The 72,089-nt window shown below is 46.5% G+C and overlaps 5 protein-coding genes and 1 pseudogene across 5 annotated transcripts; 2 read left to right on the top strand and 4 right to left on the bottom strand.

Annotated features, from left to right (window-relative positions):
* The first annotated feature begins 44,183 nt into the window (after positions 1-44,183).
* Positions 44,184-45,569, top strand: LOC119286739 (GEM-like protein 1). Its single transcript, XM_037566184.1, has 4 exons — positions 44,184-44,572; positions 44,687-44,776; positions 44,849-45,129; positions 45,211-45,569. The coding sequence occupies exons 1-4, from the start codon at positions 44,404-44,406 to the stop codon at positions 45,385-45,387; spliced, it is 717 nt and encodes a 238-aa protein (XP_037422081.1). The 5' UTR covers positions 44,184-44,403; the 3' UTR covers positions 45,388-45,569.
* Positions 45,570-45,733: 164 nt separating this feature from the next.
* LOC119286741 (ATP synthase delta chain, chloroplastic-like) lies at positions 45,734-46,901 on the bottom strand. The gene has a single exon (XM_037566185.1). The coding sequence runs from the start codon at positions 46,709-46,711 to the stop codon at positions 46,061-46,063; it is 651 nt and encodes a 216-aa protein (XP_037422082.1). The 5' UTR covers positions 46,712-46,901; the 3' UTR covers positions 45,734-46,060.
* A 3,847-nt stretch (positions 46,902-50,748) lies between these two features.
* LOC119286738 (syntaxin-related protein KNOLLE-like) lies at positions 50,749-52,062 on the bottom strand. The gene has a single exon (XM_037566183.1). The coding sequence runs from the start codon at positions 51,917-51,919 to the stop codon at positions 50,969-50,971; it is 951 nt and encodes a 316-aa protein (XP_037422080.1). The 5' UTR covers positions 51,920-52,062; the 3' UTR covers positions 50,749-50,968.
* An 11,114-nt stretch (positions 52,063-63,176) lies between these two features.
* Positions 63,177-64,101, bottom strand: LOC119283650 (annotated as a pseudogene).
* Positions 64,102-64,609: 508 nt separating this feature from the next.
* Positions 64,610-67,590, top strand: LOC119286742 (plasma membrane ATPase-like). Its single transcript, XM_037566186.1, has 3 exons — positions 64,610-64,785; positions 64,907-65,080; positions 65,679-67,590. Exons 1-3 carry the CDS (start codon positions 64,633-64,635, stop codon positions 65,691-65,693), a joined length of 342 nt encoding a protein of 113 aa, XP_037422083.1. The 5' UTR covers positions 64,610-64,632; the 3' UTR covers positions 65,694-67,590.
* A 3,558-nt stretch (positions 67,591-71,148) lies between these two features.
* LOC119289126 (cysteine proteinase inhibitor 8-like) lies at positions 71,149-71,988 on the bottom strand. The gene has a single exon (XM_037568536.1). It carries the CDS (start codon positions 71,890-71,892, stop codon positions 71,533-71,535), a length of 360 nt encoding a protein of 119 aa, XP_037424433.1. The 5' UTR covers positions 71,893-71,988; the 3' UTR covers positions 71,149-71,532.
* Between the last annotated feature and the right edge of the window lie 101 nt (positions 71,989-72,089).

A 72,089-nucleotide genomic window follows, 5' to 3' on the forward strand; every position in this document is an offset into this window, starting at 1 on the left:
GTCATGATGCCCAAATATATATATAGCTTGGGTGTATAACCAAGACTGTAATAACCAAATATAAAATAGATGATACCTGTGATATATCTCGTTGGCTGTCCAACTATTGGGATAATAAGGGTGATAACACCAGTCTGGAGTACTGATGACTCCTTTCATTCTTGCCGGTTCATATCAAAACCGTACCGGGTTCTGAGAAACACCGGTTTACTCATATAATTCTGGTGACTTCTAGTCAAAACCAGACCGGATCAAATTATTACCGGTTTAGAACTAATCATGTACTGACAACTGAGCGTTGAAAGCCATGCCGGGTTGTAATATACACCGGTTTATCAGAAAATATTCATAAATCCCTTATCAAAAGAGGTGAAAACATTTGCAACAAATACAAGAAAAATATGCAAGGCTTTTCATGGGCTGCCAGGCCCTAAATCGAGGCTTTTCATGGGCTGCCAGGCCGCTGAGTTAAACCATTTTCAAAGCCTTTTAAGATGGACCTCAATCTTTAACCAATCATCGTTTTAACTCTGACAAGTTCAGGGTCTATGAGATTGACTTGTCAAACGTTCGATGGGTCATACCAGGTTTACCTGGACGGAGTGGCTTACTTAAAGAGGCAGGATAACCCGGGGTTTTAGGTGAATACACCTGGCTTCCAAGCCTGGCTTGATAGCCTATTACAAGGGTGTAATGTAACGCCCTCAATGCGGCTATATCTCCCACGTGTCGAAGCACGACTTAGAGGCATAACCGCATTGAAAGCAATGTCGCAAGTGAGGTAATCTTCGCAAACAACCCATGTAATACAATAAGGGAAAAGATACATAGTTGGCTTACAATCGCCACTTCACACAAATACAAGAATAAAGCATTACATCAACCAGTTACAATCAAGGCCCGACTATGGAGCCAAAATAAAAGAAGACTACCCCAAAAGCTACACAGATGCCCGATCGACCCCAACTGGGCTCCACTACTGATCAACTAGAACGAAACAACACAAAGGACAAGATCTTCATCGAGCTCCTCCTTGAGCTTGGTTGCGTCACCTGCTCGGGAACATCGGCACCTGCAAACTGGTTTTGGAAGTATATGTGAGTCACGGGGACTCAGCAATCTCACACCCTCGTGATCAAGACTATTTAAGCTTATGGATAAGGTAAAAGGTATGAGGTGGAGCTGCAGCAAGCGACTAGCATATATGGTGGCTAACATACGCAAATGAGAGCGAGAAGAGAAGGCAAAGCACGGTCGAACAACTATGATCAAGAAGTGATCCTAGAACAACCTACATCAAGCATTACTCCAACATTGTGTTCACTTCCCGGACTCCGCCGGAAAGAGACCATCATGGTAACACACGTGGTTGATGTATTTTAATTAAGGTCAACTTCAGGTTTTCTACAACCGGACATTAACAAATTCCCATCTGCCCATAACCGCGGGCACGGCTTTCGAAAGTTCTATCCCTGCAGGGGTGTCCCAACTTAACCCATCACAAGCTCTCACAGTCAACGAAGGATAAACCTTCTCCCGAGACATTCCGATCAGACTCGGCATCCCGGTTCTACAAGACAACTTCAACGAGGTAAAACAAATCCAGCAACACCGCCCGAATGTGCCGACAAATCCCGATAGGAGCTGCACATATCTCGTTCTCAGGGCACACTCAGATGAGCTCTCCATACAACTAAAACCAAACCTCGAGTTTCCCCGAGGGGGCGCTGCACAAGACTCTAGTTTGGACCAACACTCGGAGGAGCACTGGCCCGGGGGTAAAATAATGATGACCCTCAGGAGCGCGACTCCCAAGGGAAAAGAAAAGGCTAGGTGGCAAATGGTAAAACCAATGTTGGGCATTGCTGGAGGAGTTTTATTCAAGGTGAACTGTCAAGGGGTTCCCATAATAGCCCAACCGCGTAAGGAACGCAAAATCCGGGAACATAACACCGATATGACGGAAACTAGGGCGGCAAGAGTGGAACAAAACACCAGGCATAAGGCCGAGCCTTCCACCCTTTACCAAGTATATATATATATGCATTAATTAAATAAGATATATATTGTGATATCCCAACAAGTAAACATGTTCCAACACGGAACAACATCTCCATGTTCCAACAAGGAACAAAACTTCGACCTTCACCTGCAACTAACAACGCTATAAGAGGGGCTGAGCAAAGCTGTAACATAGCCAAAACAACGGTTTGCTAGGACAAGGTGGGTTAGAGGCTTGGTTCAACAATATGGGAGGCATGATAAACAAGTGGTAGGTATCGCAGCATAGGCATAGCAAAAGAGCGAGCAACTAAGCAAGCAAAGATAGAAGTGATTTCGAGGGTATGGTCATCTTGCCTGAAATCCCGCAAGGAAGAAGAACGAGCCCATGAAGAAGACAAACGGACGTAGACAAATGGGTCCTCACAAACGCGACGTTATCGGAACCAACCCGAAGAAGCAACACCGGAAAGAAGCAAACAACATAGTAAACAACCACCACATAGACATGGCATGATGCACAACCAAGTATGATGCATGTCCGATTTAATGAGGCATGGCATGGCAACATGCACAAGCAATCCTACAAATTAAGTGGAGCTCAATATGCAATGATTTGCATATTGACGAAACACCACATTCAAGTTATTTAGTTCGATCTCGTTTATGTATCCAACAAGATTAAATGTTGTTAGCATGGCAAGAGGGTGAAGCAAAGTAAAACTACCTATCTAGTCAAGTTTAAATGAGGCCGGAAACAACGAATAACAATTCCGGAAACTCCTCCTATGCATATATTAGGTTTGGTACTGTTCTGCCCTAAACATAATTTTAGAGTTGTTAAGCATGCAAAACAAGTACACCATGTTAAACTAGGCATTTTCTACCCCATTTACATATGAAGTTTATTAGAAACCGAGCTACGATTATTTAGTTATGAATTAAAACATTTTAACAAGTTATTTGAGAAAATTTAAACGAACAACATGTTAAGCATTTTAAACATGGGTGAAAATGGCATATTATGAAACTAGACAAAATTCTAAGCATTTTTCATATATAAATTATTTTAAAATGATGCACGGTTATTAAGTTATTATAAGCATGAACATGGAGGGTTTTTCTAAAAAAAATGCAGTCTCTGGATAAATAGGAAATTCGGCCGCGAAAAAAAACAGGCACTCGGGCCGAATCTAGCTGGCCCAACAAGAACAGGGGATCTGGAGGGGAAAGCTCACATTGGGCCTAGAAGGGGCGCGCGGACCTGGGCCTCATGGGCGAAGGGAGCTGGGCCTGCGCCTTGGTGCTGGGCCGGACTTGCTGGAGGAAGCTCTGGGCCGGGGCGAGGGAAGAGGAGGCCCACGCGCGGTCGCTGTGGCATCGTGCCCGGTCAACGCGAGGCGCAGGCGAGCGGGCAAACTGCTTGCTCTAAAGAAACAGCGACAGCAACAGGTGAACTCCGGCGCGATTGCAGGGACTTAGCGAGGCGATGCAAGCGAGGATCGACGGTGACGGACGCGGGAGTCGAGGGCGGCTTGGGACCACGTCGGCAGTGGCTTGCGGAGGCGCTTGGCGTCAGGAGGCGGGCTTGACAGGGGCGTGGTGTGGCTGCCGGCTGGAGGAGGCCGCGGCAGGGACGCAGCGAGGTTGGACGAGGCAGGGCAACCAGCGGGAGGAACTTGAGGAGGTACAGCGCTGGCATCCCATGGCCGGAGCAGACGCGCTGGCGACGAGGGGCAGCGGGAACGGGCAGAGAAACAGCGGAAATCGAGCACGGAGGAGCCGGGCATGGCAGATCCAGACGCATACGCCAAGAACTTGGCGATGGCGGTTTCCTCCTTGCGGTTCCTGCACGGACGTACCTGGGAGAAAGAGAGAGCAATATTGAGCGAGAGGGACAGAGAGACGATAGGAGGAGGAGAACGAAGGGAGGGAGAGGGGCGAGGCCGGTCCTGGTGGCTTCGGTGGTGGACGACGGGATCCAGGGGAGGCACCGGTTGGGTAGGTTCGAAGGCGATTGGTCGGGGGCTGAAATCGAGGAGGGATGGGTGGAAGAATCAGACAGATCCCGAGGAAGGGGGAGACCAGTTGGAGAAATCTATGGGTGGCGGCGCTAGGAGGATTGGACAGGCTAAGGCTAGGGTTAGGGGTTGATCTATTTAAATAGGTAGGGGGATAGATCTTGGACCCTCCGATTAAATCGGACAATCGAGAATAAAAGGTTAGAGGAGTCCAAATAAGAAAACGGTGATGTTTTGTAGATGTTTGGGGATGTTCCGGACACAACGGTAGCGACAGCCTGGGTCGGGTCCAGGACAACTTTTGGACGCGTGCGCGAGGAGGGCCGCGGGCTGACGAGAGAGGTTAGGTTGGATCTGGCGGATTGTGAAGAGCGGATTGGTCTGAGAGAAGAGGGGAGAGATGCAGCCCGACACGGTTTCCGAAGACCGAAAACATCCGACGAAAAGACCGGCTATACTGCCGCTATAGTTAAACGTTGGGGCGTCAAACGAACTCCGAATGCGATGAAACTTGACACGTGGTCTATCTACACTATAGTAAGACCACACGCCAACTTTCATCCCATTCCAAGAACATTTTCCGGCCACTTATAAAAATACTATTTCGGACATGCCGCGGACGCGTGCAAGTGTGGTTGGGCTCAGAACGGACAACAGACGGAACAAGGAGGCCGGGATAGATGCAAGTTTTGAAAACATGATGATGCAATGCACATGATGACATGACAGGATGCAACACGCAAGCGAATGACATGGCAACGACAGCGAAATAACTGGAGGACACCTGGCACAACGGTCTCGGGGCGTCACATGTAAGCTCGTTGTTATTTGAGAAGCAAGGAGCCCCCAAGTAATATTTGAGCTATTCTTAGTGGGTACCTATGTTTGAGTTGTGCTTTTTGCAACAGACTCTCTTTGGTTCCACATAATTTCCTTTTTGGCTTTAACCCTATCAAGAGGTGTAGCTATGGTGTAAATACAACCAAGCCCCCTAGTGATTTCCCTATTTGGCCTTAAGCCGATCAAGAGGCGTGGCTATGGTTCGAATACGACCAAGCCCCCTAGTGATTTCCTTTATATCTGTGTGGCTTTATAAGTCGGGTTAGTAGAACTCCGCTTTATAAGTAGAAGCCCCCATGTAACCACACACGATGTAAAAAACAACAGATATCCTGCTTTAGCTGAGGCTTCGGTTTATTATATAGTATATATACATTATCATAAGTATGTACATAAGAAGAGCCTGTGGCTCAAGTATAGTAAGGCCGAATAAGAGCTATATTCCACGGCCGATGGGTCTCCTCCTCCGATTTACGTGAGTCTTTGTGCTCTCGAACATCGATAAGGTAGTATGGTCCATTGTGCAAATTTTTGCTAACCACAAAAGGTCATTCCCAAGGTGGGGATAACTTGTGCATATTAGTCTGATCCTGGATGAGCCGGAGCACCATATCGCCCTCTTGAAAAGTTTTGGTCTTAACCCGGCGGCTGTGATAACGTCGGAGATCTTGTTGATAAATCGTCGAACGCGCCGCTGCTAGATCACGCTCCTCATCTAACAGGTCCAGTGAGTCCTGACGTGCTTTCTCATTCTCAACTTCAACGTAAGCCGCCACATGGGGCGAGTCATGACGGATGTCACTAGGGAGAACCGCCTCTGCTCCGTAAACCATGAAGAAAGGCGTGTAACCCGTAGATCTGTTCGGTGTGGTGTTGATACTCCATAACACGGAAGGTAACTCCTCCACCCAACAACCCGGCGTCCACTTTAAAGGAACCGTAAGCCAGGGTTTAATACCTCTCAAAATCTCCTGATTTGCTCTTTGTGCTTGACCATTAGACTGGGGGTGAGCCACTAACGCCACATCAAGCCGGATGTGCTCATGTTGACAAAATTCCTCCATAGCACCCTTGGACAGATTAGTACCATTATCAGTGATAATACTGTGTGGAAAACCAAACCGGAATATCACCTTTTTGATGAATTGAACCACCATGGCTGCATCACACTTACTGACTGGCCCTGCCTCTACCCACTTGGTAAACTTATCAACCGCCACTAGCAGGTGGGTCTTCTTGTCTTGGGACCTCTTAAAGGGTCCAACCATATCTAGCCCCCAGGTTGCAAACGGCCAAGTGATGGAACCATTCTCAACTCCTGGGCCGGAACATGAGCACGGCGTGCAAACCTCTGACAACCGTCACACCTCTTTACCAAATCCTCAGCATTAGCATGAGCCGTCAACCAATAGAAGCCGTGACGAAAAGCCTTAGCCACCAAGGATTTTGAACCGGCGTGGTGACCACAATCACCTTCGTGGATCTCTTGCAAAATCTCACAACCTACTTGAGGAGACACACAACGCTGAATCGCCCCTGTAACGCTGTAACGATGTAACTCCCCATTGACAATGGTCATTGACTTGGATCGCCGGATTATTTGTCGGGCCAAGGTTTCATCGCCTGGTAACTCGCCCTGGTTCATGTAAGCTAGGTATGGGAATGTCCAATCCGGTATAACATGAAGGGCCGCTATCAATTGAGCCTCTAGTCAGGAATAGCCAACTCCTCCTCTGTGGGTAACTTGACCGACGGATTATGAAGTACGTCCAGAAAGACATTGGGTGGCACCGGTTTATGCTGAGAACCTAGGCGACTTAAAGCATCCGCCGCTTCATTCTTTCGCCGGTCTATATGGTCAACCTGATAACCCTTGAAATGACCAGCCACTGCATCCACCTCTCGTTGATATGCTGCCATGAGCGGATCCTTGGAATCCCAAGTGCCAGACACCTGCTGAGCCACCAGGTCTGAATCACCGAAGCACTTAACCCAGCTTAAATTCATCTCCTTAGCCATCCGAAGACCATGGAGCAAGGCCTCATATTTAGCTGCATTGTTAGTACAAGGGAACATCAGGCGGAGAACATAACAAAACTTGTCACCTCGTGGGGAAGTTAGTATGACTCCAGCCCATGAGCCCTCCAGTTGTCTGGACCCATCAAAATGAATAGTCCAATACATGTTATCTGGCTTTTCCTCTGGTGCCTGCAACTCTGTCCAATCATTAATGAAGTCCACAAGTGCTTGTGATTTGATTGCTGTGCGAGGCGTATATTTTATCCCATGAGGTCCAAGCTCAATAGCCCACTTGGCAATCCGGTCAGTCGCCTCTCTGTTTTGGATGATATCTCCCAGAGGGGCTGAACTAACCACTGTGATAGGATGACCTTGAAAATAATGCTTGAGCTTCCGGCTTGCCATGAAAACTTCATACACCAACTTCTGCCAATGCAGGTACCTCTGCTTTGATTCAATAAGCACCTCACTGATGTAATAAACCGGCAGTTGAACTGGATACTCCTTTCCGGCCTCCTTACGCTCCACCACAATAGCCACACTGACAGCTCGAGCATTAGCAGCCACATATAGCAATAAGGGCTCTTTATCAACCAAAGCCACAAGGACGGGCGGCTCGGCCAACTGTCTCTTCAAGTCCTCAAAAGCTTTATCAGCCGTGTCACTCCAAACGAAATCATCCATTTTCTTTAGCATCTGATACAAAGGAATAGCCTTCTCCCCAAGGCGGCTGATAAACTGGCTTAAAGCTGCAATCCGGCCCGCCAAACGCTGAACATCATTGATACATGCCGGTTTAGCCAGGGACGTGATAGCTGAGATCTTCTCCGGGTTAGCCTCAGTGCCTCTGTTGGACACCAGAAAACCCAAGAGCTTGCCTACCGAAACACGAAAGACACATTTAGCTGGATTAAGCATCATCTTATAGACCCGGAGGTTATCAAAAGTCTCCCTCAGGTCCTCTATCAATGTTTACTCCTTCCTAGATTTCACCACAATATCATCCACATAAGCATGAACATTGTGCCCAATCTTTTTATGAAGACAATTCTGAACACAGCGCTGATAAGTCGCCTGGGCACTCTTGAGCCCGAAAGGCATAGACACATAGCAGAAGGCTCCAAAGGGAGTTATGAAAGTTGCCTTCTCCTGGTCCTTAACTGCCATTTTAATCTGATGATAACCAGAATAAGCATCCAGAAAACACAAACGGTCACAGCCCTCCGTAGCATCAATAATCTGATCAGTACGCGGGAGAGCAAAGGGATTAGCTGGACAGGCCTTGTTCAAGCCTGTGTAATCCACACACATATGCCAAGTGCCGTTTTTCTTAAGTACCAGCACCGGATTAGCTAGCCACTCAGGGCGAAAAACCTCCATGATAAAACCTGCTGCCAAAAGTCGGGCTAGCTCCTCACCAATAGCCTTACGCCTCTCTTCGTTGAAGCGGTGGAGAAACTGCCTGACCGGTTTGAACTTAGGATCTATATTAAGGGTGTGATCAACGAGTTCCCTCGATACACCTGGCATGTCAGAAGGCTTCCATGCAAAGATGTCTCAGTTCTCATGGATGAACTCAATGAGCACGATTTCCTATTTCAGATCTAGGTTAGCATTAATGTTGAACTGCTAAGATGAATCGCCAGGAACAAAATCAACTGTTTTAGTGTCTGCAACTGATTTAAATTTCAGCGCCGGATCATGCTCTATAGTTGGCTTTTTCAGAGAAGTCATATCTGTCAGATCAACATTGTCTTCATAAAATTTCAGCTCCTTTGTGGCACAAACTTACTCAGCATAAGATGCATCCCCTTCTTCACATTCTAAAGCAATCTTCCTGCTCCCATGTACCGTGATGGTCCCCTTATGACCCGGCATCTTAAGTTGCAGATAAACATAACACGGCCTCACCATGAACTTAGCATAAGCCGGCCTTCCGAACAGGGCATGATATGGACTCTTGATTTTCACCACTTCAAAAGTCAAAGTTTCTGATCTTGAATCATGATCGTCTCCAAAAGCCACCTCTAGGGCTATCTTGCCAACTGGGTACGCCGATTTACCAGGCACCACTCCATGAAAGATGGTGTTCGACGGTTTAAGACTCTTGTCTGTCAGCCCCATGTGACGGAAGGTATCATAGTAAATGATATTGATACTGCTCCCTCCATCCATAAGCACTTTGGTGAACTTGTAGCCCTCGATTTGAGGAGCCACCACTAAGGCCAGATGACCCGGATTATCAACCCGGGGCGGATGATCCTCCCGACTCCATAAAATGGGTTGTTCAGACCAGCGCAAATACTGAGGCACCGCCGGTTCAACGGAGTTCACGGCCCTCTTGTGAAGCTTTTGATCGCACTTACACAAGCTAGTGGTAAAGACATGATACTGCCCGCTATTCAACTGCTTTGGATTGCTCTGATAATCCGATTGCTGCTGCTGTTGATTCCCCTGATGGTTATAACCTCCTTGATTGCCCTGATTACCTTAATTACCATGTCCGGCTTGATTACCTTGGAATCCTGAACCGGAGCTGCCACCTCCATAACCCGACCCATGAAAACCGCCTCCTGAACCGCCGGGCGGGCCATTGTCGTATTGAGACATATTAGAATTTTTGAACTCTTGCATGATGAAGCAATCCTTCCAAAGATGCAAACCTAGCTTCTCCTTCGATCCGTGCTTTGGACAAGGTTGATTTAAAAGGTGCTCCAGATTGGGGCCTGACCCTCCGCCCCTCTGGGGTGGTTTGCCCTTACGACGCTGACCGTTATCCTGGGCGTTGGAGTTAGCCACAAAGTCCAGGCTATTGTCCGCTTTGCGCTTACCATTGTTCCCATGACATGCTGGGTTATGCTGCTACCCCTTGGAACTGTCGTTCTTTTTCCCTTTCCTTGGTTTGTCCTCTTCAGAATCAGGGTCCTTGGTACTATCTGAATCGGCATATTTAACCAAAGCGGCCATAAGCGTTGACATGTCATTACAGTGATGTTTGAGCCTTCCCAACTTCAGTTTAATGGCATGAACCGGCAGTTGCCCTCCAGCGTCAAAACTGTTGTATCTGCATTGATGCGGTCTGATGAATGCAAAATAGCTGAGACTCGCTTCACCCAATGGGTCGTAGACTCCCCATCCTCTTGAACACAAGCGGCTAGGTCCACAATTGACATGGGCTGCTTACATGTATCCTTGAAATTCTGGATAAACTGGCTCTTTAACTCGGCCCATGATGCAATGGAATTAGCTGGTAGACTCTTTGACCAGGTACGGGTCATTCCTTCCAACATCATGGTGAAATACTTAACACACACCGCTTCATCCACATCCAGCATCTCCATTGTCATCTCATAACTCTCAACCCATGATTCAGGGGGCAAATCAGCAGTGTAATTGGGCACCTTATGAGGGCCTTTAAAATCCTTGGGCAGTCGCACATTACGCAAGGCCGGGGTGAGGCATGGTACCCCCAAAGAACTGAAGACCACACCTGGCTCCACTGAGGTGGTCGGACGAACCGGAGTAGGCTGACGAGCTGCGTGCTGAGCTGCTAACTCGGCCTCTCGACGTGCTCGGCCATGATCCACCACATCTTGTGCATTAGCACCACCACCCGTCGGGTTACGGTGCCGCACACTGCTTGACACAGCCGGTTCATCAATATGCCTACTATAACTCCGGCTTGAACGAGGGGTGGAATTGATCCTCTCACGACTATGCGAATAAGCCTGCTGCTGGGTTAAAGCCGTTTGGAGGAGTTCCCTAGCCCGTCGTGTCTCAACCGCCACCGGTGACTCGCCTTCTATCGGGAGAGCTGCCAATCATGAAGCGACGGCCACAATGTTATCCAACGGGTTGGAGTAATGCCCCGGGGGCGTCGGAACGTGCTGTGACAAAATGGTGTCCTGACGAGGCGGGTCCATCGTGCGCGGCTGAACCGACGCTCCTGTTACCGGTGCCTCCATCCGGTTTACCACCGGCTGGTTACTCGTTCCTGCTCCTGGCGTGTTGAAGAGATTTCTTGGCTCATAACCCGGCGGGAGGTGCGACCGATATCTCCTCCTCATGACATCATCTGAGGCACTCTGATCCAGCCTAAGCCGGTAGGTCTGAGCTTCTAACTCGGCCCGTTCTGTAGCCATCCTGGCATTCTCTGCTGCCAGGTCTGCTTTAGCCTGAGTTATCTGATTCTTCACCTTTGCAATCTCCGAGTTGTGTTGATCTCGGTTTGCCGCATCCACCTCTGCTACCAGCAATGTTGCTAAAGCGTCGAATAAATCGAACAAAACCTGAGCCAGAGGCAGCGCAGAGCCCCCTGCCCCTGCTGGCGCTGCTGTTGCTGAACCGGAGATCATTGCCGCAGCCGTAGAAGAGTGTTGTGCTGGCTGTGTACCGGCCATGAAGACCGTGACCCGGCTTGGCAGATCGAGGGGGTCCGGAATACTGTTTCCATCGGAACCTCCGCTAATCCGGCCATCCTGCACTTGGTACAGTGACTCGGTTTCTCCGGTTGAAGACTCGTCGTCGGAACAGACAACGGTTTCTCCATCAGATGCAGGTCCATCCTCATATTCCGCTCCATGGATGACACCTACGAAGACATGCCTTGCTGCAGGCTGAACCTGGGTAGAGCTTGCATGCTGAGCTGTCTCGATGAGGTCGGTGCAGGTGTCCGGCTCAGGGCCCAGTTCGCCGATCTTGCCGATGAAGACGTGAATTCCGCCAAAGGGGACCCGGTATCCGTATTCAATTGAACCGGCCTCGGGACCCCATCCTGCATCGTCGATGTAGAGCTTGCCGCGACGACTTTTAGTCATCCGGCCCACATCATATCCCTTGAGCCCTTCGAAGCTGCCCTTCAAGAACTCGAAACCATCATGCGATAGCCCCACGGTGGGTGCAAACTGTCGTGGAGTTGTCACGGCAGATGTCCTAGTGATAGGACTTAGTCATGGAGCCATCGCTACGGGTTAGCTTAAAGGGGTTAAAGCGGACAAGGGACGCAAGAGTTTATACTGGTTCGGCCCCTTTCGATGAAGGTAAAGGCCTACTCCAGTTGTGGTGGTATTGCTAGGGTTTCGATGACCAGGGAGCGAATCCGCTTTGCCTAGCTCTCGAGTTGTTGTGTGTTGTCCCTAAACCACCGCCGGGTCGTCCCTTTATATACACAGGTCGACGCCCATCGGTTTATAGAGTCCCGAGGCCGGATCATCATTGTGTCCAACTCGGTCTCTATTCCCCCTATCTTACAATACAAGTTACATGACAATGTCAGTTTATGTATACAGGCCTTAACCTGCCTTAGGGCCTTGGGCCTTTATGAAGCGCCATCATCCTTTATCTTCGGGGCTTCTAATTCTTATAGAGTTAACCCGGCCACTCTTGGCTAGTTTATGTCCAGTAGTAATATCCCCAACAACTGAGGGAGTCCTGGATTAGGGGGTGTCCGGATGGCCGGACTATACCTTCAGCCGGACTCCTGGACTATGAAGATACAAGATTGAAGACTTCGTCCTGTGTCCGGATGGGACTTTCCTTGGCGTGGAAGGCAAGCTTGGAGATACGGATATGTAGATCTCCTACCATTGTAACCGACTTTGTGTAACCCTAACCCTCTCCGGTGTCTATATAAACCGGAGGGTTTTAGTCCGTAGGACGACATACAGAACAACAATCATACCATAGGCTAGCTTCTAGGGTTTAGCCTCTCCGATCTCGTGGTAGATCTACTCTTGTACTACCCATATCATCAATATTAATCAAGCAGGACATAGGGTTTTACCTCCATCAAGAGGGCCCGAACCTGGGTAAAACTTCGTGTCCCTTGCCTCCTATTACCATCCGGCCTAGACGCACAGTTCGGGAGCCCCTACCCGATATCTGCCGGTTTTGACACCGACAGTGGTACTTTCATTGAGAGTTCCTCTATGTCGTCGTCGTTAGGCTTGATGGCTCCTACGATCATCAATAGTGATGCAGTCCAGGGTGAGACCTTCCTCCCCGGACAGATCTTCGTCTTCGGCGGCTTCACACTGCGTGCCAATTCACTTGGCCATCTGGAGCAGATCGAAAGCTATGCCCCTGTCCGTCAGGTCAGATTTGGAAGTTTAAACTACACGGCTGACATACGTGGGGACTTGATCCTCGACAGATTCGAGCCACTGCCGAGCGCGCCGCACTGTCACGACGAGCATGATCTAGCTCTGTCGCCGAATAGTGCCCTGGAGGCCGCACCCGCATCGGCTTCGACCCTTAATTTGGAGCCAACTGCGTCGATCGAGGATGAGTGGTTGGACGCTGCCTCGGGGGCTGCGATCCCAACGGCGATCGAGCCGAACACCAGCCCCGCACTCCGTGAGACTCGTGACTCCAAGGAGCCGGACTCCTCTCCGGACTCTGAACCCTCCGCGCCCCTGCCGATCGAATCCGATTGGGCGCCGATCATGGAGTTCACTGCCGCGGACATCTTTCAGCACTCGCCTTTCGGCGATATTCTAAAGACACTAAAGTCTCTCTTTTTATCAGGAGAGCCCTGGCCGGACTACGGTCAGCAAGGTTGGGATACGGACGATGAAGAAATTCAAAGCCCACCCACCACCCACTTTGTAGCCACTGTCGACGATTTAACCGACATGTTCGACTTCGACTCTGAAGACATCGACGGTATGGACGCCGACGAAGGAGACGATGAAGAACCAGCGCCTACTGGGCCCTGGAAAGCCACCTCGCCATATGATGTATACATGGTGGACGCACCAAAAGATGACGACGAGGAGCGGAAGGACGCACCGAAGGCTTGCTCCCTCGAGAAGCAGTCAAAGCAGCGACGCAAGCGCCGCCCCAAATCCTGCCTCGACAGAAATAATGATCACACAGACCCAGCGCTGGAGCAGGGCGAACCGCTGCCGGACAACGGTAATCCGAATAATCAAACCGAACAAACAAATTCTATCAAGGATAATGGTCTGGACGACATAACGCCGGACAGGCACCCGGAGCAGCAGAATGCCCGTAAAAGGCTTGTTGCCACTGCGAGGAGTCTTAAAAAGCAGAAGCAAAGGCTCAAGGCTGCGCAAGACACACTCCAAATTAGATGGAGTAAAATACTCAACACAGCAGCGAGGTACGGCGACAATCGCCCCTCCAAGAGCTACCCAAAGCGGAAGCTGCTACCTGAATTCGATGAGGAGGCCTCAGACCCCCCACAACCAAATATCAAAGCAGCCACCTGGCCGGATAAATGACCCCTCTACGAACACAGAGCGGCATACAACGCCACTCACAATACAACACGCGACCCATGCGAGGGCTCGCACCCAAAGGACGGGTCAGCAAGATCCATCTATGGACTACGCAAGCGTGCCCCAGCATACAATGCAACACAACAAACATCCGAACAACGCGGTACACCCAGCTACAGGGGTGCCGCACACCACTTATGTTTCACCGATGAGGTGCTGGACCATGAATTTCCAGAGGGAGTCAAACCCGTAAACATAGAGACATACGACGGAACAACAGACCCTGGGGTCTGGATTGAGGACTACATCCTTCATATCCATATGGCTAGAGGAGATGATCTCCACGCCATCAAGTACTTACCTGTAACACCCTCGATGCGACTATATCTCCCACATGTCGAGGCACGACTTAGAGGCATAATCGCATTGAAGGCATATGTCGCAGGTCAGGCAATCTTCACAACATCCCATGTAAAATAGATAATAAAAGGGGAGAGATAACATAGTTGGCTTACACTCGCCAAAATAACATTACATCATTCAAACACTCATGGCCCGACTACCGCGCCAAAATAAAAGATAACCCAACATGCGACACGGTCCCGATCACCCCCAACTGGGCACCACTACTGGTCATCAGGAAAGGAAACATAGTATCGTTGATAGTCCTCGTCGAACTCCCACTTGAGCTCAAGCACGTCACCTGGAGCGGAATCATCAGGCCCTGCATCTGGTGTAATAGTAATCTGTGAGCCACAGGGACTCAGCAATCTCGCACCCTCGCGATCAAGACTATTTAAGCTTAATAGGTATGGCAAGGTAAATATATGTGGAGCTGCGGCAAGCGACTAGCATATATGGTGGCTATCCTGTTCGCAAAAGAGAGCGAGAAGAGAAGGTAAAAGCGCGAACGCATAACTAAAGAGGGCAAACCTGCGACAAGCATTACTCCAACACCGTGTCCACTTCCCGGACTCCGCCGAGAAGAGGCCAGCACGGTAACACACTCGGTTGATTCATTTTAGTTAAGTTAAGGTTCAAGTTATCTACAACCGGACATTAACAAATTCCCATCTGCCCATAACCGCGGGCACGGCTTTCGAAAGTTCAAATCCCTGCAGGGGAGTCCCAACTTAGCCCATGACAAGCTCTCACGGTCAACGAAGGAATAGACCTCCTCCCGAGACGTTTCGATCAGACTCAGTACCTCGGTTCTTCAAGACACTTCGACAGGTTAAAGTAAGACCAACAACACCACCCAGATGTGCTGACAAATCCCGATAGGATCTGCACATATCTCGTTCTCAGGGCACACCAGATGAGCAAGACGTCGGGTAGGCCAGCCCAGAGTTGCCCCTGGTAGCCCCGGACATCGCTCGGTTGGACCAACACTCAGAGGAGCACTGGCCCGGGGAGGCTAAAATAAGATGACCCTCGGGCTCCGGAAACCCAAGGGAAAAGAGGCTAGGTGGCAAATGGTAAAACCAAGGTTGGGCATTGCTGGAAAAGCTTTAATCAAGGCGAACTATCAAGGGGTTCCCATTATAACCCAACCGCGTAAGGAACGCAAAATCCGGGAACATAACACCGATATGACGGAAACTAGGGCGGCAAGAGTGGAACAAAACACTAGGCGAGAGGCCGAGCCTTCCACCCTTTACCAAGTATATAGGTGCATTAAGATAACATGGCAATATAATGATATCCCAACAAGTAAATAATGTTCCAACAAGGAACGGTCTCCAATCTTCACCTGCAACTAGCAACGCTATCAGAGGGGCTGAGCAAAGCGGTAACATAGCCAATCAACGGTTTGCTAGGACATGGTGGGTTAGAGGTTTGACATGGCAATTTGGGAGGCTTGAAAGCAAGCGGTAGGCATCTTAGCATTGGCATAGCAAAAGAGCGAGCAATCTAGCATAGCAAAGATAGTAGTGATTTCGATGGTATGATCATCTTGCCTGCAAAGTTGTCAGAGTTGACTGGATCCTCGAAAGCAAACTCAACGGGCTCCTCGTTAGCAAACTCGTCTCCCGGCTCTACCCAAACAAGAAAAACAAGCAACAAGGACACAATCAACCCCGTGCAAGGATCAAACAATATGATGCAAGGATGGTATGCTATGCGGGATGCGATGCGGGATGCATATGCAAGATTTGACAAGGGATGCATGAACCTGGCCTCAACTTGGAAATCCAAGTGTGCCACTGGAAAGATGAGATGAAATCGCTTGAAAACGATAAAGAACGCCGGAATCGGAGCTACGGTTTGGAAATGGCAAGCAATTCAAATATGACCACGTTCTGCGATTTACAGCAAGTAGTCATCTAAATGCAATAATATGAACATGCTACATCACTCAAACATGGCATACAAATACATGGCAGGGATGCATTCATGATGCTTAACAAAAGTCTAGCACTGAGCTACGGCCAATTCATCCATTAACAGGTTCAAACAAGCATGGCAAAAATGCATATGACAAACAGATTTCATACTTAGTGAAATTAACACTTGTCTGGAATTTCAGATCAGATAGCACTCTTCGAAGCAACAAAACTATATGCTACAGGACCTGAACATGGAAAAGTAAAGCATGGCATGGAGCTACTCAAAGAGCTTAACAAAAGTCCCTTAGTGACCTTGAGCCAAAAGGGATCACAAAATACAATTGCAAGCATGTGAAAATGGCAAAAACATAATCAGTTCTCAGACTTAGTGAAAACTGGAGCATGCTGAAACAGATATCAAGTAGGCATGTTTACGAGCTCGATGCACTCACTACAAAGCAAGTCATGACAAGCTAAGCATACACCCATCAAGAATACACAAAATTCAAGCTAGACATGGCAAGAACAATAGCATAGCATGCACGGATCAACTACAACATCATCGGCAAAATCGCTAACAAGTAGAAAATCTGCCCAGATTCACGAAGTAGCAAAAGTAGAGCTCGATTGAGTCAAGCTAGGTTGCTCCATAATTGCAAAAAAAGACATGGATGGATAGAGAACTACAAGATAAACAAAACATCCTTACTGATCATCGTCAAAAGAGGCACGGATCACTAGGAAACAACATGAACATATGGCAATATGAGTTAAACAGCTCAAGGACTTAGTGGAATTGCTAAGTCCCTGAAATCAGAATTACCAAGTGCCTCACTTTGCAAGCTTGTGCTAGTCACCACACACATCACAAAAATACATGGGTTGCACCTCTGGAAAGATGGCAAAACCCTTAACAAAACATATGTAGAGCTCATGGGCATATCATGCACACAATAATCATGGCAAAAATGACAAATAACTAAATGGAGGAGCACATCTGACAATTATCTCAAGTAGCCCTCTTCTAACAGCATTTCGGGCATCAAGATGAACTCAAATGAAAATGATGCAATGGAATGAAATGATGTACTCTCTGAGATGAACATTTTGATATGCTATATGCCCAAAACAGAGTTACGGATGCAAAGTTAAGATGCGATGAATAGGAGCATATGAGCTAGGGTTTCGGGCAAAAAGTCAACCGAATCTCACATCTGGATCGGGTCTGCATGCGGTTCGAGGTTCGCCGGGAGCCCTGTTCGCCGGAGTTGCCGATGTTTGCCGGAGTTGCGAGGACGGCCCCGGACTTGCCGAGGGGACGCCGGATCTGGCCGGACTGCGGGGGGGCGACGAGGGGAGCGCGGTGGAGGTGGCCGGGCGCGGGCGGCGCGCTGCTCTGGGGAGGAAGGTGCGGCGGCACCCGGGCGGCGCGCGGCGGAGCAGCCAGTGGCGGTGGAGTTCGGCGCCGGCATGGGGGAAGAAGGGCGGCGCGCGGGCGGAGGATCGGCGCGGGGCGCGGCCCGGTGGCGCAGTGGAGAGGGCCGGCCGCGGGCTTCCGCGGGCCGCGGCGGCGGCGGGCGCTGGTTGCCACGTGTCGGCTCCCGGTTGGCGGCGGCGGAGAAAGCGGACGTGTCCGGCGGCTGGATTTTTGTCCGGCACGCTAGGAGAGGGTGGATCTAGGGTTTGGATGAAGGGGATCCGCGAATTTCGGGAGGGTGATGTATATATAGGCATAGAGGGAGCTAGGAGTGTCCAAATGAGGTGCGGTTTTCGGCCACGCGGTCGTGATCGAACGCTCTAGATGATGGAGAAGGTTTTGGTGGGTTTTGGGCCAATTTGGAGGGGTGTTGGGCTGCAACACACACGAGGCCTTTTCGGTCCCTCGGTTAACCATTGGAGTACCAAACGAAGTCCAAATGATACGAAACTTGACAGGCGGTCTACCGGTAGTAAACCAAGGCCGCTTGGAAAGTCTCGGTCCAATCCGGAAATGTTTAATCCCCACACACAAAAGAAAGGTAGAAATGACCACCGGAGGAGAACGAAGCGCCGGAATGCAAAACGGACAACGGGGAAGATGCTCGAATGCAAGAGATGAACACGTATGCAAATGCGATGCACATGATGACATGATATGAGATGCATGACAACGATAACAACACACGGAGACAAAAACCCGAACCCGAGAAAATAAAATAACTTAACGCCGGAAACGGCAAGAGTTGGAATGCATATTGGGTAAGTCATATCCGGGGTGTTACATTACCCCTCAAGCTCAAATGGCCAGCTCGTCACTGGCTTAAAGGCCTCCCCGAAAGCTCCATTGGAAGTTGGGAAGAGCTCGAAGACGCCTTTCGGGCAAATTTTCAAGGGACTTATGTCCGACCTCCGGATGCGGACGATTTGGGTCATATAACTCAACAGCTCGGAGAGTCAGCCCGAAAGCTTTGGAACAGGTTTCTTACTAAAAAGAACCAAATTGTCGACTGTCCGTACGCCGAAGCCTTGGCAGCTTTTAAGCATAGCATCCGTGATGAATGGCTCGCCAGACACCTCGGCCAAAATAAGCCAAGAATGATGGCCGTATTAACAAGCCTCATGACCCGCTTTTGCGCGGGTGAGGACAGCTGGCTAGCCAAATGCAGCACCAGCGACCCCAGTACATCTGAAGTTAGAGATGGAAACGGGAAATCACGGTGCAACAGCAATAACAAACGCCGGAATAAAGAAGATAGCACGAAGGGCACGGCAGTAAACGCCGGATTCAAAAGCTCTCGGCCAGGTCAGCAAAAGCTACCCTCTAAAGGCACCAGGATGAACTGTCCAGCCTCAACAAAATTCTGGACCAAGTATGTCAGATCCATAGTACCCCTGGTAAACCGGCTAATCATACCCACAGAGAATGTTGGGTCTTCAAGCAGTCCGGCAAGCTCAACGCCGTACACAAGGGGGAGGATACACCAAGTGAAGACGAGGACGAGCCCCCCAAGCAAGACACTGAGGAACAAAAGAAATTTCCACCAGAAGTCAAAACAGTAAACGTGTTACACGTGATCAAGGGAAAAAACAATGCGGCACTCCCAGGAAAATATACCCAAGTGTCTGTCACTGCGAAGTCCTGCCACTGGTTGTCTCAACCGATCACTTTCGACCATTGCGATTACTCAGCAAGTATCCGACACGTAGGATGGGCTGCCCTGGTATTAGACCAGTAATTGGCGGATATCACTTCACACGAGTCTTGATGGACGGTGGCAGCAGTCTAAACCTAATATATCAGGATACAATCCGCGGGATGGGGTTAGACCCAACAAAAATTCGCCATAGCAATACTAACTTTAAAGGAGTAACACCAGGCCCAGGGGCTCGTTGTATGGGCTCCCTCCTACTACAAGTTATATTCGGCTCCCCCGATAACTTCCATCGCGAGCATTTAACCTTCCACATCGCTCCGTTCCAAAGTGGCTATCAAGCACTGCTCGGACGCGAAGCTTTCGCTTGCTTTAATGCAATACCACACTACGCCTCCCTCACACTCAAGATGCCCGGTCCACGTGGCATCATTTCAGTGAAAGGAAATATCAAGCGATCTCTACGTGCCGGAGAGAGTGCGGCTGCCTTGGCAGCCGCACACTAAAGGCGCCCGGACCAGCGAAAGCATCCAATAGGTCGTCAAGACCTCAGACACAACTAATCAAGTCCGGCGCCGCTATTTATACCGAATAAATGGTCACACCCCTATTTGTCAATACAAGGGGCTCAACACGCGCAGACAAGTGGCAATTTCTTCTCATCTTGAATTATACATGGTTTCTTTAAAAACTATCTTTTCGCACGACAACTTTTTCACCTAAATTCCTCTCTTTTACAGACGATCATTGTGCTACACCCGTCCAGGATACGGCACAACGGAGACACAAGCGCAGACATGCAGCAGGGACCCGCTCCAAGGATTCTTTTTAGATTAAGACCCTGCGTAAACCTTTTTTACTGTCTCTTGTTGATACATATCCACCGTTGAGAAGGATGTTGACGTCTTGGCATGTGGCCACGCCAGAACAATGCACGTACCTGGACACAAGGGGCTTCTTACAAAGGCCATTATTTAGGCCCGATTTATACCACAAAGACCGAATACCTTAGGGAGTATTCGGCGTCGCGAGTTTGGCCCTATATGCATCAGCTCCGAATCATTGTCTTTGGTCAAATGTTGGGTTTGCCCGGCTCCTGTGTTTTGGTGCCTTACGTTTCGCTTTACCGGCTAAGGTAGCACCAGGAGAACTACTGCGATTGTGCCCTGGTTCATCCGGATGAGCACCTCAGTAGAGAAAGCCGAAAACTGACTGTCATGATATAGCGTGAGACTGGTCAACCACTCGATGACCTGTTGGAATGTTAGAATTCCTCCGCCTTAACAAAGGGCCGTTTTCCGGCCAGGCATGTACGCACCCCGGGATCGGGAGAGTGCGGAGCCACCAGGGGCTATCTAGTAGCCCCACTGTCAAACTCCTATGGCTAAGTGAAAGTGCTAAAGCATTATAGTCCAGTTGCCTCGCTCGCTCCGCTATCACCTCCTTAATAGGACCAAGACGTTGGGTTAAGTGTGAACGCATGTTTTTGCGAGCACCTCCGCATTATATGCGTGGGGGTTGAAGCCGACGGCTACAATCTTTCAGGTTATACACATGTATACATAAACGGCCGCCCAGGAGGCATCATATTACTTTCAGGCAAAAGTATAAAAATAGCCTTATAAAAATTTATAAAAGCATTTCTCTTACAATGAGATTACATGTCACTCAAACATAATTTTTTTGAGCACTGGGTCTCTATCAAACGAGCACCCTCAAGAACTTATTCAAAGTAGTGCTCAGCAGCCATTCGGCCTATGGCCGAATCCCGCGCTGCAATAGTGGTAGCATCCATCTCCGCCCAGTATGCTTTAACACGGGCAAAGGCCATCCGTGAGCCCTCTATGCACGCCGACCTCTTCATCGCATTAATGCGCGGCACCGCGTCAAGGAACTGCTGCACCAAGCTGAAATAGCTATTCGGTTTTGGCCTTTCCGGCCATAGCTGATCCACAACAGACCTCATGGCGCGTCCGGACAACCTATTCAGTTCGGCCCGTTCGGCTAATTGGTCAGTCAATGAAAGCGGACGCTCGGGAGAATGGAATTGTGTCCAAAACAGATGGTCCACTTCACGGTCCGTCTGACCCTGGAAGTACTTGACCGCATCGGCAGCGCTCGCCGCCAAATCCATATACACATCCTCCGAACTCCACATCTGATCTAGAGGGTCATACCATGGATCTCCGAACTTCCTCCGCAACATAAAGGATTTCCCAGCTACAATATCCCCGGCTTCCCGCAGCTCCTCCTTCTTCGCCCTCATAGCAGAGCGGATGTCTTTCCTCGTCGCAGCAGCCTTCTCAAGGTCCGATGCCTTTGCTAGGTTTTCCTTTTCAAGAACCCGGCAACGGTCGGTGGCGGATTTTAATTATATGGCCATCTTGGCCATCTTATCTTGGCTCTCGCCATGCGCGGCCTTCTCGGCTTTCAACTCTTCGGCCACCTTCAAAGCAGCCGCATTACCAAACCTCGCTTGTTCCTTGGCTCGGGCAAGTTCTGCCCGCAAGGCTTCAACAGTGGCAGCTCCATCTTCAGTCACAACATATTAAAGATACTGGCATCATGCTGCTCTTACTATGTGGCGTTTACCAGATAATGACACTTACCCTATGCCTCGTCAAGCCTTTTGTTAAACAAGCTCGATGTCGGCGTCTGCCGCATCCAACTGCCGTTTTAAATGGGCAAACTCGCTAGTCTGGCTAGCCACCGGAGCTTCCATCACCTGCACATAGAGGCAGTATGGTTATTACCTGGGAATATGATCCTCTGTTCGTCGTTGTTTCCGACGACAACCATAGTCTCAGGGGCTACTATCTACACAAGGCACACCTAGCATGTGCAGGACTATCATACATTATTTTACGTACCTCAAAGCCTGTCAGTAGACTCATAAAAGCTTCATGCAATCCGCTTTCGGCGGACGATATTCTCTCTATCACCGTATTCATCAGCATACGGTGTTCATCTGAGATGGCCACTCGCCCCACCAACCCCCTCAGAACATCCGATCGCACACCAGACGGTGCCGGACCCTTTTGTCTGCTCTCTTCGGGAGCCGAACACTGGGAGCTTCGGGGGTCAATGGGGTTATCTTCTGGCCTTACCGGACTCGGAGAGGCCCTCCGCGATGACACTTCGGCGTCACCCGCTTCCGGAGCGGAGGAGTCCGGAGGAGGCGTTTCGCTCTCCATCATCTCTGGAAGAAGATCCCCCAAAGACGAGCTCATTTGAGAGGGGCTAAGGCCCGAACTGCAAAAATAAATGCGATGGTTATTTTCTCAGAAGAAAAAGAGGGCATGCTTGTACTATTAAAGTATTTCGGGTCACTTACGACTCACTGAAGAATTGATCCCCCCGCAGACTTTGTGCGGCAAAAGCACCCCCCAAGGTAGGACCCTCTGTGGGAGACTTCTTCTCCCATTTGGAAGCTTCGGCTTCCGAATCCCCGGGCACAGTCCTTTTCCTCCTCCGGTCGTCTTCCTTCATGGAGACGCTCGCTCCCTCGGTTAGAGTGGGCAGCGTTGGGGGCCCGCTTCTGCCCGTATTATCCTCCCCAGTATCTTCCTTCAAGGGCTCCGGGCAAGGTGTGACCTAGAGCATCTTTTCCAATACCGGATTGTCCAAACCCTCAGGGAGGGGGGCCAAACACCGAATCGACTTCGCCTTTGTTATCTAGTCCTGGTCAAAAAGCAAACTCTCAGAAATAACTTCGTAACAAATGAGAGATAGTATGTTCGGCCGGAAGATTCCTTACCTGTTCGGCGACGCGGTTACTGCTCAGGCCCACGTCCTCGGTGATTTCCGGACACTCTACCTGAGGTCCAAAGAATGACTTGTACATCTCCTCGTGCGTTAGGCCGAGGAAATTTTGAATGACATGCGGTCCCTCGGGATTGAACTCCCACAAGCGAAGGGGTCGGTGTTTGCAAGGCTGGACTTGACGAAGCAGCATAACTTGTATTACCGCAACCAAACTAAAATCTCCATTGAAGAGATCTCGAATGCGGCTTTGCATTATAGGCACGTCCTTGGCTGGACCCCAACTCAGACCTCTGCTGATCCATGACATCAGCTGTGGTGGAGGGCCCGAGCGGAAAACAGGGGCGGCCGCCCACTTGGCACTTCTAGGAGCCGTGATGTAGAACCACTCGTGTTGCCACAATTCAGACACCTCTGGAATGGAACCTTTGGGCCATGGAGCTCCCGTCATCTTGCGTATTGAGGCACCTCCATACGCTGCATGTTGCCCCTCAATCATCTTTGGCTTTACTTCAAAGGTCTTGAGCCACAGGCCAAAGTGAGGGGTAACCCGGAGGAAGGCCTCACACATGACAATAAATGTCGTGATATGAAGAAAGGAGTCCGGAGCTAGATCATGGAAATCTAGCCCGTAATAAAACATCAAACCCCTGACGAACGGATCCAAAGCAAGGCCTAGACCTCGGAGGAAGTGGGAGACGAACACGACATTCTCGTTGGGTTCGGGGGAGGGGACGGCCTGCCCTCGGGCAGGCAGCCGATGCAAAACCTCGGCGGTCAGATATCTGGCCTCCCTCAACTTTTTGATGTCTTCTTCCGTGACGGAGGAAGGCACCCATCGGCCTTGAAGGCTAGATCCGAACATGATTGAAGGTTTGGAGCACCTGGCCCGAACTTTGGGTGTTCGAGCTTGAGGTGGGGGAAGGATTCGATTGAGTACGGGAGGGAAAAAAGTAAAAGCCTTGTCCCTTTATAAAGAGGGTGAATATCAAGCGTCCTCTCCATGGCCGTTTGGACTTGCCTATAGTCTAGGAGTCCTAGAGGCGGTTGGGTTACCCACGTCCGTATTGATGAGAATCCCGGAATAAGGGGACACGATCTCTGCTTTAACAAGACGTGCCAAGGAAACCACCTCGCATGACACGCTGAGGTGGGACAATAAAACGATTCGAATAAAGGCTTGGCCGTGGTGCGATGTCACACTGCGGAATACTTCAGCAGATTAGATTTGTGTAAATATTATTCTCTCTATGGAAACATGTGGAAACTTAATTTGCAGATCCGGACACTATCTTTGTGTTCAAAATCTTCTATGAAGTACTTGGAGGAGGAACCCGCCTTGCAATGCCGAAGACAATCTGCGCGTCGGGCTCGTCGTCATTGAAGCCTGGTTCAGGGTCTACTGAGGGAGTCCTGGATTAGGGGGTGTTCGGATGGCCGGACTATACCTTCAGCCGGACTCGTGGACTATGAAGATACAAGATTGAAGACTTCGTCCCGTGTCGGGATGGGACTTTCCTTGGCGTGGAAGGCAAGCTTGGCGATATGGATATGTAGATCTCCTACCATTGTAACCGACTTTGTGTAACACTAACCCTCTCCGGTGTCTATATAAACCGGAGGGTTTTAGTCCGTAGGACGACATACAGAACAACAATCATACCATAGGCTAGCTTCTAGGGTTTAGCCTCTCCGATCTCGTGGTAGATCTACTCTTGTACTACCCATATCATCAATATTAATCAAGCAGGACGTAGGGTTTTAGCTCCATCAAGAGGGCTCGAACCTGGGTAAAACTTCGTGTCCCTTGCCTCCTGTTACCATCCGGCCTAGACGCACAGTTCGGGACCCCCTACCCGAGATCCGCCGGTTTTGACACCGACACCATGGGTGTTAGAATCATTACTGTGTAATCTAGATTATTGACTCTAGTGCAAGTGGGAAACTGAAGGACATATGCCCTTGAGGCAATAATAAAGTTATTATTTATTTCCTTATATCATGATAAATGTTTATCATTCATGCTAGAATTGTATTAACCGGAAACATGATACATGTGTGAATACATAGACAAACAGAGTGTCACTAGTATGCCTCTACTTGACTAGCTCGTTGATCAAAGATGGTTATGTTTCCTAGCCATAGACATGAGTTGTCATTTGATTAACGGGATCACATCATTAGGAGAATGATGTGATTGACTTGACCCATTCCGTTAACTTAACACTTGATCATTTAGTATGTTGCTATTGCTTTCTTCATGACTTATACATGTTCCTATGACTATGAGATTATGCAATTCCCGTTTACCGGAGGAACACTTTGTGTGCTACCAAACGTCACAACATAATTGGGTGATTATAAAGGTGCTCTACAGGTGTCTCCGAAGGTACTTGTTGAGTTGGCGTATTTCGAGATTAGGATTTGTCACTCCGATTGCCAGAGAGGTATCTCTGGGCCCACTCGGTAATGCACATCACTATATGCCTTGCAAGCATTGTAACTAATGAGTTAGTTGCGGGATGATGTAATACGGAACGAGTAAAGAGACTTGCTGGTAACGAGATTGAACTAGGTATTGAGATACCGACGACCGAATCTCGGGCAAGTAACATACCAATGACAAAGGGAACAACGTATGTTGTTATGCGGTTTGACCGATAAAGATCTTCGTAGAATATGTGGGAGCCAATGTGAGAATCCAGGTTCCGCTATTGGTTATTGACCGGAGACGTGTCTCGGTCATGTCTACATAGTTCTCGAACCCGTAGGGTCCGCACACTTAAAGTTTGGTGACGATCGGTATTATGAGTTTTTGTGTTTTGATGTACCGAAGGTAGTTCGGAGTCCCGGATATGATCACAGACATGACGAGGAGTCTCGAAATGGTCGAGACGTAAAGATTGATATATTGGACGACTATGTTCGGACACCAGAAAGGTTTCAGAAGGTTTCATATATATACCGGAAATAGAGGGCAACAAGGGGAGTGTGCTGTTGGAAATATGCCCTAGAGGCAATAATAAATTGATTATTATTATATTTCCTTGTTCATGATAATCGTTTATTATCCATGCTATAATTGTATTGATAGGAAACTCAGATACATGTGTGGATACATAGACAACACCATGTCCCTAGTAAGCCTCTAGTTGACTAGCTCGTTGATCAATAGATGGTTACGGTTTCCTGACCATGGACATTGGATGTCATTGATAACGGGATCACATCATTAGGAGAATGATGTGATGGACAAGACCCAATCCTAAGCCTAGCACAAGATCATGTAGTTCGTATGCTAAAGCTTTTCTAATGTCAAGTATCATTTCCTTAGACCATGAGATTGTGCAAATCCCGGATACCGTAGGAGTGCTTTGGGTGTGCCAAACGTCACAACGTAACTGGGTGGCTATAAAGGTACACTACGGGTATCTCCGAAAGTGTCTGTTGGGTTGGCACGAATCGAGACTGGGATTTGTCACTCCGTGTGACGGAGAGGTATCTCTGGGCCCACTCGGTAGGACATCATCATAATGTGCACAATGTGACCAAGGAGTTGATCACGGGATGATGTGTTACGGAATGAGTAAAAGAGACTTGCCGGTAACGAGATTGAACAAGTTATCGGGATACCGACGATCGAATCTCGGGCAAGTACAATACCGCTAGACAAAGGGAATTGTATACGGGATTGATTAAGTCCTTGACATCGTGGTTCATCCAATGAGATCATCGTGGAACATGTGGGAGCCAACATGGGTATCCAGATCCCGCTGTTGGTTATTGACCGGAGAGTCATCTCGGTCATGTCTGCATGTCTCCCGAACCCGTAGGGTCTACACACTTAAGGTTCGGTGACGCTAGGGTTATAGAGATATTAGTATGTGGTAACCCGAAAGTTGTTCGGAGTCCCGGATGAGATCCCGGACGTCACGAGGAGTTCCAGAATGGTCCGGAGGTAAAGAATTATATATAGGAAGTGCTATTTCGGCCATCGGGACAAGTTTCGGGGTCACCAGTATTGTACCGGGACCACCGGAAGGGTCCCGGGGGTCCACCGGGTGGGGCCACCTGCCCCGGGGGGGCACATGGGCTGTAGGGGGTGCGCCTTGGCCTATATGGGCCAAGGGCACCAGCCCCAAGAGGCCCATGCGCCAAGAGAGAGGGAAAGGGGAGAGTCCTAAAGGGGGAAGGCACCTCCGAGGTGCCTTGGGGAGGATGGACTCCTCCCCCCTTGGCCGCACCCTTCCTTGGAGGAAGGGGCAAGGCTGCGCCCTCCCCCTCTCCCTTGGCCCTATATATAGTGGGGGAAAGGGAGGGCAATGATACCTAAGCCCTGGCGCCTCCCTCTCCCTCCCATGACACATCTCCCTCCTCCCGCAGCGCTTGGCGAAGCCCTGTTGGAATCCCGCTACTTCCACCACCACGACGTCGTGCTGTTGGATCTCCATCAACCTCTCCTTCCCCCTTGCTGGATCAAGAAGGAGGAGACATCGCTGCTCCATACGTGTGTTGAACGCGGAGGTGCCATCCGTTCGGCGCTAGGATCATCGGTGATTTGGATCACGACGAGTACGACTCCATCAACCCCGTTCTCTTGAACGCTTCCGCGTGCAATCTACAAGGGTATGTAGATCCACTCCTCCCTCGTTCCTAGATGACTCCATAGATTGATCTTGGTGACACATAGGAAAATTTTGAATTATTGCTACGTTCCCCAACAGTGGCATCATGATCTAGGTCTATGCGTAGATTCTATGCACGAGTAGAACACAAAGAAGTTGTGGGCGTTGATTTTGTTCAATATGCTTGCCGTTACTAGTCTTATCTTGATTCGACGGTATTGTGGGATGAAGCAGCCCGGACCAACCTTACACGTATGCTTACGTGAGACCGGTTCCACCGACAAACATGCACTAGTTGCATAAGGTGGCTGGCGGGTGTCTGTCTCTCCCGCTTTAATCGGGTCGGATTCGATGAAAAGGGTCCTTATGAAGGGTAAATAGCAATTGGCATATCACGTTGTGGTTTTGCGTAGGTAAGAAACGTTCTTGCTAGAAACCCATAGCAGCCACGTAAAACATGCAAACAACAATTAGAGGACGTCTAACTTGTTTTTGCAGGGTATGCTATGTGATGTGATATGGCCAAAAGGATGTGATGAATGATATATGTGATGTATGAGATTGATCATGTTCTTGTAATAGGTATCACGACTTGCATGTCGATGAGTATGACAACCGGTAGGAGCCATAGGAGTTGTCTTTATTTATTTATGACCTGCGTGTCAACTTAAACGTCATGTAATTACTTTACTTTATTGCTAAAGCGTTAGCCATAGTAGTAGAAGTAATAGATGATGAGACAACTTCAAGAAAACACGATGATGGAGATCATGATGATGGAGATCATGGTGTCATGCCGGTGACAAGATGATCATGGAGCCCCAAGATGGAGATCAAAGGAGCTATATGATGTTGGCCATATCATGTCACTATTATTTGATTGCATGTGATGTTTATCATGTTTATACATCTTATTTGCTTAGAACGACGGTAGTAAATAAGATGATCCCTCATTACAATTTCAAGAATGTGTTCTCCCCTAACTGTGCACCGTTGCTAAAGTTCGTCGTTTCGAAGCACCACGTGATGATCGGGTGTGATAGATCCTTACGTTCACATACAACGGGTGTAAGACAGTTTTACACATGCAAAACACTTAGGGTTAACTTGACGAGCCTAGCATGTGCATAGACATGGCCTCGGAACACAGAAGACCGAAAGGTCGAGCATGAGTCATATGGTAGATACGATCAACATGAAGATGTTCACCGATGATGACTAGTCCGTCTCACGTGATGATCGGACACGGCCTAGTTGACTCGGATCATGTAATCACTTAGATGACTAGAGGGATGTCTATCTAAGTGGGAGTTCATAAGATGAACTTAATTATCCTGAACATAGTCAAAAGGTCTTCGCAAATTATGTCGTAGCTCGCGCTTCAGTTCTACTGTTTAGATATGTTCCTAGAGAAAATTTAGTTGAAAGTTGATAGTAGTAATTATGCGGACTAGGTCCGTAAACTGAAGTTTGTCCTCATTGCTTCATAGAAGGCTTATGTCCTTAATGCACCACTCAGTGTGCTGAACCTTGAATGTTGTCTATGGATGTTGCGAACATCTGACATACACATTTTGATAACTACGTGATAGTTCAGTTAAACGGTTTAGAGTTGAGGCACCAAAGACGTTTTTGAAACGTCGCGAAACATATGAGATGTTTCGAGGGCTGAAATTGGGATTTCAGGCTCGTGCCCACGTCAAGAGGTATAAGACCTCCGACGATTTTCTTAGCCTACAAACTAAGGAGAAAAGCTCAATTGTTGAGCTTGTGCTCAGATTGTCTGAGTACAACAATCGCTTGAATCGAGTGGGAGTTGATCTTCCAGATGAAATAGTGATGGTTCTCCAAAGTCATTACCACCAAGCTGCTTGAGCTTCATGATGAACTATAATATATCAGGGACATATATGATGATCCTTGAGATATTCGTGATGTTTGACACCACAAAAGTAGAGATCAAGAAGGAGCATCAATTGTTGATGGTTGGTGAAACCACTAGTTTCAAGAAGGGCAAGGGCACGAAGGGATACTTCATGAAACGGCAATTCAGCTGGTGCTCTAGTGAAGAAACCCAAGGTTGAACCCAAACCCGAGACTGAGTGCTTCTGTAATAAGGGGAACAGCCACTGGAGCAGAATTACCCTAGATACTTGGTAGATGAGAAGGCTGGCAAGGTCGATAGAAGTATATTGGATATACATTGTGTTAATGTGTACTTTACTAGTACTCCTAGTAGCACCAGGGTATTAGATGCTGGTTCGGTTGCTAAGTGTTAGTAACTCGAAATAAAAGCTACGGAATAAACGGAGACTAGCTAAAGGTGAGATGACAATATGTGTTGGAAGTGTTTCCAATGTTGATATGATCAAGCATCGCACGCTCCCTCTACCATCGAGATTGGTGTTTGCGTTGAGCATAGACGTGATTGGATTATGTCTATCGCAATACGGTTATTCATTTAAGGAGAATAATGGTTACTCTGTTTATTTGAATAATACCTTCAATGGTCTTGCACCTAAAATGAATGGTTTATTGAATCTCGATCATAGTGATACACATGTTCATGCCAAAAGATATAAGATAGTAATGATAGTACCACATACTTGTGGCACTGCAATTTGAGTCATATTGGTATGAAACGCATGAAGAAGCTCCATGTTGATGGATCTTTGGACTCACTTGATTTTGAATCACTTGAGACATGCGAACCATGCCTATTGGTATATATGCATGAAGAAACTCCATGCAAATGGACCGTTTGGACTCACTTGATTTTGAATCACTTGAGACATGCAAATCATACCACATGGGCAAGATGACTGAAAGCCTCGTTTTCAGTAAAATGGAACTAGAAAGCAACTTGTTGGAAGTAATACATTTTGATGTGTGCAGTCCAATGAGTGCTGAGGCATGTAGTGGATATCGTTATGTTCTTACTTCACAGATGATTTGAGTAGATGTTGAGTATATTTACTTGATGAATCACGAGTCTGAATTATTGAAAGGTTCAAGTAATTTCAGGGTGAAGTTGAAAGATCGTCGTGACAAGAGGATAAAAGATCTATGATATGATCATAGAGATGAATATCTGAATTACGAGTTTGGCACAGAATTAAGACATTGTGGAAATTGTTTCACAACTAATACAGCCTGGAACACCATAGTGTGATGGTGTGTCCGAACATCATAACTGCACCCTATTGGATATGATGCATACCATGATGTCTCTCATTGAATTACCACAATAGTTTTATGGGTTAGGCATTAGAGACAACCACATTCACTTTAAATAGGGCACCACGTAATTCCGATGAGATGACACCGTATGAACTATGGTTTAGAGAAACCTAAGCTGTCATTTCTTAAAAGGTTTGGGGCTGCGACGCTTATGTGAAAAAGTTTCAGGCTGATAAGCTCGAACCCAAAGCGGATAAATGCATCTTCATAGGACACCCAAAACAGTTGGGTATACCTCCTGTCTCAGATCCGAAAGCAATAAGGGATTGTTTCTAGAATCGGGTCCTTTCTCGAGGAACAGTTTCTCTCGAAGGAATTGAGTGGGAGTATGGTGGAGACTTGATGAGGTTATTGAACCGTTACTTCAACTAGTGTATAGCAGGGCACAAAGAGTTGTTCCTGTGGCAACTACACCAATTGAAGTGGAAGCTTATGATATTGATCATGAGACTTCGGATCAAGTCACTCCCAAACCTCGTAGGATGACAAGGATGCGTACTACTTCTGAGTGGTACGTAATCCTGTCTTGGAAGTCATGTTGCTAGACAAAAATGAGCCTACAAGCTGTGGAGAAGCGATGGTGGGCCCGGATTCCGATAAATGGCTCGAGGCCATAAAATCCGAGAGAGGATCCATGTATGGAAACAAAGTGTAGACTTTGACAGAACAGCTCGATGGTCGTGAGGCTGTTGAGTATAGATGGATTTTAAAAGGAAGACGGACAATGATGGTAAATGTCACCATTAAGAAAGCTCGACTTGTCGTTAAGATATTTTCTGACAAGTTCAAGGAGTTGACTATGGTGAGACTTTCTCACTCGTAGCGATGCTAAGAGTCTGTTGGAATTATATTAGCGATTACTGCATTATTTATGAAATCTTGCAGATAGGATGTCAAAACATTGTTTCCTCGACGATTTTCTTGAGGAAAGGTTGTATGTGATACAAACGGAAGGTTTTGTCAATCCTGAAAGATGCTAATAAGTATGCAAAGCTCCAGCAATCCTTCTAAGGACTGGAGTAAGCATCTCGGAGTTGGAATGTATGCTTTGATGATGATCAAAGATTTTGGTGTATACAAAGTTTATGAGAAACTTGTATTTCCAAAGAAGTGAGTGGGAGCACTATAGAATTTCTGATGAATATATGTTGTTGACATATTGTTGATCAGAAATGACGTAGAATTTCTGGAAAGCATATAGGGTTATTTGGAAAGTGTTTTTCAATGGAAAGCCTGGATCAAGCTACTTGAACATTGAGCATCAAGATCTATAAGGATAGATCAAAACGCTTAATAGTACTTTCAAATGAGCACATACCTTGACATGATCTTGAAGGTGTTCAAGATGGATTAGTCAAAGAAGGAGTTCTTGCCTGAGTTGTAAGGTATGAAGTTAAGACTTAAAGCTCGACCACGGTAGAATAGAGAGAAAGGACGAAGGTCGTCCCCTATGCTTAAGACATAGGCTCTACAGTATGCTATGCTGTGTACCGCACCTGAAATGTGCCTTGCCATAAGTCAGTCAAGGGGTACAAAAGTGATCCAAGAATGGATCACAAGACAGTGGTCAAAGTTATCCTTAGTAACTGGTGGACTAAGGAATTTTCTCGATTATGGAGGTGGTAAAAGATTTCGTCGTAAAGGTTACGTCGATGCAAGCTTAACACCTATCCGGATAGCTCTGAGTAGAGATACCGGATACGTATAATGGAGCAACAATTTAGAATAGCTCCAAGTAGAACAGTTACTTGGAATAGCTCCAAATAGAGCGTGGTAGCTGCATCTAGGAGATGACATAAAGATTTGTAAAGCACACACGGATCTGAAAGGTTCAGACCCGTTGACTATAACCTCTCTCACAAGCATAACATGGTCAGACCTAGAACTCATCGAGTGTTAATCACATGGTAAATGTGAACTAGATTATTGACTCTAGTAAACTCTTTGGATGTTGGTCACATGGCGATGTGACCTGTGAGTGTTAATCACATGACGATGTGAACTAGATTATTGACTCTAGTGCAAGTGGGAGACTGTTGGAAATATGCCCTAGAGGCAATAATAAATTGATTATTATTATATTTCCTTGTTCATGATAATCGTTTATTATCCATGCTATAATTGTATTGATAGGAAACTCAGATACATGTGTGGATACATAGACAACACCATGTCCCTAGTAAGCCTCTAGTTGACTAGCTCGTTGATCAATAGATGGTTACGGTTTCCTGACCATGGACATTGGATGTCATTGATAACGGGATCACATCATTAGGAGAATGATGTGATGGACAAGACCCAATCCTAAGCCTAGCACAAGATCATGTAGTTCGTATGCTAAAGCTTTTCTAATGTCAAGTATCATTTCCTTAGACCATGAGATTGTGCAACTCCCGGATACCGTAGGAGTGCTTTGGGTGTGCCAAACGTCACAACGTAACTGGGTGTCTATAAAGGTACACTACGGGTATCTCCGAAAGTGTCTGTTGGGTTGGCACGAATCGAGACTGGGATTTGTCACTCCGTGTGACGGAGAGGTATCTCTGGGCCCACTCGGTAGGACATCATCATAATGTGCACAATGTGACCAAGGAGTTGATCACGGGATGATGTGTTATGGAACGAGTAAAAGAGACTTGCCGGTAACAAGATTGAACAAGGTATCGGGATACCGACGATCGAATCTCGGGCAAGTACAATACCGCTAGACAAAGGGAATTGTATACGGGATTGATTAAGTCCTTGACATCGTGGTTCATCCGATGAGATCATCGTGGAACATGTGGGAGCCAACATGGGTATCCAGATCCCGCTGTTGGTTATTGACCGGAGAGTCATCTCGGTCATGTCTGCATGTCTCTCGAACCCGTAGGGTCTACACACTTAAGGTTCGGTGACGCTAGGGTTATAGAGATATTAGTATGCGGTAACCTGAAAGTTGTTCGGAGTCCCGGATGAGATCCCGGACGTCACGAGGAGTTCCTAAATGGTCCGGAGGTAAAGAATTATATATAGGAAGTGCTATTTCGGCCATCGGGACAAGTTTCGGGGTCACCGGTATTGTATCGGGACCACCGGAAGGGTCCCGGGGGTCCACCGGGTGGGGCCACCTGCCCCGGGGGGCCACATGGGCTGTAGGGGGTGCGCCTTGGCCTATATGGGCCAAGGGCACCAGCCCCAAGAGGCCCATGCGCCAAGAGAGAGGGAAAGGGGAGAGTCCTAAAGGGGGAAGGCACCTTCGAGGTGCCTTGGGGAGGATGGACTCCTCCCCCCCTTGGCCGCACCCTTCCTTGGAGGAAGGGGCAAGGCTGCGCCCTCCCCCTCTCCCTTGGCCCTATATATAGTGGTGGAAAGGGAGGGCAACGATACCTAAGCCCTGGCGCCTCCCTCTCCCTCCCATGACACATCTCCCTCCTCCCGCAGCGCTTGGCGAAGCCCTGTTGGAATCCCACTACTTCCATCACCACGCCGTCGTGCTGTTGGATCTCCATCAACCTCTCCTTCCCCCTTGCTGGATCAAGAAGGAGGAGACGTCGCTGCTCCGTACGTGTGTTGAACGCGGAGGTGCCGTCCGTTCGGCGCTAGGATCGTCGGTGATTTGGATCACGACGAGTACGACTCCATCAACCCCGTTCTCTTGAACGCTTCCGCGCGCGATCTACAAGGGTATGTAGATCCACTCCTCCCTCGTTGCTAGATGACTCCATAGATTGATCTTGGTGACACGTAGGAAAATTTTGAATTATTGCTACGTTCCCCAACATGTGCCCCCCCCAAGGACCAAACCGAATTGGTTTAGGGCAAGGGGGGCGGCCCCCTCTTTCTTTCTCCTCCTCTCCCTTTCCTTCCCCCTCTCCTATTCCTACTAGGGAAAGGAGGAGTCCTACTCCTAGTGGGAGTAGGACTCCCCCTCTTGGCGCGCCTCTCCCTAGCCGGCCGCCTCCTCCCCTTGCTCCTTTATATACGGGGGCAGGGGCACCCCATAGACACAACAATTGATCATTGATCTCTTAGCCGTGTGCGGTGCCCCCCTCCACCATAATCCACCTCGATCATATCGTAGCGGTGCTTAGGCGAAGCCCTGCGTCGGTAGCATCATCATCCCCGTCACCATGTTGTCGTGCTGATGAAACTCTCCTGTGAAGTTTTGCTGGATCGGAGCTCATGGGACGTCATCGAGTTAAACGTGTGCAGAACTCGGAGGTGTCATGCGTTCGGTACTTGGACCGGTCGGATCGTGAAGACGTACGACTACATCAACTACATTGTGCTAACGCTTCCGCATTCGGTCTACGAGGGTACGTAGACACACTCTCCCCTCTCGTTGCTATGCATCACCATGATCCTGTGTGTGCATAGGAAATTTTTTGAGATTACTATGTTCCCCAACAACACCTACCACCAAAAAGGAGCTCTATTCTCTTCCATGTCAATGCATCGAGTGAAGGACTAGTGCCAAAGTTCGAGGAAGCACTTGTTATGTATGTGACCCGACAAGCTTCTAGCAAAGACGAAATAATCAAGACCCCTATTTTAATAACATGCATCCAGTGATCTCAAATCCAAAGTATTCAATCCAACATAAATAAACATCAAAAAGTAAGACTCAATTCTCCACAAAAAAGATAGAGGGGGAAGAACATCATATGATCCAACTTTATTGATAAAGCTCATGATACAATCAAGATCGAATCCATCAATAACATGAGAGAGAGATCAAACACATAGCTACTAGTACATACCCTCAGCCTCGAGGATGAACTACTCACACATCTCCATGAGAACGGAGGAGAAGTTGGTGTTGGTGTTGATGGTGATGACGGAGATGTCCCTGGCGGCGTCCTGACACCACTGGAGGGGAGGGGGAAGGATGCCCCTCCTTCTTCTTCTTCCTTGGCCCTCCGGGGAGAGAGGGAGCTCTCCCCAAGATTGGATCTCTCTTCTGTCTTCTGTTTTCTAGCCTTTCATCATTTTTATAGCCGGAGTTCTATAACTCCGACTGGCTGAAACTTTGAGGGGATTTACCTCCGAAAATTAGCTTCTTGCAGCCAAAGAAGGGCTCCAACCGATCTAAGGGTTGCCCACAAATCAGGGGGCACCCTGTGGGTAGGGCTTACTACCTAGCTTGTGGGCCCCTCGAGCACCATCTTGCATTGATTCTTTCTCCCAAAATCACATATATTCCGTAAAAAAATGTCATAAATTCTCATCGTGTTTGGACCTTCCTAGATATGGATTTCTTGTGGGGAAAAAATAGGAACTAGCACTGGGCACTAGATTAATAAGTTAGTCCATAAAAATAATATAAAAGTGCACAAGAGCCATACATAATTGAAGTAAAATATAATGACTGTACACAGTATGGAAATCCTCACTACAATTTTTATAAAATAATTGATGTAAAATATAGCTTGAATACTTCACAAATTATAGATACGTTGGAGACGTATCAACACCCCAAGCTTAATTCCTGCTAGTCCTCGAGTAGGTAAATAGCAAAAGAAATAATTTATAAAGTGTGAGTGCTAGAATAGAACAAACCTTTGATCACATATGCAATGATAACTCTAATAACAAGTAGCATCATTCCATTAATTTCAACATATCACAAAGTGGTAATGAAGTATCTCGCAATCCTTCAAGACTATATTTCAAACATAATGCAATCAATGAATTAAAGATGACAACTAGGCACCCCAATTTGAAGATAACTCAGTGTGGTTCTAATCTCCGCCCTCTAATTCTCCAGCGACGATTAGCTCTGGATGGCCAGGCACCCCCATATCGTGAAGACTGTATGCTTGCAATCAAGTAGAGAGACCATGATTTCGGTCTTTCATTCGAGGGATCGTTCATGGGAAGTTCGTGGCATCGTTCATCTACGATACGAGGGACTCCAAGTACGATCTACACCGACTCGTCTACTTCCGCTGCACTCCGGAGTCGGTAACGATCATTGATCCAAACCTTCTATGCATCTTCATATTATTGTTGGGTGATCGTATGGCAAATTTTTTTGTTTCCTACTACGTTTCCCAACAGAATAATAATCTGAACATATGAATATTTCACCAATAAAAATTCTATGAATAAACTACAATGAGTAACCAATACCAAAAACTATACTCGGCAAAGGATCTGAGGCAAAAGTTCATAGATCAAAAATATGGGGTGAAGGGAGTTGATGAAGATGATGGTGCTAATGAAGGTGTTGATGGGGATGGTGATTCCAATGATGACTAGAGTGTTGGTGATGACGATGGCTTCGAATTCTAAAGGAGGTTTAGCATCAGGAGGTACCCTAGGGACCCTGTTGGAGGCTAACAGACCATCTTGGCGTGCAGGCCAAGATGGTGGTGGTGTGAGATTACATATGTTCCATGTAAACCCTAGCCCTTGCCAGATATATAAGGCAGGGCTAGGGGTAGCCTTTTTCATCTACTCTCCTAGACTAGACTCTTGGTTGCCATATTCATCATCACTAACCCCCTCGCATGAGGTATTCCACCATTAATAAATACAACACGTGGGATGTATGGTATTACTTCACCATGGAGGCCCGAATCTGGGTAAATTCCCCGAGCGACCTCCAATCTATGACTTCCAGCTACACAAGGCACCCTATTGAGGGTACAAAAATATGCACCATCACTAATACATGAAATCTCTCATTCATCGCAAAGCAATTCATCGGTGCAATCGCCCACAACGTTAAAATGTGGGCCGACCCATTAAAGCGTCAAGCGTTTGCAACCAAGTGTGCAGAAGGTTCTACAAGTTTTTCTCAAAGCTTCTCATCCATGCTGGTTTTCTCGTTGTTTTTTTCTACCTTCCTTTGTTATGGTTTTCTGTTGTTTTTGGATTATTATTTTGGTTCCTAATTTGTTTCTGGTGTTGTTCATTTTCGAGTTCAAATATGTTTTTTCTCTTTCTTCTTTTCATTTTTAAATACATGCCTTTTAAATTTGTGTACACCTTTTTAAATGCACGAGCATTTTCTGAAGTCCCAGACAACTTTTAAAATCATGATCAATTTTTGAATTCAAGTATATTTTTACAATTCATGATTGTTTTGAATTCACAAACATTTTTCAAACTCATGATCATGTTTTTCAAATTCATGAACATTTTTTCGAATTCGCAAATATTTTTGCATTCATGAACTTTTTATAAATCTGCAAACATTTTTCAAACCCACAAACATTTTTTGAATTCCCCCAAAAATATTGGATTTGTGATTTTTCCGAATGCATGATTATTTTTCAAATGAGCAATTTAAAAAAATCATGAAATTTCATAAATTCATCGACATTTTTTCATAATCCTGAATATTTTTGAATTGAAATTAGACTGGCTAAAAAAATAAAATAGGTTTGTGCTTGTTAACTAAGCACATGCGATCAGTCTGTCGCAATGCCAGACCCATTTAGAGGTGCGTTGTGGGCGAGCGGTCTCGTTATAGCTTACAAGAGCGATATATATAGTAGGGGGCTCCCATTGGACGCTCATTCTATCCAAATAACAACAGTGTGACGTACAGGGGGTCACACGCCTGGGCCGGCCCATTGCGTGGCAAGCGCGCGACGTTGTAGCTCGCGTAATTTTTTTATATATCTTGTAGCTCGCGTACTTTTTTTGATATCTTGCAGCATGTGTACGTTCCCAAACTTTAGCTTGTGGTTTAGATATTTGCGGTTTGCGGAAAAGTGAAGTGAACATTATTTGGGAATGAGAACTTTTTAAATTTGTGAATATTTTCTTAAAATGGCTACATCTTTTGAAAGTATAAACATTTCTTTGAAATTTTTGGTAACTTAAATAATTTTTTAGATGGTATTTTCTTTTAAAACTCCCGCACTTTACTAGAATTTTAGAACATTTCTTGAAAACAGGTAACAACTTTCAACATTTTATCATTTCCTTAAAACATGAACAATGTTTTGAAATTCTGAACATTTTTTAGAATGTGAACAATTTTGAAATTATGAATATTTTTAATTTCATTTTTTAAACGAGAACATTTTGGGGGAAACCTGAACAAAATGAACAAAATACTGGAAATCCGAGTATTCTTTGAAAATGGAAAATTTTAAAAAAAATTACAAATACATAAAAAATAAAAAGGAGAAGAAAAGGAAAAAAGAAACAGAGAAACAAAAAACAAAAAACAAAAAACAAATGATAAAAGACCACAAAAAAGACCAAGGGAAAAAACCGATTCAAATGGAGCCGTCATACAAGAATGTCAAATTGGACTGACTCAGCTCGGTCACTCTGCGAGCTTCAACATCATTTGATCTTATATAGGGTTTTCTGTATAGCAGCCCTCATTTTTCGAAATCATCTATATCTATATCTATATCAATAAAAAAATCCAAATGGGCATATCCAATTAATCTCGGCCATCAAATCATGTCAATTCAACGACCTAGACTACTTCAATGTCGAGCGCTCAACGCGTCTAACGTGCAATTAATTTCATGCAAAATGTAATGCTAATCACATAATAACACGCAGATAATATCCTACTTAATATCCGCATGCACTTAATATACTTCTAAATTAACATGCATTGCACATACACATTGACTAGTTAATTAAGGGGTATCCCTCCGACTTTTTTTGAGGGGTTCTCTGATTTTCTAAAGAGAAGGAACCTAAACTACGGGCTCAAACTATGTGGATCAGATCCAACCAACGTGTGAAAGAACTTACCAGTACTAGTGAAATGCCCGTGCGTTGCAACGGGCAAAAGCCGAATGTCCATGTGTTGTCACATAATAATAGAAAACATAGAAACATTGATCAAATTATTCTTTTAATTCGGAAATACTCCATCATACATCGACAAATAAAGACTCTCTTCCACTTGTTTTCTTCTCGGTAGTCATTGTGTCTCCTTAACCAACCAAATCGTTCGCTAACTGGATATATGTCATCAATGATTAAGTAGTATTAATATTACTCAACTTCACGCATCCATGGGTGCCACTATTATAAGGTACACAAAGCTCGAAAAAGCATAGCAGAGACCGAGCTCCACATAGCTCGTTATTTCTTTTCAGCGAAAATACTATTTTCACACATTGAAAAAATCTGAAAAAAGTATATACATAGATGTTTATTTGTAGTATACATGTATAAAATTTCATGAACATAATGTTAACATGTAATGTATACAAAAAAGATAAATACACAGATTAAAATGGGCTTTATCTTTGTCGTTTTTAGGCCAGATATTTATCTTTTTTGTGTAGCATGCAAATAATCGAATTACCTGATGAAACTTTTTTGTAACTTGACGAACAGTCATATGTATTTGTATAAAAAGATTTGATATTTTTTGAAACTATTAAGTATATTCTGATTTTTTTTTGATAAAATGGGCTCCATGAAGCCCGGCCTCTGCGACGCCTCACTCACACAAAGCTTGACAATTCCTCAGACTTATAGTGCGCCTCTTAATTTCAGCAATAATAGCAGAAGAAGATATATCCAATTTTGTGAGATTGTTCTTCATCGATAGCATGGATGTTTCATTCTCCATAGCAATAATCAGCCTGACAATGACATTGCAAATGGTTCAAGTCCGTGTCAAATATTAAGCCGAAGCTATTAACTGCGACAATTTTTCAACCAACAACACATCACCCTTGGTAAGTATATAGTGCACCATGGCTTGTACCGCACCTGAATTCGGCTTGTACATACAAATATTTTTTTTAAAACTGAGAAAAAGTCTACAAATGGGCACAACATGAACCGATAATTTTCACAAAAATCAAGTACCTTTTGAATCTCAACTAATGTCAATTACCTTTTGAATATCAACAGATGTGCACTAAGTGGATATCTCTATCCATGTAGAACCTATTTAATCGCGCGTAATGGCTTGCTTGAATGCAACACCTATCTCCCTGCGTGAGATAGGCTGCAGGAAATGCATTGATTGTTTCAGGCTTAATAATTTACAACAAAGCAATATAATAGGTCCATGGTTGGACAGAAACAGGCATCTACCTGAGTAGAAAATATTGCTACTAAAGCGAGTTAGTACTTATAGCACTATAATATGAGGAAAACTACAACACCAAAGTCGGTTTTACTACAAACAGATAGGGGAGATACATATATAAAAAACATGTATACATTTCTTTCTTAATCAAAACAAATTATATACTTATGTATATGGAAAGAGAAACCAGATTTGTCAATATGATGTTGGACTGTCACTACTTGCAAAACCGGGCTTTCTTCTCTCTAGTATTTTCTTCCTTAAAAGATGATAAAGTAACTCATGTCTGCCAAAATACAAACATGTGGATCAATAGATAATTTCTTCCTGAAAAGATGTTATACTCAGAACCTTTACTGGATGGTTGGTGCACAGGGCAGCACGACAGCACCGGGGAGTGCGCTGGGAGCGGACGGTCGATCTGGCTCTTCATTGAGTCGTGTTATAGTCCTCTCATCCAAATAAGTACATGTTCTTGCAGGACAAGAGATTTAATTGATAGCTAACAAGTACCCGATGCTTGCAATTAGCCTGATTTACGGGTCTGATTTTATTAAAATTGGTGGGTAGGTCCAGCTCCTCATATTGATGGTCATCAAGATGCGCTTTGTGCTGGCATATGGTCTCCTCCAGCCTCTCCAACCTCTGTATCACGATGCATCATTGTTCAGTTCACAGTAAACAAGTTTGTTTAGGTTAGAACATATGCAACAGTGCAAAACATATGTTGGTGTGTGGCCATGCATGGCTAGAGTTACCGTACATACCTTTCATAATGTTCCTCTGTAGCTGAATGTTTGCCATGCTTCTTATATCCACCACCATGTCCATGTCCTCGTTCAGCCCAAGCAGGTCATTTTGCTAGGTTCAGAAGGAGTGAAAACAAGAGATGGCTTCAGTATTAGTCAAATAGGTTCAGAATTCACAAACTGCTTTCAAAAAAATATACAGACCGACCATTGAAACTTGGCACACAGAAACTACAAAGAGAAGCTTCCTTGGCAAGTGCCCCGGAGCCCCTCATCTCTTCCCTGATGTGGAGGCTCGCCCGCCATCTTCCTTGAAAACTGGAGGTCCGGCCACATCCGACACTCCTCAGCATGGCATCCTTCTGCTGGTGCATGGCTTGAACCCACAAATTGTTACTACTTACCAAGCTACCCCCAATGCTAAACCTAACGTTAGTGTATATTACTTCTAATCATTTTTATCACACCCTTATGCATCATTAAAACCAAAAGAACATCAACTAAAAAAATAGAATCAGTGAACATGTACTTGTGAAAGAGAAAAAAAGCAAGATGAAACCAATATACAATTTTTGAAGCCTTCCCAAGCCAACCAAGGCCATGCTAACGTTGATTGTTCCGTCTGCATCGTCATGGAAGTCGCATAGCCATCCTGCATTGCTACCCAGCCCAATGCCTGGAACACACACAGGCCATCGTCGTGATCCTCCCAGCAGCTGGCATGTGATCTCCACACCAACCATAACCTCCGTCGTCTCCACTCCACCACATCTTGCGCCTGGTCTCTCGCCAACCAAGTTAACTTCTTGACAGTCTCATCCCCTTCCAAGCGAGGGCCAGCACGCCCTTGCAAGCATCCGCACTGGAGTGTCCGACCATCATGCGTTTCATTGGATCGAGCCCCTGGCAACCACCAGTATCGTGACTTCAGGGAGAGATAGGAGACGATGGTGCGGCGCCGGATCGGGAAGAGATGGGAAACGGGGCGGCGGTGCCGGGAGAGCTCCATGAATGGGATATGAGCCCACCCTCGCCGCAGCCACCATGGACTGTCCTCGGATACGCCAACCCCGGCGCTGGGGGTGGCCCCTCCCCGTCGCTGATGTCGCCGCCCAGCCGTCCGCCCCTAGCCCGGATTCCCGTCCTCGCACTCCTGAACATCGTCTCGATAACCGCACTGCTCCAGCATGGTCTCGAGCGTCCTCTGCCGTAGCTGCAGCTCCAGGGCCTCTGAGGCCGCCCTTCGCCTATTCGCCGGCGACATGGAGGCCGCAGGCTCCATCGAGAACCCTAGGCGCACGCGATGGGTGGCGGCCGACCGGCTTCGCTTCGCGGCTGGGGAGGAAGAGGGACATAGGTTCGTAGGTTTCAGTCACGCTGGTTTTTCTTGCTTGTTTCTTTTGTGCGTGCAGAATCGTGGGGAATCCTCGGGGATTGTGCGATCGAGGTTTGGGAGTAGGAAGCGAAGATACCACCTACCAACTGACTAGAGATCAGAAAAGGTAAGAATCAACGTGTTAGGAAAGTTAGGATTTGAATTGATTTCCATAAAAATGGGTTTTATTGTTTGTAACGTGATATCAATACCTGCCCGTTTGTGACATGCCTACCAACTGAGTAGAGATTAGAAAATGTAAGAATCAATGTGTTAGGAAATTAGGATTTGAATTGATTTCCATGAAAATGGGTTTTATTGTTTGTAACGTGATATCAATACCTGCTCGTTTGTGACATGCATGGTTAGGAAAGTTTGCAAATGTTAAGAAAGTTTTTAATGAGAGAGTGAAAAAAATTACCGTGAGGATATAATAATGAAAGGTGAGACAAAAATAAACCAGACGAAAAAAACGACGAAAAAAAATCTACGAAGGTTAACCTACGAAAAAAACCAAACGAAAATGATGAAACGAAAATTGACCGGCGAAGACTACCAACTGCTCCATTAGGAGTAGAGACTTGGACCCTTATCGCTTTCAGAGCCGAACCTAGAATATGTGCCCTCTAAAATGGAACCGGATTCCGTATGGCGTTCACCATGATCCAGTGCTGCACGTTCAGTCGGGCCGCCATGGCCGTTCTTTTCCTTTGTTGCGAAGGCACGGCACGGCATGGCGCACGAGGGGCAGTCGCACGCGGAGATCCCGGGCGCGGAGCCCCAGATATACCACATGTCTGCTGGCGTACTGTATCTCGATCAGCTGCACCGCACCGCACTCCTCGCTTTCCCCTTTCCCCCGATCCTTACAAAAAGTAAACGCGCCAGCCGCCAGGCCCAGAGAACCTTCGCCCCATCGCCACTACCTCCGATTGATTCTCCCCCGCCACCGCCGGCCGCCCACCGCACCGCATCATTCCTCCTCATCCGTCGCCAATCCGCATAAGGCAGAGCTCCAGCCCGTTTCAGAACCAGACTGAACTCATCGCGTGCCATGGCGTCGATGCAGGCTCCCGCGCCGGCGCCGGCGGGGTACCCGACGCACGGCGGCCAGGCCGCGCGCCCGCAGTCCACGGCCGTCGCCGTCACGGCGGCCAGCAACGGCGCCGGCAACCCCTACGTGCAAGTCACCCCGGCCAGCGCGTCCCCGTCCACCTGCCAGTGTGCGTAACCGTCCTACACCCCTCGTCTCGTTCGATTCCTCAATACTGCTCTGTACTCTCGTCTGTCCGTCGATCCTGACGTCGGCGTGCTCTGGCGCCGCCTTGCAAGTGCAGCCATCATGAAGGCGCTGGGGCGGTACGGGAAGCTGCTGGAGGACGGCACCCGCAAGGCCGCCGACACCACCGGCAACATCTGGAACCACCGTGAGTATTACTCATCCCTGCTTCGGATCATGATGCACGCGCACTGACACCGCACGTTTTGCCCTGGCGCAGTCCGGACGGCGCCGAACATGGCGGACGCGGCGGTGGCGCGGCTGGCGCAGGGGACCAAGGTGTACGCGGAGGGCGGGCACGAGCGGGTGTTCCACCAGGTGTTCGGCGGCGTGCCGGGGGAGCAGCTCCGCAAGGCCTACGCCTGCTACCTCTCCACCTCCTCCGGCCCCGTCATCGGCACGCTCTACCTCTCCACCGCCCGCCTCGCCTTCTGCAGCGACTCGCCCGTCTCCTACCACGCCCCCTCCCCCACCCAGCCGCCCGAGCCCATGTACTACAAGGCAAGCATCCTCCCTTCTCTCATCAGCTTCAGTTCACTTGGCACTCTCAACAATCTCTCTCATTCACCGGCTGCGCTGCAGGTGGTGCTTCCGCTGAACCAGGTGAGGACGGTGAGCCCGTCGGCCAGCATGTGGAGGCCGTCGGAGCGGTACATCCAGGTGGCCACCACCGACAGCCACGAGTTCTGGTTCATGGGCTTCGTCTCCTACGACAAGGCGCTCAAGCACCTCTCCGACGCCCTGCAGCGCCGTCCCTGACCGATCTCCCGCCGTCTGCACCATCGCCGCTGCTATAAGCTCCGGTTCTCCGGCAGTGGCACTGTCCTGTCAGTGACTGATCAGTGTTTGTACTCTTCTTTCCTGTACCGCAACTCGCCCCATCAGCAGTTCTTGCTCTGGAATAATTATAAGACACCAATAAAGCTCCGTTGCCTGCCGTCGGTACGTATCACCAAACCACTTCGCACCGAGAAAGTGTTACCAGCTATTTCATACTCGAATTCGTTGCCGGCTCCCTCCAATCCATATTAATGGTCGCAGATTTAGCGCAACTTTTAGTATGGATCGGAGGGAGCAGTAGGTTTCTCACACCAGCCTTCTGCTCTGGGATTACAGAGTATGTAACCCTGAACCTCGCATAGAATTACAATCTGCAGCTTGTACAGTACCATAGCAGTATTACAGTACACTTGGTACAAACATAATAGCAGAAGCTAGTCAAGTGCCTCACAATTTACAACAACGTTACATAGCAAAACTGTTGTCGTCGGCGACGAACTTGCAGTCGATCCATCTTAGTCTGTATAGAGTTCATCATGCATGGCATGGAGATATGGCGGACGACGTGAATGAACTCGCGGCAAGCACGGCGAAGTGGTGGTGCGCGCGGTATGTGTTGTGTGTGGAACTATGGGTATAATTGACGGGTGGATCAATGGAGCGGCGCGGGCGTCCGCGGGTGCAGGCGGTCGTCGAGGTCGGAGGAGTCGACGCGGTTCTTGAGCGCGGCGAGGCGGCCCCGGACGCTGAGGTCGATGGTGTGCGAGTCGTCGAGGCCGTAGCAGACGACGAAGCCGGCGATGAGCGACGGCTCCACCACGTTCTCGATGGCGAGGTTGACGAAGCCGGTGATCCGGCGCATCTTGCGCGCGATGAGCTCGGTCTGGCGCGCGTCGAGCGCCACGGCGGAGGACACCACCACGCGCAGCGCGTGCAGCGGGGGCGCGGCGGCGGCCACGCCCGCGCCCTCGCCGCCCTCCTCCGCGATGGACGTCATGCTGTCCCTGTCCAGCAGCGAGCGCAGGAAGTTGAGCGTCACCGGCTGGAACGGCGGCACCACGGCCCCCTTCTGCTGCTCCGCCGCGCTCTGGAGGGCGGCCTCGTCCGCGTGCCCGGCGCCGACGTAGCTACTGCTGCTGGCCCGAAGCAGCGTCTGCGCCTGCCGCCTTGGGGCGCGGTGGGCGGTGCTGGGGCCGACGTCGAAGCGCAGCGACGCCGGCATGCCGTCCTTGGCGGCGGCGCCGGCCGGGAAGGCCACCGCGTGGGCGCCGCCGGGGCCGATGGGCTGGTTCAAGATGTTCATTGCCGCGGCTGGGTGGGTGGCTACTGCCTACTGGGGGTCGGTCGGGCGACGAGAGAAGCCAACAAGAATCGGGGTTTTGAAGCGGGGAGTGCCGGGCGCGATGCCGGAGCAGGGGGCTGTGGTGGTGATACTGATACTGATACTGATACTGATACTGATAGGAGCTAGCTGCTGCTGGTGGCCACAGCTGGGAGGAGATAAGGTGAGGCCGAGGTAGGGGAGGGAGGGAATTCGGCGTGAACACGATGCGGCCCCGGCAGCCGCACACGCCCCATCCGGAGGAATCCGCGCCCAATCCCGTGTGCGCTGGTCATGTGGCCCCCGCGTCCTCGCGCGCGCCCGTCACGTTTTTCTCGGCGCGGCGCGATTATTCACTATATTTTTTGTGGCTTACCACATGCCGTGCTGTGCTTCTCTCTCTTTGGAAGACAAAAAGGCTTTTTACCGTGGCTGCCGTGCCGCGGCGAGCAAAGCGCCACTCCACCGGTGGCAGAACCGAACCCAGCGATTTCATGCGTGTCCTACAGACATTTCGCGTCGTGTGTGCTGTTTCACACAACAACTCCCAGACATGACACATGCGTTGTGCATTTGTGCTAGCAGTGCTGCCTTTGCTGTGCTTGAGCTGTGATGAACTGACAGGAGAAAAAAAACAAAACTATGGTGAGTTGGTGAGCAAGATCAAGTGAATGTCATGTGCTGCTTGGCCTTTTTCGGCGATGCACGCCTGCTGTGCCGCCACGGATCCAAGCGGACGGACGGCTCTGGGATCGTCGGGGTGCCTAGATACTGGTCTCCACAAAACCAGAGCTAGGGCTGGCTGGACTACTTGCTGTAAATTAACCTGCCGAACAACATTAGCTGCACTACCCCATGTGGTGCTAAACCCGCAGTAAACGTCACACGGAAGTTGATTTGAAATTTCCGCCAAAAAAAAACCCAGTTGTACAACTGTTACCTCATCGGCAGCACTTGTAGCAACACTAACCGTGATCCGTTCAATCATAAGCAGGACCAACATGGTGATCGATCGCCAAAGACCATCCCATATAGTCTTTGTTCAACACCTGATTGGCTGATTCTATGTGTTAAATAAGTGAAGATGCAAGTCGAGAAAAAAGAAGTGAAGATGCAGGTTACACTTTACAGCATTTGAGCATACATGAGATAAAAGTTGAGGTTCGTGATGGCCACTATCAGTTCTCTACTTGTAAAATTCAGACACAGAAAATAGTACTAAAAATTCAGGCATAGAACTGACATATGATCTTCATATTAATCAGATACTACTTTCTAGGTGCAATCATCTTATATCCTACCCTACCAACAGTTTGCACCTCTTGGCAGAGGGACTTTGGATTTATTGACCATTTTGTGGACAAGGAGGTTGTTAGATTTCAAAGAAGTAGGAAATACACATAAGATTGTGCATAATGAATACTGAATCTATTTTTACCTCGCGTCTTTCTTGATTTTTTTTTACTTTGATAGGACAGCACAAATCTTACATGATGATTTTCCAAAACGAAAGCAGACCAACAAGGACAAACTGCGGCCCATCAGACCACTTGCTGTAAACTGCAAGAACATTACGTTACTCATATGATATTAAACTCGCACTGACCATTGACACCTAATTAAGTTGTAGCACCCCCTCAACAAATGTGAGTTGGAATTAATTGACAACAACAGCATTGGTAGTCTCAGAAAAATAAAACAGCAGTATTGGTAGCAACACTATCAACGCCATCCCTTCAAGCAGATTAAGTAGGAAAACATCGTGATCCCTTAAGGAGAACTTCCCATATCATTCGTGTTCAACAACTAATTCTATGTGTTTCATTGGTAGTCAAATACTGCATTATATTTTTATTCTATCTGTATACCAGGATAGCAGGGTTACCTTTGCTTCCTTAACAGGAATCTGCAAGGAAATAAGTGAAGATGCTGCGTCTGCATTCAATAAATGAGATAAAAGTTGAGACCCTTGATAGCCAATATCCATTCTTGTAATATTACAGATACAGAACTGACAAATGATCTTCATATTAAGCAGATACCTCTTTCTAAGGTGCAATCATCTAAGGAAACTTAGTTGGTGCTAATCAATCATCCACAAATTACCTCCGTTCCTTAAAAAAACAGTGAGAATAATAAAGCAGCAATTCTACAAACAAATGTGGATACTCAACTTCAGCAAGTCAGTTCAGTTGTTAAATATACGTATGGCGCAATCAAAAGAAATAACGGGATCAGACTAAATCCACTTCAGAGAGGTAAGTTCATTGAATCTTGGCTCACCTCTGTTCTTCCTGTTGTCTATGCTTCTGCCCCACCAGCAAACTGTGGCATGGAGGACACATAGCAATGGCTTGGTACAAGCACCACATTAAGACTATATAACAAATCCTTGTAATAATATCCTTGTGACTAGTTTCTGCAGATGTAATAAACAGTTATTCAAAATGAATTGGATCATCAAAGAAGAAAAGCAGAAAATGATGATACGAAGCCAAGCCACAAACAAACCCTGCTTGCCTATCTTGTGCCAAGCCAGGTGGGTGTGGTACAGTGATCATGCACTTCTGTTCTGAATTTAACACCACAGGGCACTTCGGACCCAGTAGCAAACACAACAGATCTGCAGGCTGCTGCAACAGCAACAGATCCATGCACCGAATCTCTCTGGATGCACCAAATCCCATCTTATGCATAGAATCAGCAGTTTTTCAGGGCTGCAAATTAACTGAACGTGTACTATTCATCGTTAGCTAAATCCTGACGATACAGAGACATTCGGACGAAATCAAGGAACGAATTACTAGAATACAAAATCGAAACAACAGACGCAAATGAGATAAAATTTCAGATTCTTGATAGACAATATCTGTTCTTACTAGATTACAGAAAAATAACTAAAAATTCAGATACACAACTGCCAAAAGATCTTCATAGTAAGCAGATACTCCCTCCGTCCCAAAATGTAAAACCATTTTTGACACTATACATTTTGGGACGGAGGGAGTAATTTCTAAGGATTTTAGTTGGTGCTATTCGATCAGGCTTCCTTGTGAGCTGATGATATTTAAGTGCACACTGCATTCCTTGTTGGGGATTAATTCCATACAGACTAACTGAACAGATATACGGTTTACTACTATTCGTCATCGGCTAAATCCTGACGATACAGAGACATCCGGGCACAAAATTAACAAACGAAGTAGTAGAATACAATATGGGAAGACAGCACAAATCATAGACAGCATGATCTTCCAAAAGAAAGCAGATCAACCAGGACAACTTTCTGTTAACTGTAAGAACATTAGCTTCTCACTTCCCCATGTAATACTACATCGACACCGAAACCAAGTTGTATTTAATTGACAGCTGTTGCCTCAACAGATGCATTGGTAGCAACACTATCAATGTCATCCTTTCAACCATATGTACGAACACATCGTGATCACCAAAGAGAACTTCCCATATAATCAGTTGCTGATCACCAAAGAGAACTTCCCATATAATCACCATATAATCAGTTGTTGGCCGTATATATTCTTACTCGTAATATTACTGAAAACAGGACTAAAAATTCAGATACCGAAGTGACAAATGAACTGAGAATAAGAAAGCAGCCATTCTCCCCACAAAATAAATAAAAATAAAGCAGCCTACAAAGAAATCTGGATAGTATACGGATATCAACAAAACGAAATATTGGTACTGGACTGAATCGCATCTCTGTTGGCCCTGTTGTCTCTGCTTCTGCCCCAGCAGCAAGCTATGACATGGAGGACACGTAGCCATGGTTTAGTACAAGAACCACATTAACAAGTTCTATAATAATATCGTTGGGACTCCTTTCCGCAATTGAATCATCAAATGAGAAAAGATGAAAATGGTGATAGGAAGCCACAAATAAACCCTGCTTGCCTATCTTGTGTACAGTGATCAGGGCGCTCAGGCCCCAACTGCAAGCACAATAAATCTGCAGACTACTGCAACAGCAACAAATCCATGCACCAAAGCTCATCTCATGCACAGAATCAATCAGCAGATTTTTCAGGGTTGCAAATTAACTGAACAGATATACGGTGTACTATTCATCATCAGCTAAATCCTGACGATACAGAGACAATTCGGGGGGAGCAGAAATCAACGAATGAAGCAGTAGAATACGAAATCGAAACAGCATATTAGACACAAATGCAGGTGTCCAGATGATCATCGTCACAAACTCCGGTGTGGTGTGGCTGCTCAGGACCTCCTGAGGCTGGTGGCGATGGGGACGATGACGATGAGGATGAGGAGCAGCAGCAGGATGATGCCGATGCAGAGGCACTTGCGGCTGCCGCGCTGGTGCTCGCGGGCCTTGCCGAGCTCCTTGTTGCCGGAGTGGACGTAGTCCCTGGCGTTGCTCACGTGGTGCTCGATGTTCTGAAGCTTGTCCCCCTGCGACTGTACGACGACGGCCATGTCAAGGAACACCTGGTGGAGCTCGAGGAGGCTGCGCTCCACCTCCCTGGCGGCGTCGTGGCGGTCCTGGATCTCGTTGAGCGCGGCGAGCACGGCGCCCTTGCCGTGCTCGGCGACGGCGGCGCTCATGATCTCCTCGCCGCGGCCCTCGGAGATGATGCGCTCGATGACCTCGTCCTCGGGGACCTCCCCGGTGAGCGTGTAGTAGCGGCGCTCGACGGTGTCCTTGTACTCGGACATCATCCGCTGGCGCAGCGCCTGGAAGTCGAGCATGATGTCCTTGAGCTTCTTCCGGAGGCCCGCGGTGACGGAGGTGCGGGTGCGGTCGAGGGTGGTGCCCTCCTGGCAGCCCGCGGAGAGCCTGCGCTGCGCGGCGTTGGCGAGGTCCATGTCCGCGAGCGCGCGCTGGATCCCGCGCGCGCGGCCGAGCACGGCGACGATGTCGGCGTTGACGCGGACGCGCATGGCGCGCAGCGCGTCGGGCTGGTGCAGCGACTTGCCCTCCTCGTTGGCGGCGTGCAGGCGGGCGAGCGCGTCGCGGATGGCCGCCATCTCCTCGCGGACCGCCTCCGCCTCCCTGAAGAAGCCCTTGAGGCGCTCGTCGGTGGCGCCGCCGCCGCCGGCCTGGGTGAGCTCGGTCCCGGTCTCGTCGCCGCCCGCCTCGAGGTCCTTCATGGCCGCCTTCTTCAGGTCGACGTAGCTCATGAAGGACTTGGTCATGAGGTCGTTCATGGCGCCGGCCTCCTCCTCCTCTCCCTCTCGCTGCTCGCGCGGCGGTTGTCGGTCTCTAGGGTTTGGGCCGTGGCCGGGGACGAAGATGTGCGCGTCGGTTTGGGGGGAGAGAGATGGGGGATTTGGGGGTGTGGGGAGAAGGGCGAGAGGGGAGGAGGGTTTTAATGGTCGAAACGGTCAACGTGGAGCGGGCGGTGGGGGGAATAGAGCCGTTGGTGAGGGGGGTGGAGACGGCATCCCGCAACGGCTATGTGAGTCCAGATTTCTTCGTTATCTTTATTTTTATTAGGCATGATATTGATTTCCGGGCAACGGAAGCTGTGGTGGGAGAAGATGCGCAACGGATCGATGCATGGTGCCACGGCAACGGTGGCTTTTGAGCATCGGATTCTGAACACGAGACGGCGGGACCTCGAAGACCCGTGCCACGTGAGCTTCGTCACCTTCGCAACGCGATGATTTGGAACCAAGACTAACAAAAATACCAAGCGGTCTGCTTGGTAAGGCCAACTCCAACGCGTTCATTCAAACGGAAGTGGATTTTTTAGTTTATCTTTTGAATTATCATTCACAATAAAATGTCAAATGAATCGAATTGCACGTTATTAAACAAATAGATGAAAATCATATAGTTCACAAACCAAATAAATTTAAAATTGGCCATCAAATTAATTTCATGCCAAATATAAAAAGACCCAAAGTGGCAGATCCAATTAATCTTGCCCATCAAATGATGTCAATCCAACGACTTAGACTGCTTCAATGTCGAGCACTCAACGCGTTTAGCGTGTAGTTAATTTTATGCCAAATATAGTGCTAATCACATAATAACACATAAATGATATCCTACTTAATATCCGCATGTACTTAATATACTTCCAAATTAACGTGCATTTGCATGTTTTTTGAACACAATATAGACGCAACGCACATATACAGAGGCGCCCATTCAAAATAACGTGCATTGCACGTACACTTTGACTAGTTGGAAGAAAAGGTGTAGCCATCTTGGTCAACCAAATTATTTTAAAGTTGAATGTGAGTTGTCCAATCACACATTTTGACATGATCGGTGATCCTTTGGAGTGATGAGTCCTTACCTCACTACACAGCGGTGGGCGTGGACGAGCCTCAGCCGGGCCGGGCAACGGCCGATCGCCTTACTGACGTCGACGGCGGTGGGCATGGAGGAGTTACTGCGGGGGTAACTTGCCCCGTCCTTTGCCCATCGACGAAGACGAAGGCAGCAGGCCTGTTGAAACCCACATCCTCCGACTGTGACCTTAGAGGTAGTCGTGGTATGCCGAGGGTTGCCGACAACCATGGGTACATGGACCTTGTACTACTCCGTCGGCGGTAAGAACTGGCCACAACAATGGCAGAGTGGGCATCGTTGGATCCGACAGCGATGGACCGTCGGTCCATATGGTGGTGGGGATTCGGGCAGTGGTGAATAGATTGGAAGCCGGGTGCGGTAGCGATGGCGAAGAGGCCGAGGGTGTTGGGAGGGGGTTGGCATGTGTGCCACCGGCGGATGGGTCAAGGAAGGACAAGGGAAGGATGATGCGGGCGTCCGCTCCGTGTCCGCGAGGACGCAAAACCAGCCCAAATTTGATACGAAAAAGGGTCCAAGCGAACAACAAAATGAACACCTGTTTGTTTTCGTCGGTGTGTTGGACCTTGTTTTTTGTTCACATGGACCTAAACAGATGCGTACGAACAAAATGAAACGGTGTGTTGAAGTTGCCCGTGCCCGAAGCTATCAACGAAAACAGCGTAATAATTTGGTATGTAGAGAACAAAGCAATTTACCCCATTTCGTTAACAATCTAAGACAATCCATTTTATCAGTCTCCTAGAGTCTTTACATTGTTCTCTCGTTGCGACATTCTTTGCACAAGAAAAATCCACTTCAAATTGTTTTATTTTAGGTACACTTCAAATTGTTAAGATAGCAATCAGTTTATTAGATGCCTCCATGTGGGTGCGTCTATGTCTCGCTTCAAGCAAGATAGTAGGACGTCTCACTGAAGGCAGACGTCCGATTGGTCCGGCCTAGCATGGAAACATGCCTTCAGAGCTTTTTATTTTTTTACTTTGTTACAATTGTTTTATGTTTTTCTACTTTTGCTTATATTTCAAATATTTTTTAGATCATCAGGGGAGTTTGGAGCCCCCCCGTTCCATTTCATTTGTGAATAAATGAAACCACATCGGTCTAACATCCAAACAGGCCTCAAAACGCATGTTCTCAAAGAGCAGGAAAATAAAATTATATTTCAAATATATACGTGCAGTTACTAGATTTTGTATATAGCATTACTAGAGGTGTAGAATAAGTTATTCTACACTCAAGCTTAAAATAGCGTTATCCTATATGTACACGAAAGGTATACAAAAAGTATACAATTTTTATGAAAAGAGTAGACATAAAAAATAAAAAAATCACATATTTGACAAATGTTAAACATGTTTATAAAAGTTCTTCCTGGTGCATACAAAAATGTGCAAATAAACCTATAAAACCCGAAAAGTACACACACACAAAAAGGAATAAAAAACCAGTAAACCCCATAAAAAGTATAAAAATAATAGAAGAAAGAAAAAACACAGAACACCAAGAAAGAAACAGCAGAAAACCGGTGAAGAAACAAAGAAAATAGAAAAAAGATAAAAACAAATAATAGAGGAAAACCAAAAGAAAACCAGACCAAACCTATGCACATGACAGCGATCGAGCGAATGAGATCCGAGGCGGATGAAAAAACAAACCAAAACAGGTCAGCCCAGAAAATGACAGGAGTGGAAAATCCTTTAGCAAGATGAGCTACCATCTCTTGTTGAGCGAGATATATAGCTCTTGCACTCTGCATCCTACTACAGGCGTGCTACTGATTATGTTCGACCTGCTGCTCTCTTTGGTGCCACAACGCCCAACTCCTGTTTGGTGCCGTAAGTGCCGGTTACAGTGCATTTTGCTAACTAGCGCACACCATCTTAACAACTCTGGTATTGAAATGGGTCGGACCATGTCGGGTTTTTCCAATCATTTTCTCATTTTTTTTCTTTTCTTGATTTCTTTTTCTTATTTTCTTTTCTCTTTTAGTTATATTTTTTCATTTTTTTCTCAAATTCGTGAGCTTTTTCCAAATTTCGTGAACTTTATTCATATTACAAACTAGTTTCAAATCTTTTGTGAATTTCCATTTCAAATTCTTACAAAATTATGATTTCTGTTTTCAAATATGAATTCTTCCAAGTGTTGAACCTTTTTCAAATTTATGAACTTTTCCCAAATCTGGGAACTTTTTTCAAAATTTTATTTTCCCCAAAAATTCTTGATTTTTTTTTCAAATTTCATGAACCTTTTCAAATTTGTTGAACTATTTTTATTTCTTGAGAATTTTCTCCGTTTCTAAAGAAACTCAACGGTCAACTCTACATGGTCATCGGTCGTTGGTGGACCGGTCACGATCAACAACCGCAAGTCCACCGTTAAGATTTAAAAAAGAAAACTTAGTTGGGGTGGCGCATACACTTCCGTGTGTGAGCGCCACTTACCCAAATGCACCAATTAGGAGAGCCAGGATACAGATGCAATCATGAACATTCCTTTGAGCACTGCAACTTCAGGTGATTGGTGGGCTTGGCACTACGAGCGTCCTGGGTCTTTCTTGGTCTGATCAGCGTATCGCATGTTAGTTTTTTTTTTTTTTAAAGGGGTTACCCCGGCCTCTGCATCAGAACGATGCATATGACCATCTTATTAAAACAAATAAATAAGGTTCCAACAAGGTCTCAAAGTCTCCAACTGAAAAAAATCTCACTCAGAGCCAAATAGGCTAGAAAGACAAACTAGCCAAATAAGGGACGCCACAACCGGCTGGCTAAAGAAAGATATGTAAACTAATTGACTATCCTATTACATGACCGCCATCCAAACCGGTTGAAGATATCCCGAACTACCATCTTCCAGCGGATAGATCCAGTAATCAAATGCTCCCTGGCCTCCATCGGAGTGAGTAGCGACCACGAATGGATCAATGCCGTGGCTCGAAAGATAACCTGCACAAAATGAAAGCGTGATGTTCTGTTAAAAACCAAATCATTTCTGTAATTCCAGATAGTCCACAGCAAAGCGCATACTCCCACACGAATATGTCTCGCTAAGTCAGGCTCAATCCCATTAAGCCATGTCCCAAATAACATGTTAACAGAATTCGATGGAGTGATATTGAAAGCAATGTGGGCTGTCCGCCAAAGAACTTTGGCTAACGGGCAATCAAGAAAAAGGTATTCAATTGTATTAAAGGGAAATTCCCTATCAAATATTTGGGGATTCCCTTACATTTTGATAAACTTAGGAGAGAAGATTTACAACCCCTTGTTGATGCTCTGCTAGCTAGGATGGCTAGCTGGAGGGGTAAATTACTTTCACTATTAGGCAGAGTTACTTTAGTGAAAACCTGCCTAGCCAGCATCCCTATTTACATGCTATCCTTTTTTAAATTCCCTAAATGGGCAATTAATTTGGTCAACTCTCAACTAGCTAATTGCCTCTGGAGTGATGAGGAAGGGAATCATATAATTCACTTAGCTAACTGGCAATCTGTGTGTATGAGAAAAGAATTTGGGGGCATGGGAATCCCGAATTTACAGGATTTAAACCTGTGCTTAATAGGGTCTTGGATTAAGAGATATATTTTTAGTGAAGGTTCTCTTTGGAAGAGAGTTATGTGTTGGAAATATGTCCTAGAGGCAACAATAAATTGATTATTATTATATTTCCTTGTTCATGATAATCGTTTATTATCCATGCTAGAATTGTATTGATAGGAAACTCAGATACATGTGTGGATACATAGACAACACAATGTCCCTAGCAAGCCTCTAGTTGACTGGCTCGTTGATCAATAGATGGTTACGGTTTCCTGACCATGGACATTGGATGTCATTGATAACGGGATCACATCATTAGGAGAATGATGTGATGGACAAGACCCAATCCTAAGCCTAGCACAAAGATCGTGTAGTTTGTATGCTAAAGCTTTTCTAATGTCAAGTATCATTTCCTTAGACCATGAGATTGTGCAACTCCCGGATACCGTAGGAATGCTTTGGGTGTACCAAACGTCACAACGTAACTGGGTGACTATAAAGGTGCACTACAGGTATCTCCGAAAGTATCTGTTGGGTTGGCACGAATCGAGACTGGGATTTGTCACTCCGTGTAAGCGAAGAGGTATCTCTGGGCCCAGTCGGTAGGACATCATCATAATGTGCACAATGTGATCAAGGAGTTGATCACGGGATGATGTGTTACGGAACGAGTAAAGAGACTTGCCGGTAACGAGATTGAACAAGGTATAGGGATACCGACGATCGAATCTCGGGCAAGTACAATACCGCTAGACAAAGGGAATTGTATACGGGATTGATTAAGTCCTTAACATCGTGGTTCATCCGATGAGATCATCGTGGAACATGTGGGAGCCAACATGGGTATCCAGATCCCGCTGTTGGTTATTGACCGGAGAACGTCTCGGTCATGTCTGCATGTCTCCCGAACCCGTAGGGTCTACACACTTAAGGTTCCATGACGCTAGGGTTATAAAGGAAGTTTGTATGTGGTTACCGAATGTTGCTCGGAGTCCCGGATGAGATCCCGGACGTCACGAGGAGTTCTGGAATGGTCCGGAGGTAAAGATTTATATATGGGAAGTCCTGTTTTGGTCACCGGAAAGGTTTCGGGGTTTATCGGTAATGTACCGGGACCACCGGGAGGGTCCCGGGGGTCCACCAAGTGGGGCCACCAACCCCGGAGGCTTGCGTGGGCTAAGTGTGGGAGGGGACCAGCCCCAGGTGGGCTGGTGCGCCCCCCCACAAGGGCCCAAGGCGCCTAAGAGGTGGAAAGGGGGCAAACCCTAAAGGGGTATGGGCCTTAGGGCCCATCCTGGTGCGCCTCCCTCTCCCCCTCCCCTCTTGGCCGCCTCCCCTTTCCCATCTAGGGCTGCCGCCCCCCTAGGGGTGGGAACCCTAGAGGGGGCGCACCCTCCTCCCTCTCCCCTATATATAGTGAGGCCTAGGGGCTGCCCATAACACGCGATTTGATCTCTCTCATTGGTGCAGCCCTCCCTCTCTTTCTCCTCATATCCCGTGGTGCTTGGCGAAGCCCTGCAGGATTGCCACACTCCTTCACCACCACCACGCCGTTGTGCTGCTGCTGGATGGAGTCTTCCTCAACCTCTCCCTCTCTCCTTGCTGGATCAAGGCGTGGGAGACATCGTCGGGCTTTACGTGTGTTGAACGCGGAGGTGCCGTCCGTTCGACACTAGGATCATCGGTGATTTGGATCACGACGAGTACGACTCCATCAACCCCGTTCACTTGAACGCTTCCGCTTAGCGATCTACAAGGGTATGTAGATGCACTCTCCCTCCCCTCGTTGCTGGTTTCTCCATAGATAGATCTTGGTGACACGTAGGAAATTTTTGAATTTCTGCTACATTCCCCAACATTATGGACTCCAAATATAATACCAAGAGACCTAATATCCTTTGCTGTAATGACCCTCACCCATCACAATTTTGGAAAGGGGTGATGTGGGCTATGAAAGCAGTTAAACTGGGATACAAATGGTCTGTTGGGAATGGTAGATCTGTTTGGTTTTGGAAGGATATTTGGTTCGGTAACTCTCCACTTGCCACCCAGTTCTGGGATTTGTATTGTATAGTTAATGATAAAAACAAAACCATTGCAGATACCTGGGATGGAGATATTTTAAAGATTTCCTTTAGAAGGAATTTTGATGAGGTGTTAATGCAACAATGGTTTGATCTAGAATCCGTTGCCAAATCGATTACTTTTACTGACCAGGAAGATAATTTGATTTGGCAATATGAATCTAAAGGCATCTATTCCTCTAAGTCTTTGTATGCTATTATTAACTTTAGAGGGGTGCAACCTATTTACACGCCTGTGGTGTGGAGATTGAAAATACCACCCAGGGTGCAGGGTTTTCTTTGGTTGTTTTCACATAATAAAATTATGACCTGTGATAACCTAAGAAAAAGAGGCATACCCAAACCTCTGGAGTGTGTTCACTGTAAGGAAATAGAATCAGTTCATCATCTGTTTTTTGACTGTGTAGTTGCTAGATTAATGTGGAAAGAGGTAGAGATTATTTTTGATAAAACTTTCCGTTCTTTCGGTGAGTTAGCTGCTTGCTGGCTCTGTGAGAAGAGATTTGCCCATCTGAATGTAGTTTCTTCTGCTGTCCTTTGGGGTCTGTGGAATACTAGAAACTCCATTGTGTTTAATAGAACTAAATGGATTTCTGTCAAACTGGTCTGGCAGAAGACAAGTTCATACTTGGGGGACTGGATGAAACTGCACAAGGAGCTGCAGGAAGGGGCGATGAAACTCTTCAGAGACCACATGTTGAGAAAGCTGAGATCACCGCTGGAACTGGAACCAGACTGAGATGCTGTGAAGCCGCGGAACAACTTTCCTGGTCCAAAAACATGCACGGGCTGTCACATGGAGGGCGTGCTACCCTGGAGCAAGTAAAGGAGAACCCAAGGCTGGCGGAAGAAATTCATGTGGTCTTCTTCCCAATGAGCTGAATTTCCCAGTTCTAGATGAGATCTAGTTTTATCATATCTTTTATCTTTTGATACTCCAGTAGACTACTAGTAGGGAGTAGAATATCTTTGCTAGTGGCAGTTGTTGCCAATACCTTGTCACTTTTTGAAACCTGGTGTCGTTGCTAGAAGACCTGTATGCGTGTTGGGTTTCATTTTCTATGAAAATGGAGCCGGGGGGTGCTCCCCTTTGATCGAAAAAAATCAAGAAAAAGGTGCTTAATTGTCTCATCCCGATCACAGAAACTACACCTAGTAGATCCTGTCCAATTACGCTTTGTCAGGTTGTCCTTGGTTAAAATTACTTATTTATGGACAAACCACATAAACACTTTTATTTTCGAAGGAATTTTGACAGCCCAAACATGCTTGGAGGTAGGAATGAAGCTCGAATTGATAACATCAATATACATTGATTTAACTGTGAATACTCCAGACCTAGTGAGCTTCCAGCGTAATTCATCGGGTTGTTGGGAAAGCTGAACCTCCATTAGTCGCCTAACTAGATGGAGCCATTCTTCCCATCGATTGCCCGCTAGCGACCGTCTAAACTGGATATTAAGGGGATAGATTGAAATACCGTTGCAACGAACACCTCACGACGTTGAACAATACGATATAAAGACGGATATTGAATGGCCAAGGGTGTCTCTTCGAGCCAAGTATCCTCCCAGAACCGTGTACTAGTACCGTTGCCAATAATAAACTTTGTCCTATTAAACAAGGATTGTTTGACTTTCATCAGTCCTTTCCAGAAAGGCGAGTCGATCGGCCTAACTGTCACTTGTGACAAAGTTTTGGTCTGAAGGTACTTGCTACGAAGTATTTGCGCCCACGTGGCACCAGTCTCATGGGATAGCTTCCACAACCACTTACTAAGAAGGCATATGTTCTTAACTTCAAGATTCTCAATACCAAGACCCCCTTGGTCTTTCGGTCTACAGATGATATCCCATTTAGCTAGCTAGTTTTTGCTTTTTAGTTCATCACCCTGCCAAAAGAAACGCGATCGATAAAAGTCCAGTCTTTTCCTGACTCCAACTGGGACTTCAAAGAACGACAAGAGAAACATAGGCATACTCGTGAGTAACGAATTTATCAAAATTAGTCGGCCTTCGTATGACATGAGCTTGCCCTTCCAGCAACTCAGATTCTTTTCAAATCGGTCTTCGATGCACTTCCATTCTCTGTTTGTCAGCTTACGGTGATGGATTGGTATACCTAGGTAAGAAAAAGGTAACGCCCCCAAATCACACCCAAACAATTGCCTATAAGCCTCTTGTTCATCCTTGGCTCTACCAAAACAGAACAACTCACTCTTGTGAAAGTTAATCTTTAGCCCGGTCAATTGTTCGAAAAGGCATAACACCAGCTTCATATTTCTCGCCTTGGCCAAGTCATGCTCCATAAAGATGATTGTATTATCAGCGTACTGAAAAATGGACACACCTCCATCAACAAGATGAGGTACCAAGCCACCTACTTGACCATTCTCCTTAGCCCTTCCTATCATAAGTGTTAACATATCAACCACAATGTTAAACAGGATATGGGATACGAAGAGAAGAAGGGAGGACTGGATAGAGCAACGAGAGAGTACGTCGGATACTCGTGCAACTCAAATTCAGTGGTAGAAACTCTGGAAGGCCAAGGTACCGGGAAAGGTAAAAAAATTTGCATGGAGGCTAGCAAAAAATTCTGTTCCGATGGGTGAGCTTCTTAAACATCGCCATATCTCTGAGACGGAAGCTTGCTTCCTGTGCAATGCTGAATCAGATTCTTGGCGTCACGCACTAATTGACTGTCAGTTGTCAAAGTGTGTTTGGGCATTGATTGATAATGAGCTGGTTGAACACATGATCGCCTGTACATTTCATGACGCAAGGTTGTGGCTATCAATGATGCAGAATTCCTTATCTGAGAAGGAATTAGCAAAGATCCTAGTTACCTTGTGGGCTATTTGGTGGGCGAGACGAAAGGCGAAACATGAGGAAATATTTCAAAGCCCACTGACCACTTTTGCTTTTATTCAGAGGTTCCTTGCTGACATTGATTTACTACCTGGTAAGGAGAAGAAACAGCAAGGGAAATCAGGCAACGTAGCTGCTAAACATTGGCTAAAGAGTGAAGTGGGTGTAGCAAAAATCAACGTGGACGCGGCACTGTCCAGAAACAATGACAAAGGAGCAAGTGCGGCTTATGCCGCGATGACCAAGGGAACTATTTGGGTGCTTCCGTTACAGTGTTTGATGGCCTCACAGATCCAGAAGTTTTAGAAGCTCATGCTTGCTGTGAAGCATTCTCTTTAGCTGCTGATCTTCACATCTAGAGGATTAAAGTAGCAACGGGCTGTGCAGCCACCGTGAATCATTTACAGGGAGAGTTTATGGGTACTTCTGCCACTATTGTCAGGGATATCTTGAATAGGATGCTGATGTTCGGCAAACCTGAAGTTGTGCATGAAGGAAGGGAATCAAATTTCGAAGCCCATGATCTGGCTAACGCTTCGGCCTCTCTTGCCGCTGGACGGCATATTTGGTTATCTACCACTCCTAATGTTTTATTTGTACCAAATATTATTGAGAGTTAAATGAAGTGTGGTGGTGACCCCTCAAAAAAAAGGAGAGCCAAGATGGGAAACAACTAATGAGGTTACCTTTTGAAGGGCTCCAAAGGTTACTTCTTTTGCTTGAGAGCATGTCAAGTTGTGCGTCCAGCCGCTGCCACATGTTGCTCTCTAGGCATATACCCGGGATTTTGTTCTTCTATTTCTGCATGTATTTTGGACTTTACTTGGTTTTTTGAGGAGGGGGAAGGGGGGGGGGTTTATTTTTTGGTTTTTCTTGATTTTTCCTAGGTTTTCATAAAAACAAAAATCGGGAAGCAACACTTTTATTTGAGAAGTACAATATGTGCTTTCATGAGAAGCACATTTGTTCTTTTCAAAAGAAGGAAAAAAACACGGCCAAAGAAACACAACCTTGTTTTTTGTCGGTAGCACGGCCTGTGCTTACACAAGGAACACATTATCATGAGATTTAGTTCCAAAGATGTCGATGGGAGAAATGCAACGGTGAAAACGAACCTGAGAGTTGAAGCATGGTTGAAAAGATAAATCATTTTGAAAAGAACGAATCTATGAAAAGAAAAAAAGAAAAATTCGTAGGTTGCAACAAGTGATGAACATGCAATGCGCCATTTGTCAACACCAAAGTGAGGAGTGACAAGCCTCCAAAAGCAAAATCCTCACGGGGTTTTGGCACAACTTCTGCGTTCCAGAATCTTCACAGGTAAGACAATCATCACCGCCCTAAGCGAAACGGTGCGCGTGAGTTAGCAGTGAAATCATCCCTCTCCCCACAAAACCAATCAATGGACGCAGGGAATCTATTTCTACTCCTAATGGAGCAGTTGGTAGTCTCGCTTCCAGGTTTTTTTTAGTCCCATCTCCCATGGTTTTTTTGGTACCTCCTCTCACCTCAGACTTAGCCACCACAAACCGGAAAAACCTCGTGCTGAGGCCCCAACCCGCACCCATGCACCTACGATCGAAAAGAGACCTACGAAGGTTAACCAACAAAAAAAGACCTACGAAGGTTAACCAGCGAAAAAAAACCTAAACCTATCGCCCGCACATACGAGCGACAACTCCTGCCCTCTAGGGTTTCCTACGCCACCGCCGCCGTCGGGGAACTCCTCGACCAACCCACCCTCCTGCCGCTCCGCTCCCTTTCCTTCCCATCACCGCAGTCTCCCCCTCCCCCTTCCCTTCCCATCACCGCAGTCGCCCCCTCCATCTCCTGCCGGAGCCACTCCCTGCCGCGAACATCCTGCTCGCATTGTACATGACCGGTACGGCGGCCCTGACGGGGAGCGAGAACCGCCACGGGAACGCGGTGGTGAGGCCGTCGAGGATGTACAACGCTGGGAGCACGGTGCCGACGAGGAACCCACCCACGGTGTGCGCGGCGAGAGGAGGCGTGCGAGGCCGCGAAAGACAAGCGCGACGGGTTGGGCTTCCTGGGGCGCTACGGGAAGGCGGGCGTGGCCAGGAGGAGGAGGTAGGGGAGGAGCAGGACGCCAAAGGCGATCTCCGAGAGCGGCACGGTGGTCGAGAAGGCCAGTACGGCGGCGGCACCCAGTGTGTTGAGTTGCTTGATGGAGAAGAGGTAGTGGTGGTGGTGCGGCGCGCGGTGGGCGAGGTGGGCTCCGGGTGCAGCGGCAGGGCGGCTGCTCCATCGATGGCAGCGCGATACCGCCCCCGCCGTCGGGCCCACGCTGTCGGACATCGTCGTGATCTTGGCTTGTTCGCTCAATGTCGTTGGGTTCTCCTTGTCCGCTGAGACAAGCAGCTTGTGTTGAGTTTTGATCCACTTCTTCTGTTGAGCAATCCTGGTGTGTTAAAAACAGTGTTGTAACTTTGTCTTTGATGGTTTAGTGCTATGCTTTCCTTTGTTGCAGAATTACCAGAATCAGGAAAGGGAGGGAGCAAAGTTGTTGGCCGATGATGATATGAGATTGACAACCTGTTTCCTGCATCCTCTAGGAGTAGGATTTGGAAGCGTTTTGGGAAGTAGACTGAAGACCAAGACGATGGTAATTCTGGTGATGTGAGACGGTGTGGTGGCCACCCAATTAGTCGTAATTCTGCGACCGCATGTTGTGACTCAACTTGATAATTCTGTGTTGCAGGAAACAACATCACATATTTCCAAGAGGAGTGGCCGAAGGAGAACTTTTCTATGTTGTTAATGTACTAGATTTACCCGGTGTCCATAAGTATCCGTATAGTTCTGAACTTATTAACCATTCCTATACTGATAGGTAGGTATACATTGGACTTGATTTAATTCGTTTTCTGCCGTCCAACTGAACTGCAGCTGGAGTTTATCCTGATCGCACTGATTTGGAAGTTCGATTTCTCGCCGTTTATGATCCTGCTCATTGCCATTCTCAACGACGGTGGGTCACAAATCCATTATGCCAAACGAACATGTTTTTTTAGCCGACCAAACATGTTACTGTCCATTGCTCATTTGTTTGATTGATTTACTCAACTCACGCATAATCATGACCATCTCCAAGGACAGAGTGAAGCCATCCCCACATCCAGATAGTTGGAAGCTGCCGGAGATCTTCATCACCGGCATCATTTATGGCGCCTACCTTGCTGTGAAGGCCGTGGTGTTCTTCTTCGCCATGACCAGCACTGACTTCTTCAGCGTAAGTGTTGTTTCAATCCATGCCATGTCTAATCCCTCCAAACTAGACATTTTATGGGCGTGGCTCGTGCTGCTTTACAGACAATATATGCTGAATGTTCCTGTTTATTTCCAAATTGCAGGAGAAGTTCCACGTGCGTTCGCTAAGGGGCAACAAGGATGCGATGATGTCTGCCCTCTACCTTCAAGTGAGCATCATCAGCCAGGCCCTCATCTTCGTCACCCGGTCGCGCCGCTGGTGCTTCCAGGAGCGCCCGGGGCTCTGGCTCTGCTTCGCCTTCGTCGTCGCGCAGATCGTAAGCCCACCCCACCCGGCCTCACTCCAACAATGGAGTGTGTGCGTTCATATTCATCTGTAGCTGCAGCAATACCGAAGGAGAACAGAACAAATCAATGATAAAGATGGCGTCGACACTCTTCATGAATGCCGTTCTTTCTAGGTGCTGATTTTGTTGTACATAAAAATGCATATGTGTGAAATGGTCAATTAAAATGTGCTTTGCAATCCATTATAATAATCCATCAAGTTATAACCAAGTCCTACTATTCCTGGTTGGTTTTTGAAGTGTTCTACTGGCACTTGTTCTCTCATATGAAATGGAGAGCTGAACAAGTGCCAAGTCCTACTGTTTCTGGTTGGTTTTGAATATTCGGAATAACTATTTATAACTACAGAGTGTCTTCTGCTCGAGTTTTAGTATCTCAGTTAAGAAATAAATAGTAGCCTTCCTCTAAAGAGGTCTGCTGCCTTGCTTTTCATAATTTAAATTTGTACTTATTTTCTCATATTCAAACAAGTACACACAACAATCTTTTGATTGTTCAACATTCTTTATTGCGTGAATTTCAGACATATCAGGATGCAGGTACATGACACTATTGTGTTGTCTGCAGAGGTTCTCATTCTGAAAGAAACTGCAACTATGCAAGAGCTTATTGACGGAGATTATGAAATTTGCAGTTCTTGTTCTAGACATCAGATTGATACTTTACCAAAGGTGCACCAACCGGACATCCGTCTCCTAGGGTGATGACGGAATGACATCGGCAGCAGCAGCAATTACACACAGGTGATGGTGGATTTGTCAATTGACTTCATATCTCTATCTCTACTACCTAAAAAAATTGCAACATTTCATTCCCATCTTCCGTCTTATGTCGTTTTGTCCAACCGCACACGTTTCTCTGGCCGTATGCTAGATTGCAAGAATTGGAACGTTTCCTACTGCGTTTTTAATGATGCAATACGGTTAAAAACTTTTTATTACTTGGGTCTGCTACCTCAGATTGACGCGTCATGCTCGGGCAGTAATAGTCTAAGCTTCATCATGTAATAAGCTCCACCTGCGTGCACAGGTAAGTGGTTCTGGTACTGCTGCTATTTTTGTTTGTTATATTTGCTGCCGGTCTGATTGCTACTAGCTACTGTATGTGCTTACCATTTGGCTTTGAAGAGATATTTGCTCGAGGTTATGCCAATTAATTTCAAAGCAGACTCCTCAATTTGTATTGTATCTGAGATCTAATTTGTGCCATAGAATATTAGCTTCTTCATGGCAATTTCAATGTTACATGTACCATAGTAAGCCAATCAATATCTGCACCATATTAGTCTGATGCTTTCTTACCCTCTCATCCTTAATTAATAGGCATTTTCCAGATCAAATGTTGATCATTTTCTTTCCTTTGATGCATGTCAACGTGAAAGTATGTGCTCTAGGAAATATCCTACTCATCAATCGGAATAGTTATTGTCATTCTACGAGCTAAAAGACGTCGGTCATTCTAAAATGTCTAACTATACTTTTAGCAAAGCGGCAACACCTGAAGTGTGTCGATATCTGTAGGTAAGGTTGTAGGATGTCTTCTCACTTTTTGCCCTTGGCAGGCTTCATATTTTTGTCCCTATGATCCAGGATTAGTTTCGTAGCCATCTAGAGATAAGACTGTAAAATGAAGTTTCTCTATGTGAAGGTGAAGCTAATGTTTTCCTTGTTACTTCAACAATTTGTTATATAGCATTCTATTATTCTTTATTTATTGGAAAATTTTGATGGCACCAAAATATTTTATTTGTGATCCTTTTCCTAACCAAATTATCTCACGATAGCTCTGCAAATCAAAACTTGTGACATGACATCAAATTGTCATAAGAAAAATCTCAACAAATTGTATGATCATTTTTCCTTAGCTTTGATTAACAATAAAACATTTGTATGTTTCTAATTGGTATATTAGCTTAGCGATATTGTGGATGGGTTCATCCTTGCGGTTTAAGCTAAGGTAAATTCCCCTAGATTTACAATTTTATTCAATGAACGAAATGTCTACTTATCTACACATACATCTGGGCAGGGTGACCCGACCAGTTTGAACTGACGAGGGTAGTGTAGCACAATTGTCAAATCTAAAGGTGAAGCCTATGGGTGTGTGTAGCCGCCAATCACCGTTGAATTTCAGTGTAGTGCCATAAATCTCACCGTATTGTATAACCCTCGTCTCATTGTATCGTATATTTTGATTTTTTTTATGCATCAAGGCGTTGCTAATTGTTGCCAAGTGACATCTACGGTCCCAACGGAGCAAATAAAGTTAATGCGAAGAAGACAAAATTCAAGGAGGAAGTAGGATATGGTTATTGACCTAATATTTGTGGTGTTGAACCACGCATGGTTATTGTACCTAATATCATCCGTATGTACTGTAGCTATTTTTGCTGCTTTGGATGGTGAACAGAAAATTATGTGAATGATATTAACAACAAATGGTTTAGCGAATGAGGCCCTGATTGGATGGCACTGGCAAATGGATCATCAAAGTATATGTTTCTAATTTTCCATAGAGACATCTTTTTAACTCTTCATGCATTAGGGTTCAGAATTATTGTACATATATTACCTTCCCATCGAATAATTCTTTCAAGTCAGCAGCTATGTGCAATTGAGTTTTTAGTGTTTTAATGAAGACTTTATTTCAATGTAGATATTATCTTCAATTTGTACTTGGCCATAGTGGGATGCCAGGAAATATCCTACTCATCAATCGGAATAGTTACTGTCATTCTACGAGCTAAAAGACGTCGGTCATTCTAAAATGTCTAACTATACTTTTAGCAAAGAGGCAACACCTGAAGTGTGTCGATATCTGTAGGTAAGATTGTAGGATGTCTTCTCGCTTTTTGCCCTTGTCAGGCTTTATATTTTTGTCCCTATGATCCAGGATTAGTTTAGTATCCATCTAGAGATAAGACTGTAAAATGAAGTTTCTCTATGTGAAGGTGAAGCTAATGTTTTCCTTGCTACTTCAGCAATTTGTTATATAGCATTCTATTATTCTTTATTTAATGGAAAATTTTGATGGCACCAAAATATTTTATTTGTGATCCTTTTCCTAACCAAATTATCTCACGGCAGCTTTGCAAATCAAAACTTGTGACATGACATCAAATTGTCATAAGAAAAATCTCAACAAATTGTATGATCATTTTTCCTTAGCTTTGATTAACAATAAAACATTTGTATGTTTCTAATTGGTATATTAGCTTAGCGATATTGTGGATGGGTTCATCTTTGCGGTTTAAGCTAAGGTAAATTCCCCTAAATTTACAATTTTATTTGATGAACAAAATGTCTACTTATCTACACATACATCTGGGCAGGGTGACCCGACCAGTTTGAACAGACGAGGGTAGTGTAGCACAATTGTCAAATTTAAAGGTGAAGCCTATGGGTGTGTGTAGCCGCCAATCACCGTTGAATTTCAATGTGGTGCCATAAATCTCACCGTATTGTATAACCCTCGTCTCATTGTATCGTATATTATTATTTTTTGATGCATCAAGGCGTTGCTAATTGTTGCCAAGTGACATCTATGGTCCCAACGGAGCAAATAAAGTTAGTGCGAAGAAGAAAAAATTCAAGGAGGAAGTAGGACATGCACAATGGAATGGGGATACTTAGGATGTGATGAAAAATGACATGCTATGGCGGAGATACATGGAGTAGAGCCAAGTCGAGTGATGAGCGGAGATGAGATGAGGAAGACAAGATGAAGATTTACGGCGGGAAACAAACACGACAATATTTAGATGACAAGGGTGTTGTTCCTTCTCGCCGCCCCTCATCGTCGCGCCACACTGTTGTGCCCGATCTAAACGCCAATGGCGTTGTCTCTCCTTGCGGCGTCACACTGATGTGCCGCATGTGGACGACGAGGGTGTTGTCCCTCCTCTTCGACGTGTCACACCGTTGTGCCCTATGTAGACGACATGGGCACCATCCCTCCTTGTGGCGTCACACCTTTGTGCGTGATTTAGACGACAAGGGCGTCGTCAGCGGCGAGCCCTTCTGCATAGACCAGCTGGATTGGATTGGCCAGGATGCCAGATCGGTGGGCACGAGGACTCGGTGCCAATGTTGCGGCGCGAGAGGTTGTCGGCATGGGAGGAGGTCGGCGATGCCGTGGCGGGGAGAGGAGGTTGTGGGTGACACTGTCGAGAGATGGTCGGTTATGGGGACAATAAGGGACGAGCTCGACCAGTGGTGGGGAGGCGAGATGGTGGGAAGAGGAGGGGTCGGCCGATGCCATGGAAGCATGAGGAGGATGCGGCGACGCCGTTTTTGGAAAGGAGACGACGGGGACAGGAGCGGATGGACGGGCGGCTGTAAGGGGAGAGATTTCTGCGTGAAGCCAAATATTCAGATGTTGACAACACTGTTTGATAGCACAACATCTTGTCATGCAACTTGGTAAGTAAGGTCTCTTGTCCATTGTTGTAATGATTTATGGTTTCTAATAGCTATCAAATGTAGATTTATCTTCTATATGCATTCATCGGCCGATAAATATGGTACGCCGGCGACAAAAATATGCATGGTGTATATATTATGGATCCTATCCATACACCATAGTCGCTAGAGATTGAAACACCGAGGTATTTAGTGACATTACAAAGATTTGCGAGAGAATTCAATGATGCACTCAAAATTGGATGACCCGGCTGAAATTCGGATATATCTAGATGGCCATGTATATTTTTTGTTGGTATTCGAACAAATATGGATAGACAATTTTTTCATTGTCATAATATTTTACAAGCATTTATTTTTGTTTTCACTATATTCAAGATATACTATTGATTTAGGAAATTATAGGTATGTGTCTGGCTATTTTCTTTTGATTTTGTGCTCTCGTGAGACGGTAAACAATTGGTTCATCCGATTTGCGTATTGAGTATTCTCTGTTGCACATTTTTTGACCTTACACATGAAATATTCGTACTAACTAGATATATTACTTTTGCAGGACGATTATGAGTTGATCAAGAATTTGTTATTATACTTGCTAAAGTATGCTAAAGATAACAATTTTTTTGTATTGTGTGAGAATATATTAAACGCATCAAGCATATCTTAATCCGTAAAAGATTGATAATTGGATCACCGCTCTCTATGTGTACAATACATGATCAAATTATATTGTAATCAACTTACATTGCAAGTTAAGTTAAGTATATTTCAATTATCATCAAATCGTTATTGACTATCTTTTCTATACATGTAACATTATGTTTATATAACTTCAACAAAACATTTCAAAAGCTCGTAGCAACGCACGGGCATTCTACTAGTCTATCTAATATACTATGCTCCTTAAGTCTAGAGGCCTCCTAATCAATTGAGGTGTTCAATTTAAAATTTGACCACTCGATTTTGACCGGGTCAATAATTTCTTAATGAGTTCTCTCATTCTATTTTTCTAATTTGCTACAGTCCCTAATTTTTGAGGCTCTCCCATTTCATTGAGGTATTAAATTTGGACTTAGTTCACGTTTTGATCAGGTCAACAGTTTTTTTCAAATCAATCGACAACAACATGCACATAAAAACATATCAACCTCATGCACAGTAGAAAAAAGAAGCGCAAACATGTGATGTTGTAACACAAATATAGTACACTCTGTCATTTATGTAGAAAATTTTCCTGCATAAGTGTGTGTTGATTACCAGATAACCTAGAATCGCACCGCAAAAGGCCCACCAAAAACACCGTATTATAAATAAAAATAAAACACACTCCATCATTTCTCTAACTCGCCAAACGAAATACTATGTCGGTTTCAAAATATAAGGTGTATTAGTCTTTTTTAAAGACAAATTTCATTAACATTGACCAAGTTCAAAGCCAAAAATATGAAAATTTATTTCATGATGAATCGAATGACACCGGTTTGATATTATCGATATTGATATATTTCTCGACAAATTTAATTAAACTTAAAGAGGTTTGACTTTTCAAAAAACTAATGCATCTAATATTTTGTAATAGAGGGAGTAAAGAAATCATGAAAACCCAATAACACTAACCACGCAGCAAAGCATGCCCAACTCTTTTAGTACACATTAACTGTGAATTATGGGCCATCACAACAATCTAGAGAACTCACAACTTTATTTGCCAGTAATACGCTGTAACAAATACACTATCCGGAGTAGTAGTAGTCACTAGTGAGGATGAACCGTAGGCGTCACGATCCAACCACACAACACTTGAGTACTCCCTCGTCCCACAATATAAGATTGTTTTTTAAACTTGAAAAATGATCTTATATTATGTTTCAGAGTGAAAAACAATCTTATATTATGGAACGAGGGAGTAATATTCTACTCATTTATTGGTGCTTCAAAGGACGAGATAATGAAATTGGTTGTGGTCGCCAACTACATATTCATGAGATGCGAGGGACAGATTAGTTCGCAGCTGGCTTGAAGGATTTGAGCTGGCGGGTTTTGGTCCAGGACTGCTCGTAGACCTCGGCGAGGTACGGCGCGTTCTTGCCGGAGTCATCCTCCGCGTCGATGAAGAGGCGGTAGTTCATGCCGGAGACCACCTGCTGCTCGCCATGCGTGACCCGGCGAAACCACAGCCCGTTCCTAGCCAGGCTCGCATGCTGCACCGCCCACCCTCCCAGCTCCTGGATGTGCGCATCCTTCACGTTCGGGATAGGTCCCCACTCGCCGAGCCTCTCACTGTGGCCGCCCAGCACCGCTGAGGCGACTGCGAGGGTCATGGCGAGGAGGGCGAGGAGGACGAGGGGTCGTCGCGCCATGGAGAGTCGGTGTTAGGAATTGGGTGTTGGGGGTTGGGGACGGCGAATCTGCTCGAAGGGAGTGATTGTGTAAGGCGGATAGGTTTGAGGGTCGTGATGGAAATTTAGTGGACGGCTTTGGTGCAAAGGCTAGATGACAGAGTTGGTACGTTGTCATTTCGGACAAAGTCATTAATGCAAAAGTAATTTGAAACCGA

Source organism: Triticum dicoccoides, chromosome 4A, assembly GCF_002162155.2.
Source record: "Triticum dicoccoides isolate Atlit2015 ecotype Zavitan chromosome 4A, WEW_v2.0, whole genome shotgun sequence".
Classification (NCBI taxonomy): Eukaryota; Viridiplantae; Streptophyta; class Magnoliopsida; order Poales; family Poaceae; genus Triticum; species Triticum dicoccoides.

Excerpts from the sequence above, each read along its gene's own strand:
- LOC119286738 (XM_037566183.1), bottom strand. The coding sequence starts at position 51,919 with ATGAACGACCTCATGACCAAGTCCTTCATGAGCTACGTCGACCTGAAG.
- LOC119286739 (XM_037566184.1), top strand. The coding sequence starts at position 44,404 with ATGGCGTCGATGCAGGCTCCCGCGCCGGCGCCGGCGGGGTACCCGACG. Across the intron at positions 44,573-44,686 it reads GTCCCCGTCCACCTGCCAGT|CCATCATGAAGGCGCTGGGG; the intron begins GTGCGTAACCGT and ends TTGCAAGTGCAG. Across the intron at positions 44,777-44,848 it reads CGGCAACATCTGGAACCACC|TCCGGACGGCGCCGAACATG; the intron begins GTGAGTATTACT and ends GCCCTGGCGCAG.
- LOC119289126 (XM_037568536.1), bottom strand. The coding sequence starts at position 71,892 with ATGGCGCGACGACCCCTCGTCCTCCTCGCCCTCCTCGCCATGACCCTC.
- LOC119286741 (XM_037566185.1), bottom strand. The coding sequence starts at position 46,711 with ATGAACATCTTGAACCAGCCCATCGGCCCCGGCGGCGCCCACGCGGTG.
- LOC119286742 (XM_037566186.1), top strand. The coding sequence starts at position 64,633 with ATGACCATCTCCAAGGACAGAGTGAAGCCATCCCCACATCCAGATAGT. Across the intron at positions 64,786-64,906 it reads CCAGCACTGACTTCTTCAGC|GAGAAGTTCCACGTGCGTTC; the intron begins GTAAGTGTTGTT and ends TCCAAATTGCAG.